Source organism: Cololabis saira, chromosome 3 (genome assembly GCF_033807715.1).
Source record: "Cololabis saira isolate AMF1-May2022 chromosome 3, fColSai1.1, whole genome shotgun sequence".
Lineage (NCBI taxonomy): Eukaryota > Metazoa > Chordata > Actinopteri > Beloniformes > Belonidae > Cololabis > Cololabis saira.
In genome coordinates this window covers 36,215,292-36,280,465 of record NC_084589.1, presented here as the reverse complement: position 1 = coordinate 36,280,465, position 65,174 = coordinate 36,215,292, and the positions used below count along the sequence as shown (strand labels likewise).

General features: G+C 43.3%; 1 protein-coding gene and 3 non-coding genes across 4 annotated transcripts; all 4 read left to right on the top strand.

The window, feature by feature from the left end:
• The first annotated feature begins 21,066 nt into the window (after window positions 1-21,066).
• trnam-cau (transfer RNA methionine (anticodon CAU)) lies at window positions 21,067-21,138 on the top strand. Its single transcript has one exon. It is a non-coding gene; the product is annotated as a tRNA-Met (tRNA).
• Window positions 21,139-23,210: 2,072 nt separating this feature from the next.
• On the top strand, window positions 23,211-23,282 carry trnam-cau (transfer RNA methionine (anticodon CAU)). The gene has a single exon. It is a non-coding gene; the product is annotated as a tRNA-Met (tRNA).
• Window positions 23,283-29,880: 6,598 nt separating this feature from the next.
• Window positions 29,881-29,952, top strand: trnam-cau (transfer RNA methionine (anticodon CAU)). Its single transcript has one exon. It is a non-coding gene; the product is annotated as a tRNA-Met (tRNA).
• Window positions 29,953-32,458: 2,506 nt separating this feature from the next.
• On the top strand, window positions 32,459-64,800 carry LOC133440644 (uncharacterized). The gene is made up of 8 exons (XM_061717967.1): window positions 32,459-32,535; window positions 34,528-34,660; window positions 34,743-34,859; window positions 34,989-35,105; window positions 35,235-35,351; window positions 35,482-35,593; window positions 37,178-37,321; window positions 64,699-64,800. Exons 2-8 carry the CDS (start codon window positions 34,572-34,574, stop codon window positions 64,798-64,800), a joined length of 798 nt encoding a protein of 265 aa, XP_061573951.1. The 5' UTR covers window positions 32,459-32,535; window positions 34,528-34,571.
• Window positions 64,801-65,174: the final 374 nt, after the last annotated feature.

The following is a 65,174-nucleotide window of genomic DNA, read 5'->3' as shown; positions in this document are numbered from 1 at the left end:
CTCTCCATCCATCCATCCATCCATCTCGTCTTCAATTCTCAGCTGTTCTCTTTTCTGCTAAAGCTGAAGAGGACATCCCAGTCACGAGGACAGAATACGATGACCTGAACCTGAGGTACACCGAGCTGAAGAGTGACTACGTCAACCTGCAGGAAAAGTATCAACAGCTGCGAGATGAAAATGAGAGACTTAAAGAGGAGCTGAAGAAGTCTACATTTTCATACTCAAATATTAAGTGCAACATGGTACAACTGTTGTTTATCACTAGAATAACATCTGTGCTCTTTGACTGGTTGTGCACCAAAATTGCAGGAAGTGTAAAAATATTCAGCAAGAAGCTCTCTCTACAGGATCATCTTTTGATAGTGTTAATGAAATTAAGGTTGCAGCTCATGGTGCCACCCTTCGCATTCCAGCTTTCACCAAAGGCAAACAGCAACTTTATGCACACATCAAGACAACTGTCACGTGTCAGGATACATGTCGAACGTGTTATAGGGAGATGGAAGAACTTCAGAATTTTGCAGACAAGAATTCCACTGTCACAGGCTGACCTTCTAGATGATATTGTTATTGTGTGTGCTAGTCTCACAAACCTTAGCAAAAGTGTTGTTCCGAAAAAATCTAAGAAATAAGGGTTCTGAATAATAACATCAAGTCTTGACATTTTTTTATTTTCTCATCAGTGATTTGGAGCTGTGACTATGAATTGAATATCAGCCATTAATGATTTACTTGACTATTAAAGTTTTGCTAATAAACTACCGGAGTTATTTGTTTTTTCCTCACTGATTGTGTAAATGTATTGATTTTCTCTTTTTAAAGCTACAAACATCCAACTTCCACAGCTGTAAATATGCTGCACAAATATACATATATTCACTATATGTGTTGTATATCAAACTCAGGTATATTATAGATATATTAATCCCCACAAACCCTCAAATAAAAATAATGAATTTACCTAAAAATAATGAACTAAGTTTTAAAAAACTATTTTGCATTATATGCCTTTTAATGTTTTTCTTTTTATCATATTAGTGGGAATAGGTTTCTGTAAATTAATGGTGATAATGTGAGATGCAGGATGGACAATAAAGCTCATATAATTTTTATTTTTTTAAATAACTATCAACTTCATTCAGCCAGCACAGACAAAGGTACACATGACATGGCTTTCATTCAAAGGCAATGCTTAATGAAACTCATTAAGAAACAAAGGGGACACAGTAAATTAACAAAAATAATAAGATAAATAAATATGAAATAATATAATAACTTAAAATGTCTAGTGTATAAAATACATTCAGTTGACTGTCATAATTCTTTACAAACTTCAGCTGTGACAGCTGCTGACAGTGTCGCAGCTTCTCCTGAGTGTAAACACTAGGTTTCTCAACCAAATACGGATGAATATCCGGCCATTGGACATCGGGCCACTTTGTGATATCTTCCTCCGGGAAGGAAGTTGCTTTCCATCCGCCAAAGTTAGTTTAGTAACGTAATTTCCACGATCTTTTTCCGTCAATCGGCTGGTGTAAACTGTGATGAACTCCGTCTTTCTGCCGCAACAATGCGCGCGCAGCTTGCTTGTTTACAAACACGGAAAGGGGTCTATAGAGGGCGCAAAGCGGCGACCTGCCGCCGGCTTTCCCATTCATCGTGTATGTGCTGCCGCAGCGCAAGAGTGGACCGCTCTGCTGGCGAGCTTGGCGGCGCGGGAGAGGCCACCTGCCACGGGCGTTTCACCTGCCTGCGTCTGAATTGAACATTTTTTAATTTCATCGCGCTGTGAGGGCATCTCGGTGCGACCAATAGGAGAGAAGGTGGTTGTCATCCTGCTGAGGACCCACTCCAAAACAGGCTGTCAAACTGCTCCCTGTTCAATCTGAAGTAGACCTGGTCATCATGGAGCTGTAGCTCCAACGAGCCTGGATTCCCCCAAATCCTGTCTTCTCATGAGGATTTCATGGACCCTCCTTGCTGCTGCTGCTCTTCTCCTCCTCAGAAGAACTAAAGCCAGCATCCCCCCTGAAATAAAAACGGTCCAAATCATCCCCCCCTGAAATAAAAACGGTCCAAATCATCCCCCCCTGAAATAAAAACGGTCAGAATCATCCCCCCCCTGAAATAAAAACGGTCCAAATCACCCCCCCCCCGAAATAAAAACGGTCCAAATCATCCCCCCCTGAAATAAAAACGGTCAGAATCATCCCCCCTGAAATAAAAACGGTCCAAATCATCCCCCCTGAAATAAAAACGGTCCAAATCATCCCCCCTGAAATAAAAACGGTCCAAATCATCCCCCCCTGAAATAAAAACGGTCCAAATCATCCCCCCCCGAAATAAAAACGGTCAGAATCATCCCCCCTGAAATAAAAAAAGTCCAAATCATCCCCCCTGTAAAACTGCCATCCCTCCTTTCCATCCCTTATGTCATTTCATCAATGAATGTGGTTTTACTGCTATTTCAACATTTGGAGTCATCACCAGAAAAATAACACCAGAAAAATAACTCATTTGACAATTTTCCCCTGTTTCAAGTCAATTTTCACTTGAAATAAGTAGGAAAATCTGCCAGTGGAACAAGATTTATCTTCTCATTACAAGCAAAAAAATCTCAGATTTTTCTACTTATTTCAAGTGAAAATCTTTGAAAAAAAATTGTTGTTTTTTATTTACTTTTTGTATGAACAGCAGCAAAGTTGAATAAAATATCTATTTTTCATTGAAGTACCATCTTTCTCGTGTTTATTATCATTTGCCACATAATTAAAGCAACCTCATACTAAATTTAAGAAAACAATTTTTGCATTTTTTTGTCATATAATTTCATCCAAAACTTTCTATTATATTATCGAAATGTGTTTCTTTTCTTTGTGTTTCTTTGAGTGGCAGCCCTGTCATGGCTTGGCGGACAATAAGTTCTGGTACCCGACCGGACTGAACAGCGCCATGCACAGGTGCTGTATGCAGGTTAGGTACAGTCTGCTGCAGAGATGAGCGGACCTCAGCAAACCTCCATGAGCCGTTTCTTTACTGGTTGTTCCAGTAAAAGAAATAGTGATGAACAAGTAGAAAATCCTACCAAAAAGAAAAGCAAAAGCTTTAATCGCAAGTACGACATTATGTATATAAAATACGGATTTGTTGCAACGGGCGATTTGGAGGCGCCAAACCAAGTATGTATTTTATGTGGAGAAACGCTGCAATGAAGCAATGAAGCCATCCAAGCTCCAAAGACACTTAAATACAAAACATCCTTCTCTCAAAGACAAACCAGTGGATTTTTTCGAAAGGAAAAAACGTGAGTTACATTTGCAGAAGCAAGTTTTAAAGGCCACAACATCAGCTAACGTCGCTGATGATAGCCTGCATTTTAAAATGCATAGTTTTTTTCTAAAATGTTTATTAAAATTGACATAAATTGTCAACCGTTCCCTGAGCTTTTTGTTTATACTTCTGCTGGTCCTTGGCTCAAAAAAGGTTGGGAACCCCTGGACTAGCGTACCCCTTGTAATCTGGATCAACAAAGGCAAGAACACAATGTAGATACATGCAGGATCACAAGCTTGCAAAGATCAATGAGGCTTGAAAGTAAAGACAATCTTGCAAGGGAAGTACAGTAATTTCACAGGTTTCCTCATGGAGGGTAACTACTTCCTTTTGTGAAGTTTCTAAAAAAGTAAAATTCCCCAAATTTCACGTTGTTGGCATAATGGAAAGGTTGATTGTGGTACACCAGTAGCTTTAAGACAATAATACAAAGTCCAACTTTGTCACATTGGTGGGAGAATTGAGATAATAAGAATGTAGAAATTAAAATAAACAGAGAGGATGAATCGTTACTGTGACGTGTTACGGGTTTCCCCTTGCAGTGTTGAGACATTACACTGGAACTGTATCCGTAATCAATCAAATGAAAGACAAATCTTACAAAAAAAAAGCCCAACTAAAACAAATATAAACCAACCTTTAGTAATACTGATATTACTACAGCTGATTAGTTGTTTACAGCAGGGAAATCAAAGACATTGTGTGTAAGTTTCAAATAATAACTGTCTGGAACTGTGAGAAAACGAAACATGTCACATTAAAAGCTTTGCATTATTAACGCTCCATTGAGCCACTTTAACTTTTGCAACTTTGGCATCTAATAGCAATGCAATCTTGATAATTAGCCACGCAGTATGCAGGTGGAAAATGCTTCAGGATGTTTGGGGGAAACAGAAATTCCCCAACTTACCAGCCACATCTGTCAACTACTAGTTGAATCAACCAATGACGTGACAGCAACTCATTACTTTCAAGCATGTAGACATGATAACATGCTGAAGATCAAATAAGGCATCAGAATGGGAAAGAAGGGTGATTTAGGTGACCCTGAACTTGGTATGGTTGCAGGTGCCAGGTGAGACGGTCGGAGTATTTCAGGAAGTGCTGATCGACTGGGATTGTCCTCCATTTCCAGAGTTTACAGCGAATGGTTCAAAATGAGAACAAAAATCAGCGAGGAGACATTCTCTAGCAACAGGAAATCAACAAAGCAGTTGTTACAACTGAGGTATGCAGAAGACTGCATCACACAACCTGAAGCACGTGGGCTACAGCTGCAGAAGACCGCACTGGTGCCATAGCTGTCAGTTGATAACAGGAAACCAATGCTGTCGTCATCAAACTTGCATAAAAGAATATTCAAAAAACACTTGCTGGTCTGATTTCTTTTGCAACATTCAGATTGGTGGGGTCAAATTAAGCCACAAGTAACACGAAGGGTGCACATCAGGGACCATCGACTGAAAAAACTAAAAAAGTTGTACCCCAAATTCTGCTGTCGTTGTTTAAGTTGTTAAAAATTGCATTTTAATTTAAATTTTGTCCAGAAAAGAGCTTGGCGACATTTAAATGTAAATGCATTAGCCTGGGGGCGCTGTTTCTCTTATTGCATTTGAATATTGTCCTCTGTAAATCAGGTTAAATCTTTCAAAATGAAATGTGAAACAGCTTTTCCATTTTCATTTTAATATTGTCATAGAATGCCCATACAAGTATGTGAAAATGAAAATTCAAATTTAATTATTGCATTTTAATTTCATTTTTGTCCCAAATAACTCATGCATATGTGGAAAATTATAATGCTATTGTGGAATTACATTTGCATTTGAATAAAGTCCCCTATGGGCTTCCATACTGCATAAAGTGATGCTCGTTGGAGATCAATTCTACTCAGATGTGGGTCTGTGATGTCACAGATCCACGCCGACTAGAACAGCTCACCTAATGACAGGTAGCTGTGACAAATAGTAGCTGGCTGCACAAACAGTGAAGACTGTGTGATGCTGGAGTTTTTGAGTCATCTATTAGACCTGAATGTGTTCCCCAGAGCTCAGAAAATGTATTTTATTTGCAATAAATGCTTACTAATGTGTGTAAAACCATTGGAAACAATGGCAATAGTAGCACTGCACCATTTGCAATGCAAGCATTTCTATAGTGTTTGCCCATTTAAGCTCATTTGACCACAAAAAAAAGAAAAAGAAAAAGACAATAAAATATTTTATTAATGGACTGTGGTCGAATTTTCTGAGAATAGATTAAATCATTAAGTGAAAATAATGCACAATAAAATTTCTTGCAGGCAAAAAAGCACTGCACACATCAGAAAGGCAACATCCTGCCTATGAAGGCACGGTGGAGGGACTATCATGGTCTGGGTCTGCTGTACCGCAGGATCTGGAACAGTCCATTATCACCTTCACAGCATCCTCTTCTGCTGTGTCCAGACACGTTGGTGTCCCAAATCAAAGGAGACGGCACTTTTCAATGTCAGTTTTTAATATTTCTCTGTGATTCATGGAGTAAATCATGGTATTTCCATGTTATTGTGTTACATGCTTGGCCAGGATTCTCACACTTTAAAGCTGAGAATGATCTCTTCATCACCCTAACGTAATCCAAGAATGGGCCATCTAGATGGTTTTGAATTGAAATAATGAAATCAGAACAGTCAGGGAGAATGTCAGAGGAAGATCAGGGCACTAGGTGAGGAGCAAAAGATTGGGAAGGTTTAAATAATCCAACAAAACAGCCAGATAAATATGTCAGCAGCAGAAAAGAAGAACATTTCTACTTCTACGTGACTGGGAGGACCTATCATCTGGCTTGTAGCAGCACAGGGGGTGTTGTGGCATAAAAGACCTGACTCCGAGTTTACTAAGTCAAAGTATCAAAGCTGAAGTTAAAACAGACAGCTGCAACTACGGCTGACGATATGCCTGCTGCAGCCAGCCTGCTGCAGCCTGCAGCCTGCAGACTGCAGCAGCAGCACACCGTCCGCTTCAACTGGTGTCTGTTGGGCACTCAAGGACGGGACTGAATGTACTTTTTGCATATGGGCGGCAGTCACCACCGTAAATACGCGTTCTGGTTGAGGCATCAAAGGAGGCGCGCAAAAAAAGCGCCCCGATCTGCGCTCCTCTTGTTTTTAACATTGCCGGTGACAGTGGCGTCAGCTGAGAGATCATTCTCAAAGTTAAAAATGATTAAGACATACCTGAGGAGCTCCACGGGGCAGTAGCGGCTGAGTGGCTTAGCTATCCTCTCCATTGAAAATTTAAGAGCCAGGGATTTGGACATTTGGGGATGTAATCCAGGATTTTGCCCAGCGCAAGGCTCGCAAAAGGCTGTTTCATTGAACTTATAAATTAATCTTTTGTTTAGTAGGCTACACCCTGTGTTAAACCTCGGGTTCATATTCTAAGAACCTTTTCTTAGATTTTTTTTTCTTTTCAAGGAATTAGTCTAATATAACCTACAGCAGAGGTCTGTTTTTCACGTTACACACTGTTGCGGTTTGGTCGGAAGATCTTAAAATAAAGTGTAAAAAAACAAAAACAATAATCTCTCTTCTGTCTTGTCATGCTATTGTTGACTTAATGTTTATTATCTCCTCTTGCCTTAAGCTTTATCATGTAGCGATACACTCTTGACTTTGTAAGAAAAATGATTTTGTGGTCATTTCAGCACCGCCATGAATCAGACAGCTCCTCCCGTGCTGTCTGATGCGATGGTGAGGTTTGTTGACGTGCAGACTGTTGTGCACAGGTGAGTTAAAGCTGGGCTGTTACATTTAGAATCTTGACCTCTTAAAAAGTTTCTAATAGGCTACAATAACCCAAGTCATTTATTTGATTGTAAAATTTAACAAACTGTTGGTAAAATCTATATAGACCTCATAGTGGGGGTGAGCGCATGCATGTGCGTGATTGCGCGGGTACGCCTTAACATGCACTTAGGGCCCGTCAATATATCTTGCACTGGGGCCCGTGCTGAGGTTGCTACACTGCTGCGAGGGACAGTAAAAATTAGGTTTTGCATCGACATTTACCCTCATAAAAGGATCAGTACCAACAGTACGGACCCGGCAACTGCACAAGAGTCAGCGGTAAGTGATGTGAATTTTTTATGTTATTTATATTTGTCTACAAGTATGATCTTTGCATGGGCTTAGTATTTAGCTTAGCTCTATTAGTAATACATGTTTTTCTGTTTATGGTTTCAGATCTTCCAAGCAATGCACCTGAAGTTGTTTATGTACAACACCTTCAGAAGAAATGCACGGTCCTTCCTTGAGCCAGCAATAGTGCATAATTTTTTTTTTTTTTTTTTAACAATAAAGTTGCCATTTGTGAACATTCAGTGTTGTGATTTCTTTACAGTTAACATGATTCATTTGTCTTGTAACATAAGAAATGAAATGATGAGGAATCGGAGTAAAGAACTGTTAGTGTGAAGACGAGGTGACCCGGTCCCCTTCAGGTGACTAAAGGCTGATTTATGGTTCCGCGTTACACCAACGCAAAGCCTACGGCGTAGGGTACGTGTCGATTTAACGCAGAACCGTAATTCAGGCTTTAAGATCCCTCAGAGTCGTTTACACCGTGTCATAACTGCATGCGAGCGTCTGACTATCGTGTCGAGCTGCGTGTCATTGGACGCTCTCTGTCCACACTGAAACCGTTAAACTCGCGGCCAGTTAGGACAGTCCAATAGAAAATAAAGCAATGGAATTGATTTTGTCGCTGAAGCTCGCTCGCATCGCACGGGACACGCTTTAATAGTGTACGGAGCCGGCTCTTCAGCCAGAGCGAGGCTTTGTTCCCTCCCCTGCTACACGTCATTCAAGCAGCCAATCAGCGCAGAGCCTCATTATCATAGCCTCCCCTCCCCTCAGAATCCCTCACAGAGAAGGAGGTTAGAAGCGGTAAAAATGAAGACATGGCCCAGAGGCTGAATTTCTAATTTATGTAGAAAAAACAAGGTTTTGATTGTTTTTAAGACATTCAGGGCCTGTTTAAAATATACATTAATGTAAACCAGAAATAAGCTTGATTTGGACACTGATTTCAACATGTTTATGATACTTTTATATACACAATATTACATCTGCCCACATGACTTTATCTACCCACGTATTGACCGTAACTCTTGAGGTTTTATTGCCAACATTGCTGATTTTCTTTTTAGCTTCCATGCATTTTGTTGGTACGATACTTTGTCTATCTTTTAACAACTTGTATACTTACCATTTGTATACTTTTGCTTCTCTTTGCACCTTGGTTAAATCTATAAACGGGTTTATCAGAAATGGAAGGACACACATGTACTTAGAAACCAGACTGTCTTTGTACAGTCTATTAAAGAAGCAGGCAACACTGGGAATCAGGACCACGATGGAAAACAGGAAAATCTTACAAGGACTGGGTAAAAACAAAAGTTTCCACACTGCTAAGAGACAGCTGGAATTGGATACAGGTGGGTTAACTTTGAACAAGGAGCTGGAGAGGTGAAGGCCAAGCTGGAGACAGCAGACATACACGCCGGGGACCTCTAGTGGAGGGAAAAAGGAAGACAACTGAATTGAAACTAAAATAACATGCTTTAGAAATAAAGACACTTTGTATATTTATTTTTTCTATAAAAAAATGTGGTGCATGCATGTGTCTAAAGCAGGGGTTCCCAACCTTTTTTGTGCCAAGGACCAGCAGAAGTATAAACAAAAAGCTCAGGGACCGGTTGACAATTTATGTCAATTTTAATAAACATTTTAGAAAAAAACAATGCATTTTAAAATGCAGGCTATCATCAGCGACGTTAGCTGATGTTGTGGCCTTTAAAACTTGCTTCTGCAAATCTAACTCACGTTTTTTCCTTCCACTGGTTTGTCTTTGAGAGAAGGATGTTTTGTATTTAAGTGTCTTTGAAGCTTGGATGGCTTCATTGCTGCGTTGGTGAGCGTTTCTCCACATAAAATACAAAGTGTGTTTGGCATCTCCAAATCGCCCGTTGCAACAAATCCGTATTTTATATACATAATGTCGTACTTGCGATTAAAGCTTTTGCTTTTCTTTTTGGTAGGATTTTCCACTTGTTCATCACTATTTCTTTTACTCGAACAACTACTAAAGAAACGGCTCATGGAGGTTTGCTGAGGTCCGCTCATCTCTGCAGCTGACTGTACCTAACCTGCATACAGCACCTGTGCATGGCGCTGTTCAGTCCGGTCTGGTACCAGAACTTATTGTCCGCCAAGCCATGACAGGGCTGCCACTCAAAGAAACACATTTCGACAAGTTTTGGATGAAATTATATGACAAAAAAATGCAAAAATTGTTTTCTTAAATTTAGTATGAGGTTGCTTTAATTATGTGGCAAATGATAATAAACACGAGAAAGATGGGTACTTCAATGAAAAATAGATATTTTATTCAACTTTGCTGCTGTCATTCATGCAGGGAGACACCTAAAACATGCTGGATAGGTCTTTCCAGGACCGGAGTTGGAGACCCCTGTATTATGCTCTTATTTATTCATGTAATAATATACAGGTGGAGGTCGGAAAATTTGAATATATTGCAAAACTTCATTCGTAGTAAATTCAACTTAAGGTGAAACAAATATTATTTCCCACTACATGCAAAGTGAGATATTTCAAGCCTTTGTTATAATTTTGGTGATTATGGCTCACAGTTTATGAAACCCCAAATAAAAAATCTAAAAAAATTTGAATATATTATGAAATCATTAAACAATTCAATCATCAAAATTATAACAAATAAAGGATTAACATATATTGCTTTGCCTGTAATGAGACTATGTAATATACATGTATTACGTGGTCTGATAACCATATCCCGACGAATATTTAATTCTCTGCGCATTAATTCTGCACCTTCATCAATTGTGTCTTCATCAAAAGGACATGCCATGTTCGTGACAATGGACTTCTAAAGTACTGACTCTGTTTTTAATGACAGACGGCAGAACTTCGCCAAAACTCGCCTGCTGACTGAATGAATGAGGAAATCAAATGTGCGTGTGGCTCTGAAAGAGGCGGAGACGCAGAGAAACTCGAGGTTCATTGATATAAACCTGGTCCAGGTTAGGTTCAGAGAGTCTGTTACTGCAGTAACTGACCGAGAGCTTAAGTTACCTCTCTTTGTGAAACAGACTAGAGTTACCTCTCTTTCTCTGGTTTGAGTTACCTCCCTTTGTGAAACGGAAAACTCAGTTTCCCTCATTTCAGGGTTAACAGACTCAGAGTTTTCACTAAACCTGCTTTGTGAAACGGACCCCTGCTCATCATTGATCAGCATCTGCAGTATTGATCAGTGAGCGCAGTCGTCTGGTGCGGGGAGACGCAAAAAAGAAAAAAAAAAAAAAAGCTGCGCTGACACGCGGCTCTGGGCAGAGATTGTATGAGGTGAAGTGAAGTGAGATGCCTCACTCCATTGGGAAAAAACCGTCTGGTGACAATTGCCGACAATTTTGATTATCGCTTTTTGTCGAAAACGTCGTTGCAGCCCTAATTATGATCGGAACACAAGCCATTCCACGGCCCGGTAGTAACGGCTCTACGGACCGGTACCGGTCCGGGGACCGGGGGTTGGGAATCACGGGTCTAAAGTATAGAGAAGTTGCTTTGTTCACCTCCTAAATACACAACGGTTTAGGCCGAGGTTGAGCTGTGTACGACAGTGAGCTTGATCCTCTGATCTTTTATTTATTTTTTGCATCGGTCAGTAATATTATCCTGTAAAAGCAACACAACCACCACCACCCTCTGCTGGATCTGTTTGTTCATTAACAACATGACAGGATATTGAAACAATTTTTCTAATAAGCATTAGTAATTTGCTGAAAATGACTCTGCTATGACGGACAAGCCTGCGCTGGACTTTCACGTGGTTGATGAGCAAACATAAAGTTTGTTTTAGATTTCCTCCTCATTTACATTCATATAGTAAGGCATATAGTTTTTGTTTCCTCGTGGCACAAACATGTAAATAAATAAAGTATGCATTATTATGGTACTCATTCAAAACCACATTTATCCAAACTTGGACTCTGAATGAGACTGAGGTGGCGCTTACATTAAAAGAGGGAGAGGTTATGTAACTGAAACTATAGAAGACAGGCAGGTTTTTCCAGTACATGAATGTTTCCGGTAAAATACTGTTTCCTCTAAGAAAATTTAAAAAAGACAGGGTGCTGAAAGCCTGGCAATAAATATATATATATAGAGTAGTGTGACCTCCAAATAATCTGTTTCTTGACAGTTTCAATGTTTTCTCCTAAAACGTTGACCTTGGAGGCGTGAGAAGAAAGCAGCTTCTCAGAAGCTGGAATGAACAGAAAACTAGGAAAGAGCCAGAACAGCCATTCAAAATAAATAAATACATAAATGAAGGCGACGCCTTATGAGTCATATAATCTACTTCATTAATGGGGTTTATAGGAGATTGTTTTGGGATGTAACTGCGCTGCTAATGATGGTAAATAAAGCCCAAAACTTGTTTTTGATTACATGTCACAAAAAATGAATTGGCTTCATCTTAGCAGTCGAAACACTATATCACTACAAGACTGTAAATACTTTATCATATCTCACTTGATTTATATGTTTTGCCATAATATTTGTCCTTTCTGTAACCTAGCTAAAACATTGTTTGAATAAAATTATATTCATTTTTTCATACAAATAGTTTTTAAAGAAAAAAAGTCCTACTTCTCTGATCTTATCATTATTTGTCATTATTTTGTGTGATACATCTTTTACACCTGATAAGAATAAAAATATAAAATTATTAAATTTAAAATGTATTATAAAAAACTGTCTTTCTGCCTGCATCTTCAAACTTCTCCATAAAGGTATTCAGAGACTTAGTAATGCATTGACGTGGGATCTTGAGCTGCTAGAATAACAGGTCACCTGCAATGATGTCATCTGGGCAGGTTTACAAGAAAAGAAAAATTATATGAGGCACATCCCATAAGGAGCTGAACCGTGAGCAAAATTACATTTTTTAGAGTTCAAAATCATATATTCAAGTATCAAAAAAAGATTGTAGTAAATAGGAGAATGAAAGTGAAAAAAGAGATACTGATACAAATATTAGTAGTAAAAGTAGTAATACAAGTATACACACTATATATATATATATATATATATGTATATTGTGACGACCCCTCCATCCACTAGTTGTCCCTGCTTTGTCTGCTGCTGTGTTTTCCTTTGCAGGAAGTAGGGTGGAGAGGTCGCCTGATTAGGTGATGACCCACACCTGGGCCCGGTGTGGGTCTCTATTTAAAAGGCTTCACTCCTGCTTGGCTCTCTCTCTCTCTGGTCTGGTCGGGCACAGCTGCTGCTGTTTGGATTTTGGTTGTTTTTTCCACACATTCATACATGCTCACACTACTGATTACTGACCTATCTTAGTTCCTTATCTTTTGTTAATAAATTTACTTTTATTATACTGTCATCCTCGTCTCGTCTCCCTCCTTGTCGCTGCCTATGAGCCGGGCTGTGACATGTGGGGGCTCGTCCATTTGATTCGGTGACGTCAGATCAGCGTTAGCTGTAGTTAGCGGTGGACCTCGTTTTTATGAATGAGTTGTGCATCCGGTTTTGTTGGGAGACGTTTGACTAGCGTGGTAAGTCTGTTTGTTTGGTTTGGGTAAGCAGCCGTAATAAGTCTGTTCTGAGGAGATTGTTTTGTGCCAGGCTGTGTTGTGCTGATGGTGTTTTTTAGGCACTGAGTTTGTGGGGTCCTGTGTGTGCCCAGCCGTATTAAGTCGCTGTTGCTTCTGTCCCTGTTAGGCTTAAGAGCGAATTCCCTTTGGAGTTCGTTTGGGGGGGTGTTAGTGTGGTGTGAAAGTGGCTGGAGCAGTTGTCTCGGGGGCACATCCGCAGCTGCAGGTGAGTCGCCATTTAGTGGTTGCTTTGCCGGGCTGACGGGCTTTAGTGCGTAAATACCCACCACCAAATACCTGAAGACTAGGGAGGAGCTTAGCTAGATTCTGGTTAGGCAGTTAGAGGGACGGGGCTACGGTGACGTTTTGGCTGTGGGGGGACTGTGTGCGCTCAGTGTGCTACAGGTTAAGCACTGCAGTTTGTTTGTTTTTTGCATTGGTTTGTATGGTCTGTGTTTGGACAGGTAATTGGGCTGCTTGATAACCATGGCTAGTGTGGAGGATTTTTTGAAAGCTCCATCAGGGGAGTCTTTGGAGTACTACACACGTGATCAGTTGTTGAGGATTGCTGACCATTTCGAATTGGAAGTGAGTGATAAACGGAGTAAGGATAGCATTAAAGCTATTATTAAGGCTAATCTGCCTGATGTGGGTATTATCAATCCTGGTAAATTGCAGGCTGCCGGTCCTGTGGTGGAATCTGTTGTGTCTGGTGATGCTGGATTAACTTTTGAACAGAGGCGGGAATTGCTTCTGTTGCAGACTGAACTCAAAAGGCTGGAGGTGGAGGCGTGTAGACTGAACTCAGGTGGCGCTGGTGCAGGCCATGCTCTTTCAGCTGCTCCTGTTAGATCAGCATCTAGTTCTTTTGATGTTGCCAGTAATTTGCGTTTAGTTCCCCAGTTTTGTGAGCGCGATCCAGATATATTTTTTTCGCTGTTTGAGCGTGTTGCTGAGGGTAGAGAGTGGTCAGATGTAGATCGCACACTGCTTTTACAATGTGTCTTAACTGGTAAAGCGCAGGAAGCCTACTCTGCTCTCTCAGTAGGTGAAAGTAAGGTGTATGCAACTGTCAAGGCTGCTGTGTTGAGGGCATACGAGTTGGTGCCGGAGGCATATCGGCAGAGATTTCGGTCCTGGGAAAAGTCTGGTAAGCAGACTCATGTTGAGTTCGCCAGGGAGCTGGTGACTCATTTCAGCCGGTGGTGTGTTTCCTTGCAGGTCAACACTTTTGATGACCTGTGCGATTTGGTGGTTTTAGAGCAGTTCAAGAACTCTGTTCCCAGTCATATCGCTGTTTATATCAGTGAGCATAAAGTGAAGACTGCTGCTGAGGCTGCTAAACTGGCCGACGAGTATACTCTTACGCACAGGGGTAGCCGGGAGCATTACTCTCGGGATGACCGGGGAAATGGTAAATTTCGTGTGTCAGGTCATGTTAAGGGGGAGGACGGAGTCAGTCCTCGCCTGGATAACATTAAGCCAGAACGTGTTGCACGTCAGGTAGAGTTTGACTCAACCAAAATATGCAATTATTGCAAAGGCAGGGGACATTGGAAAGCTGACTGTCCTAAGCGTGGTGCCAAGGTTAAATCTGCTGCGTTTGCTGCCTCTGTTAAACATGTTGGTCCTGTCATTTCTTCCTCCCAGCAGGTAGCTGCTGGAGTCAAGTGCAGTTTGGATAAGGCGGATTTCTCAGTTTTTGTGTCTGACGGTTGTGTGTCACTGGTGGGGAGTGATGCCACTGTGCCGGTAAAAATTCTGAGAGATACTGGGGCTGTTGATTCATACATTGTGAGCTCTGTGTTGCCTTTTTCTGAGGAAACTAGTACTGGAGATTATGTTCTGATGCGAGGGATGGGGTTAACGGTGTTGCCGGTTCCATTGCATCATCTAGTGTTGAACTGTGGGTTGGTTCGAGGTGACGTCACCATGGGTGTGCGCCCTGCACTGCCGATTGAGGGTGTGGACATTATTTTAGGTAACGACCTTGCTGGTAGCCGTGTGTGGGCTGATGGTGTGCCACCTCCACCCATAGTAACATCTTCACCTGTTGTTACAGGAAAACCAGATGAGAGTGCTCAATGCTTTCCTGAGGTTTTTACAGCCTGTGCAGTGACTCGAGCTAAGCGCCGTGCAGAGTCAGAGTCTGAGCCTGAACTTGAGGGTGGGGGACCAGGGGAGAGTGAGATTTTCTCTGTGGACATCCCTGACTCTTTGTTGTCTGTTTCTCGCAGTGACCTGCTGGTGGAGCAGAGGGCAGATCCCTCTCTGAGCCAGTTGTTTGACCGAGTTCTCACTGTTGAGGAGGCTAGGAGCGCAGTACATGGTTACTTGCTGCAGGATGGATTGTTGGTGAGGAAATGGTTGCTGCATGGGGAAAACTTTGTTGGTGACCCGGTCTGGCAGATTGTTGTTCCTTCAAAGTTCCGCAGTGAGGTGCTGAGGGCTTCTCATGATCAGTCTGGGCACCTGGGAGTCCGCAAAACGTATGATTACATTCTGCGATACTTTTTCTGGCCTCAGTTAAAGAGGGATGTGTCCAGGTACATTAAAACATGTCATATATGTCAGATGACAGGGAAGCCAAATCAGAGTATTAAACCAGCTCCTCTGTGCCCTATTCCAGCAATAGCGCAGCCATTTGAACATCTGATTATTGACTGTGTTGGTCCTTTACCTCGTTCCAAGTCTGGTAGCAACTATTTGCTTACAGTAATGTGTCAGAGCACAAGGTATCCAGCTGCTTATCCATTGCGTACCATTACTGGTAGGTCTGTGGTGAAGGCTCTGACGCAGTTCATTTCCACCTTTGGCATCCCAAAAGTGATTCAGAGTGATCAGGGCTCTAATTTTTCATCTCATTTGTTTGCTCAGGTTCTGAAACAGTTACATGTTAAACATAACCAGGCTTCTGCGTACCATGCTCAGAGCCAAGGGGCTCTGGAAAGATTTCACCAGACTCTGAAGTCTCTGTTGCGTGGCTACTGTGTTGAATTGAATCAGGACTGGGAGCAAGGGCTGCCGTGGCTTCTGTTAGCTGCTCGAGAGGTTGTGCAGGAAAGCACCGGTTTTACCCCAAATGAGCTTGTGTTTGGACACACAGTGCGTGGGCCACTCACTCTGTTGCATGATGCTGTGGGGCAATCAGAACCACCCAGTAATTTGATTGACTATGTCAATGGTTTTCGGCACCGATTGTACGTGGCTGGGGAGATGGCTAGGGAGAAGTTAACCTCTTCCCAGGGGAAAATGAAGCGTCTTTATGACCGCCAAGCTGAGCACCGTCAGTTTAGTCCTGGTGATCAGGTACTTGCATTGTTGCCAATTGCCAGTTCCCCTTTTCAAGCCAAGTTTACTGGCCCGTTTACAGTTTTACGCCAGCTGTCAGACCTAAATTACCTGTTGTCGACACCACGGCGTAGGAAATCAACTCAACTTTGCCATGTAAATTTGCTGAAACCTTATTACACTCGGGAGTCACAGGTCTCTGCATCTAGTGGTGAGGGGCAGAAAGAGTCTGTTAAATCGGTGGCTGCTGCTGTGGGAAGTTCTGTGTTTCTATCTGTGCCAGAGGATGATGGGGTTACTCCACCGGATGAGAGTGTGTTGCGTGGCAGGTTAAAGAACTCTGAAACCTTGGAAAATCTGGAGTCTCTGTTTGGTCATCTGTCTGAGGAGAGGGGCGCTGAGTTGTCGGCTCTGATTAATGGTTATCTTTGTCTGTTTGGTGATGTACCAAGTCGGACGAATTTAATCGAGCATGACATTGATGTGGGGGAGGCGCAGCCAATCCGTCAGCGTTTCTACCGGGTGTCGGAAGAGAAGCGAAAGGTGATGGACGGAGAGATACAGTACATGCTTAATAATGGCATTGCAGAACCATCATCATCTAGCTGGGCGTCTCCTTGTTTATTGGTAGACAAGTCTGATAAGAGTCCCAGGTTCTGCACAGACTATCGGAAGGTAAACGGGGTCACTAAACCAGATGCTTTTCCACTGCCGCGTATGGAAGATTGCGTCGATCAGGTCGGCTCTGCTCAGTTTGTGAGCAAGTTCGATTTATTGAAGGGTTATTGGCAAGTGCCATTGTCCAAGAGGGCAAGAGAGATTTCGGCGTTCATAACACCTTCTGGTTTGTTCTCATACTCGGTTATGAGTTTCGGGTTGCGTAACGCGCCGGCAACGTTCCAGCGCCTTATGAACCTGGTGGTGACTGGGCTGGAGGGTTGTGCTGTTTACTTAGACGATGTTGTTATCCACAGTGATACGTGGGAGGAACATCTGGTCCGTATTGAAAAGCTGTTTAATCGTCTAGCTGATGCACACCTGACCGTGAACCTAGCAAAGTGTGAGTTTGCCAAGGCCACCATCACCTACCTGGGTAAGGTAGTGGGGCAGGGAAACGTGCGGGCAGTACAGGCTAAGGTGGCTGCAATCGGGCAGTATCCAGTGCCAGCAACCAAAAAGGAACTTCAGCGCTTTCTGGGTCTTGTGGGGTACTATCGCAGTTTTTGTAAAAACTTTTCGACTGTGGTAGCTCCCCTGACAGATTTGCTGAAAGGGAAAACGACATACATCTGGTCACCATCTTGTCAGCAAGCTTTTGATAATGTTAAAGCTATTCTCTGTTCCCCTCCTGTTCTCGCAGCTCCACGCATGGACCGTCCCTTCCAATTGCAGGTAGACGCGAGTGACGTGGGTGCAGGTGCGGTCTTATTTCAGACTGATGATAGTGGTGTTGACCGTCCCGTGAGTTTCTACTCTAAAAAGTTTAACGCATTCCAGTTGAATTATTCGGTTATCGAAAAAGAGACACTTGCACTTATCTGGGCTCTTCAGCATTTTGAAGTGTACCTTGATTCTGGCAGTGTTCCTTTGGTGGTCTATACAGACCATAATCCGATAACTTTCTTGCAGTCCGTACAGTGTCCAAACCGCAGATTAATGCGTTGGATTTTGTTTTTTCAAACTTATTGTTTAGATATCCGCCACATTAAAGGAGTTGATAACATTGTGGCTGATGCTCTATCCAGAGCACCTTATTCTTAGTCATGTAACTGTGCCATTTATTGTTTGATCTCTCCGGTCTGCTGTCTTCCTTTTCGCAGTCGCTCTTAAATGCTTTTCCAGGCGCCGGAATTGCTGGGTTGCAGTGTGGGGGTTGGTTTGCTGACCGGGGAAGGTAACGAAATTGGTCAGTATGAATTGTACTGCAATTTATTAATTTCATGTAACTAATGACGGTGGTTAAGTGTTTAATTTTTGTGCAATGTAGTTGTTACCTTTCCGGTGTTCCAGTGGGAACCCCGTTTTTATGGGGGGGGGTGTGACGACCCCTCCATCCACTAGTTGTCCCTGCTTTGTCTGCTGCTGTGTTTTCCTTTGCAGGAAGTAGGGTGGAGAGGTCGCCTGATTAGGTGATGACCCACACCTGGGCCCGGTGTGGGTCTCTATTTAAAAGGCTTCACTCCTGCTTGGCTCTCTCTCTCTCTGGTCTGGTCGGGCACAGCTGCTGCTGTTTGGATTTTGGTTGTTTTTTCCACACATTCATACATGCTCACACTACTGATTACTGACCTATCTTAGTTCCTTATCTTTTGTTAATAAATTTACTTTTATTATACTGTCATCCTCGTCTCGTCTCCCTCCTTGTCGCTGCCTATGAGCCGGGCTGTGACAATATGTATATGTATATGTATATATATATATATATATATATATATATATATATATATATATATATATATATATATATATATATATATATATATATATAGTTCGGCTTTTATTTTCTTGACATTTTATTTTGACATGACACGAGTGTGACTTCTGCTCATAGGATGAAAAGATTTCACAACAGCACATTTCTGTGGAGCTACTTGCAGTAACACGCAACTCATAAAAGTTTGGGATAAAAAATGATTAGAGCTTTAAGCAAGAAAATGTTTTTGGCCCTCAAACGTATTCCAACAGATACAGAGAACGGAGACAGATATGGACTTACCATGTCTGTGCGTATTGGCTGCGCTTGCGTCGACTGGTGGTTCATGCAGCGATAACGATAATCACAAAACTGCCCGTATCAATCTCATCGTCATCTACTCAATGGAACAAAAACAAGATGTGGTCTTGTCTGGACTCGGACCAGGGATGTTTTACGTGTGAGACAAACGTGAAAACCACTGTGCTACAGAAACTGCTGAAGGTCCTTGATTATAAACCTACTGAGAACTCAGCAGAGGTCTGTTGAGGAGTGTTTGTTCTGACAGGGATGCTGCAGAACCTTCTCTTTGTAGTGATCCATGGATACAGATCCAAACACAGTGATGATCAGCTGATGATAGGTTTTCTTCACCAATCAAACTGTGAGGTGTTTATTTATTACTTGTTTGCACTGGATACGGCATGTTTATATCTCCTTATATTTGCAAATTGAACCTTTGTCTCTGCAGATCAAGCGCTGAGCTTCCTCACGTTTACAGTAACACGATTTTCTGTAGTAAAAACTCTGTTCACAGAATCACCTCATTGTTGTATATATATATATATATATATATATATATATATACACACACACACATACATCTGAAGGGGGTAAAATTCAATAAGAAGGTGTGAATTCCTGAAACTTTGCATGACAAAACTAAAATACATTTTCCTTTTTGAATTCACACGTTTTCATGAAAAGAAAAAGAAAAAGTTGACTTTCCAAATTCATAAAATCAATTTTGTGACAAGTGTAAAACCATTAGGACTTTATAAACTTGCAGACTGTCAGACAAACACTTTTAAAACAGATGAAGTATAAATTAAGAGCCAGACAGTAAAGTACTTAACTATTCTTATACTTAGGCCCAGTCCCAATACAGCCACTACTCCTACTTTTCAGCACAACCCCTAAATTTTGTGCATTCCCGTGAAGGTAGTGGTGTCCAAATTCCCCTTTTTACCTAGGGCTAGTGGGGAAAACGAGGGCTAGTGGATATGAATCTAGCCCTACAGAGCGAGGGTTTTCAGATGCACGCTAGCTTACCTAGGGCCTGAGAAAACTTCCCAGAATGCTTTACGTCATCATTTGCAGACTGAATAAAAAAAAACATGGCGGACATTTCTTATTTTTTAGTGAATAAAATCTATATTTTGAGTTAGTTTCTGCATAAAAATGTGTTTTGATTACATTTCTAGCGAGAAATATATATTTTACTTTCATAATATTCACTCAGTGGATGTACATAATCAATCGTTTGCCCGTTGTTCACAAAGATCTCGCCAGAATAAAGGCTGATTTATGGTTCCGCGTTACACCAACGCAGAGCCTACGACGTAGGTTACGCGGCGACGCGTGCCATACGCCGTACCCTACGCCTTAGGCTCTGGGTCGATTTAACGCAGAACCATAAATCAGCATCCTAGCCGGCAGGCTGGTTTCATCCCGAAAACGTCGGAGCAAATTTCTTAACAGGCGTTATTAAAACTTAATAAAGTGGCATATTAACAGCGCTACAGCGGAAATTAAAACAGCTTCTAGCCTGCTTCCTCTCGGCTTCCTGATATGGTGTGACGTTTGTGCAAACGTAACTACGCAGTCGCTTATGTACCCGAACGTAAAGCATGCAGTGATGTAGCAAGTGGTGTCCCAATCCCTAGGGAAGATTACAAGGGCCCTAAAGTTTGTGGCTTCATTTTTAGGGCTAGTGGTAGTGAGTGAGGCTGATTGTGCAGCTCTGCCGCCCCCTAGTGACCGCGGGGGTCCTGTGCATCTGTTCAGTCTCCCACCAGATGTCGCTGTGGAGCACCGTGCACGTTTACTCCGGCTCTGACAGGACAGCCACAGTCAGTCTCTGATGCCTGCAGCTTCCCCACCACCGAGTGAGGAGCAGCGTCCAGACTAAAGGACAGTTTTTAATCCGTGAGCCGTCAGATTCATTAATAAATGCAGCCTACAACAGTTAAAGCCCCCCCTGAGCCCCCCAGCCATACCCACCCACCTCACTCAGAGACAAACCTACACATATGCAACAGCCCAGCTGTAGCAGAGTGGCGCAGCGGAAGCGTGCTGGGCCCATAACCCAGAGGTCGATGGATCGAAACCATCCTCTGCTAAAATGCAGCATTTTGTGGCCGTCGATGAGGAATCGGACAAGCTTTGTCTCTTCAGATCAATATGAGAAGTAATGCACGTCTTTGCACATTTAAATCCTGTGCAGTTCAGTGTGTATCTGGTGTAAGAGAGGCACCGATTCAACTTCAGGCACTCACTCCTCGCTACTAAACACAACTCTGGAGCACAGAGCAGCAGCGCTCGCTCATCATCAGCTCGCCGTCTTCCTGCAGCGTGAAGGTGACCCGAGTAGGGATGTTAACAATTAATCGATTTTAGATCAATTGTCGATAACAAATTACTCGATTAAATTAATCAATTAACAGTTAATCGCCGTTTTATCATTGGGCTCTGTTCCGTGAATGTAATGCTGATTTAATGTCTCGGCGCGCTCTGACAACAGATTGTTGGACTTCCTTAACAACAGAAAGCTACATCACAATAACATGCCACTACATACAAGTTCAAAACAGTGACATTTCCTTTTGAAAAAATACATTTTCTTTGAACTTTTTCACAGTTATATATAGGCTAGGCCTACTAATTTTCTTTTACTGTGTGTGTCACTGCCATTGTTGTCATGTTTGTGTCAATAAATATTTGACTAAGGAATATAATATGCCTTGTGTCCTCTGTATGTTACCAAAATAATTTTTGTTAAACCTTATTGAGGGATTCTCAGATTTAAAAGAAAAACGCTTCTTATCAGTTAATAAGGCCATTGATTAATCAATTAATGAATTAATCGATAATTAGCATCCCTAGACCCAATGATCTGAAAAAAAAAGCTGCAGATCTATGTTCACTACCCCTAAATTTTGCGCGTTCCAGTGAGGGTAGTGGTGTCCCAATTCCTCTTTGCATCTAGGGCTAGTGGGGGAAATGAGGGCTAGTGGATATGAATCTAGCCCTACAGAGCGAGGGTTTTCAGATGCTGACTTTGCGACCTAGGGCCTGAGAAAATTTCCCAGAATGCTTTATGTCATCATTTGCAGACTGAATAGAAAAAAAAACATGGCGGACATTTCTTATTTTTTAGTGAATAAAATCAATAGTTAGTTTCTGCATAAAAATGCGTTTTGATTACATTTCTAGCGAGAAATGTATATTTTACTTTCATAATATTCACTCAGTGGATGTACATTATCACTCGTTCGCCCGTTGTTCACAAAGATCTCGCCAGAATAAAGGCTGATTTATGGTTCCACGTTACACCAACGCAGAGCCTACGACGTATGTTACGCGGCGACGCGCGCCGTACGCCGTCCCCTACGCCTTCCCCTACGCCGTCCCCTACGCCGTCCCCTACGCCGTCCCCTACGCCATCCCCTACGCCATAGGCTCTGCGTCGATTTAACGCAGAACCATAAACCAGCTCCCGTGCCGGCAGGCTGGTTTCATCCCGAAAACGTCGGAGCAAATTTCTTAATAGGCGTTATTTGGATAAAATGAGCCCAGGTTGGGGATCTTAACGGTTACTTTTACGCCTGAAAAAATATTAAAACTTAATAAAGTGGCATATTAACAGCGCTACAGCGGAAATTAAAACAGCTTTTAGCCTGCTTCCTCTCGGCTTCCTGATATGGTGTGACGTTTGTGCTAACGTAACTACGCAGTCGCTTACGTACCCGAACGTAAACCACGTAGTGACGTAGCAAGCGGTGTCCCAATCCCTAGGGAAGATTACAAGGGCCCTAAAGTTTGTGGCTTCATTTTTAGGTCTAGTGGTAGTGAGTGAGGGCTAGTGTGGTTTCGTGAGGCTGATTGTGCAGCTCTGCCGCCCCCTAGTGACCGCGGGGGTCCTGTGCATCTGTTTATTCTCCCACCAGATGTCGCTGTGGAGCACCGTGCACGTTTATTCCGGCTCTGACAGGACAGTCAGCCTCTGATGCCTGCAGCTTCCCCACCACCGAGTGAGGACCAGCGTCCAGATTAAAGGACAGTTTTAATCCGTGAGCCGTCAGATTCATTAATAAATGCAGCCCACAACAGTTAAAGCCCCCCTGACCCCCCCCAGCCAGACCCACCCACCTCACTCAGAGACAAACCTACACATATGCAGCAGCACAGCTGTAGCAGAGTGGCGCAGCGGAAGCGTGCTGGGCCCATAACCCAGAGGTCGATGGATCGAAACCATCCTCTGCTAAAATGCAGCATTTTGTGGCCGTTGATGAGGAATCGGACAAGCTTTGTCTCTTCAGATCAATATGGGAAGTAATGCACGTATTTGCATGTTTAAATCCTGTGCAGTTCAGTGTGTATCTGGTGTAAGAGTGGCACTGATTCAACTTCAGGGACTCACTCCTGGCTACTAAACACAACTCTGAAGCACAGAGCAGCAGCGATTGCTCATCATCAGCTCGCCGTCTTCCTGCAGCGTGAAGGTGACCCGAGTAGGGACGTTAACAATGTATCGATTTTAGATCAATTATCGATAACAAATTACTCAATTAAATTAATCAATTAACAGTTAATCGCCGTTTTATCATTGGGCTCTGTTCCGTGAATGTAATGCTGATTTAATGTCTCGGCGCGCTCTGACAACAGATTGTTGGACTTCCTTAACAACAGAAAGCTACATCACAATAACATGCCACTACATACAAGTTCAAAACAGTGACATTTCCTTTTGAAAAAATACATTTTCTTTGAACTTTTTCACAGTTATATATAGGCTAGGCCTACTAATGTTCTTTTACTGTGTGTGTCACTGCCATTGTTGTCATGTTTGTGTGAATAAATATTTGACTAAGGAATATAATATGCCTTGTGTCCTCTGTATGTCAGCAAAAATCATTTTTGTTAGGCCTTATTGAAGGATTCTCAGTTTTAAAAGAAAAACGCTTCTCATCAGTTAATAAGACCATCATTTAATCAATTAATGAATTAATCGATAATTAGCATCCCTAGACCCAATGATCTAAAAAAAGCTGCAGATCTATGTTCAAAGGCAGTTACAAAGAAATAAATCGAGGTTTGGACTGGGTCACAGTCCAGATCTCCGAGCCACACTTTGAGCTGGACCGGTACCGACCACATGGACGTATCACAGTCATCAGCTGGTGTAAAGGTCAACAAAGGACACCTCTAGTGGGAGAAATGAGAGGTTTTTAACTATTCTCCTTCTTTCCTCGTTGATCATTGCAGGTCACTGTAAAATATCACACATATCTCCTGGAGACAACAGTAAGAGACCTGACTGCATTTTTAAGAGGTCTCTGTGCTCTCTCCAGACCACTTCAAGCTCTCTTCCTGCTCGGTACTGCAAGAAGTTTCCTTCTCACTTGCAACTCTTGTAAAGCATGTTTACAACATTTCACAAATGAGGTTCATGCAGCGATGACGATAATCACAAAACTGCCCATATCAATCTCATCCTCATCCACTCAATGGAACAAAAACAAGATGTGGTTTTGTCTGGACTCCGACCAGGGATGTTTTACGTGTGAGACAAACGTGATAACCACTGCGCTACAGAAACTGCAGAATGTCCTTGATTATAAACCACTTAGAAACCACTGAGAACTCAGCAGAGTTCTGTTGAGGAATGTTTGTTCTGACAGGGATGCTGCAGAACCTTCTCTTTGTAGTGATCCATAGATACAGATCCGAACACAGTGATGATCAGCTGATGATCAGTTTTCTTCATCAATCAAACTGTGAGGTGTTTTTATTTCCTGGAATTAAGCTGTCGTCTCCAGCATTAAAGTCAGTTTGGTTCCTGGAAGAAGTTGTTCTTTGGTGCTTGTGTAACTACTGAAGATGGCGTATCTTCATCCAGAAGTCTTCCTGACTGAACTTCCAATAGTATCAATGTTGACACAGAAGCTCCCCAGAGGTTCATGCAGACGGGGGTCAGAAACAACAGGCTGATTAACTGAAACAATCATCACACCTCATATCACATTTATTACTTGTTTGCACTTTGCACTGAATATGGCATGTTTATATCTCCTTATATTTGCACATTGAACCTTTGTCTCTGCAGATAAACCTCTGAGCTTCATCACGTTTACAGTAACAAGATTTTCGATTTTCTGTAGTAAAAACTCTGTTCACAGAATCACCTCATTGTTGTTTCACACTTGTTCCAGCTAGTTATAGCATGTAAGTCCTGGTGGACTGGCTTGGTCGAGGACAGGCTGATTACTTTGGGAACCTTTCCGACATTTAGAGGATAAGAAAGAAACAAAAAGAATTAAAGCTGCAAGCAGCGATGAACGGGCCCTCGCACTCACGTCCACCGCCCCCCATAAGCATATCAGAAACGACACCACCCACGACTCTCTATGTCAAACCATTCAAAAGTTATGGCAGAAAATCGGGACAACCAATCAGAAGAAGGCGCGGGGCTAATTCAGGCCAATTATGGTCAAGGACTCAATACCGAGTCCCATGACACCACCCACGACTCTTTATGTCAAACCATTCAAAAGTTATGGCAGAGAAAATAATTCTAGGGGGCGCTGTTGAGCCGTTAGGCCATTAATGCAAACCAGGAAATATCAAATTTATCACCAGGCCTGGCTTGCATGCAAAATTTGGTGACTTTTGGAGAACTATCAAATATGGACCAATCAGATGAAGGGGACGCGCGCTTTTTCGCGTCTAGCGTCGCCACGGTAACACTTTTGAAAGAGAAAAGTAATGTGCGTCGTCGCAGGACAGAGACGCACATTTTGATGTAAAAAAAACACAAAAATTGCTGACAAAAAATGTTGTCATACAGCCAGGCTCGAACTCTCAACTTCTGGCACCAAAGACCGCAATGCTGTGGCTGAGCTATGTCTCAGCTATACCTTTTGCTTCGACTTACTGCGTTACGAGAGACCAACATAGCGATAAAATGTCTGGAACTTTTTTTTCCTAATTTTTTAAATATTTGTAAGGTATAAATATTAGTAAAACACTACTATTTTTATTACTTTTTCTGTAACCATTCTACCGAGGTTCTAACCGGGCTGAGCACGGGTCTATTTCTGATGTCACCATATTACAGGCAGCTGATTGGTCGGGGGGCGGGGCCGTCATCACCCTACTCGCCACTGATTGGTCGGGGGGCGGGGCCGTCATCACCCTACTCGCCACTGATTGGTCGGGGGGCGGGGCCGTCATCACCCTACTCGCCACTGATTGGTCGGGGGGCGGGGCCGTCATCACCCTACTCGCCACTGATTGGTGGGGGGGCGGGGCCAGCAGACGTTTGAATCAGGAAGAGGGACTCTCTATGTCAAACCATTCCAAAGTTATAGCAGAAAATCGGGACAACCAATCAGAAGAAGGGGCGGGGCTAATTAAGGCCAACGAAGCTTAAGAACTCATTACAGAGTCTCATGACACCACCCACGACTTCCTATGTCAAACCATTAAAAAGTTATAACAGAATAAAGGGACAACCAATCAGAAGAAGGGGCGGGGCTAATTCAGGCCAATGAAGGTCAAGGACTCCATAAAGAATCTGATGACACCACCCACGACTCTCTATGTCAAACCATTCCAATGTTATAGCAGAAAATCGGGACAACCAATCAGAAGAAGGGGCGGGGCTAATTAAGGCCAACGAAGCTTAAGGACTCATTACAGAGTCCCATGACACCACCCACGACTTCCTATGTCAAACCATTCAAAAGTTATGGCAGAGAATAGTATTCTAGGGGGCGCTGTTGAGCCTTTAGGCCACGCCCATTAATGCAAACCATGAAATATCAAATTTATCGCCAAGTCTGGCTTGCATGCATAATTTGGTGACTTTTGGAGAACTATCAAATATGGACCAATCACATGGAGGGGGGGCGCGCCTTTTGGCGTCTAGCGTCGCCACGGTAACACTTTTGAAAGAGAAAAGTAATGCGTGGTGTCGCAGGATGTAGACGCACATTTTGATGTATAACACACCTGGGTGCACGTTACTGTTCGGGCTGAATTAACTGCCGAAGGAATGGCATAAATTTCGCCAAAATGACACAATTTATTCAAAATGGCCGACATCCTGTTCGGTTTCGGCCATGGCTCCAAGAGACTTTTCTTTAAGTTGTGCCATGATACAGGTGTGTAGCGATTTTCGTGCATGTAGGTCAAACCGTATTGTGGGGCTTGAGGCACAAAGTTTTCCGGGGGGCGCTGTTGAGCCATTTTGCCACGCCCATTAATGCAAACCATGAAATATCAAATTTATCGCCAGGCCTGGCTTGCATGCCAAATTTGGTGCCTTTTGGGGAACTATCAAATATGGACCAATCAGATGAAGGGGGGGTGCGCTTGTTGGCGTCTAGCGTCGCCATGGTAACACTTTTGAAAGAGAAAAGTAATGCGTGTAGTCGCAGGATGGAGACGCACATTTTGATGTATAACACATCTGGGTTCACGATACGGTTCGGGCTGAATTAACTCTCGAAGGAATGGAATATATTGCTCCAAAATTACGCGATTAATTCAGAATGTTCAAAATGGCCGACTTCCTGTTCGGTTTCGGCCATGGCGCCAAGAGACTTTTCTTTTAGTTGCGACATGATACAGGTGTGTACCGATTTTCGTTCATGTACGTCAAACCGTATTATGGGGCTTGAGGCTCAAAGTTTTTTCTGTCTGAACCAATCAGATGAAGGGTGGCCGCGCTTTTTGGCGTCTAGCGTCTCCACGGTAACGCTTTTGAAAGAGAAAAGTAATGTGTGGTGTCGCACGACGGAGACGCACATTTTTATGTATAACACACCTGGGTGCACGTTACGGTTCGAGCTGAATTAACTGCCAAAGGAATGGCATACATTTCGCCAAAATGACACGTTTAATTCAAAATGGCCGACATCCTGTTCGGTTTCGGGCATGACCCCAAGAGACTTTTCTTTAAGTTGTGTACTGATACAGGTGTGTACCGAGTTTCGTGCATGTACGACAAACCATATTGTGGGGCTTGAGGCACAAAGTTTTCAAGGGGGCGCTGTTGAGCCATTTTGCCACGCCCATTAATGCAAACCATTAAATATCAAATTTTTCGCCAGGCCTGACTTGCGTGCAAAATTTGGTGACTTTTTGGGGACGTTTAGGGGGGCAAAAAGGCCCTCCTTTCGTCAGAAGAAAAAAGAAAAAAAAAAATTCCTACAGATACAATAGGGCCTTCGCACTGCAAGTGCTCGGGCCCTAAAAATAGAGCCAAGCGGCATGAGCCAAACAAAAAAAAAAAAAGTATTACATATATATATATATACATATATATATATACATATATATGTACACACACACACACACACACACACACACACACACACACACACACACACACACACACACACACACACACACACACACACACACACACACACACACACACACACACAGATAAGCACATATGCAGACATACACACATACATCCGAAGGGGGTAAAAATCAATAAGAAGGTGTGAATTCCTGAAACAAATTTCCATGACAAAACTAAAATACATTTTCCTTTTTGAATTCACACGTTTTCATGAAAAGAAAAAGAAATAGTTGACTTTCCAAATTCATAAAATCAATTTTGTGACAAGTGTAAAACCATTAGGACTTTATAAACTTGCAGACTGTCAGACAAACACTTTTAAAACAGATGAAGTATAAATTAAGAGCCAGACAGTAAAGTACTTAACTGTTCTTATACTTAGGCCCAGTTCCAATACACCCACTACCCCTACTTTTCAGCCCTACCCCTAAATTTTGCGCATTCCCGTGAAGGTAGTGGTGTCCAAATCCTCTTTTCACCTAGGGCTAGTGGGGAAAACGAGGGCTAGTGGATATGAATCTAGCCCTACAGAGCGAGGGTTTTCAGATGCTGACTTCGCGACATAGGGCCTGAGAAAATTTCCCAGAATGCTTTACGTCATCATTTGCAGACTGAATAAAAAAAAAACATGGCGGACATTTCTTATTTTTTAGTGAATAAAATCAATATTTTGAGTTAGTTTCTGCATAAAAATGCTTTTTGATTACATTTCTAGCGAGAAATGTATATTTTACTTTCATAATATTCACTCAGTGGATGTACATAATCACTCGTTTGCCCGTTGTTCACAAAGATCTCGCCAGAATAAAGGCTGATTTATGGTTCCGCGTGACACCAACGCAGAGCCTACGACGTAGGTTACACGGTGACGCGCGCCGTACGCCGTCCCCTACGCCGTCCCCTACGCCGTCCCCTACGCTGTCCCCTACGCCGTCCCCTACGCCGTCCCCTACGCCGTCCCCTACGCCGTCCCCTACGCCGTCCCCTACGCCGTAGGCTCTGCGTCGATTTAACGCAGAACCATGAATCAGCTCCCGAGCCGGCAGGCTGGTTTCATCCCGAAAACATCGGAGCAAATTTCTTAACAGGCGTTATTAAAACTTAATAAAGTGGCATATTAACAGCGCTACAGCGGAAATTAAAATAGCTTCTAGCCTGCTTCCTCTCGGCTTCCTGATATGGTGTGACGTTTGTGCAAACGTAACTACGCAGTCGCTTACGTACCCGAACGTAAACCACGTAGTGACGTAGCAAGTGGTGTCCCAATCCCTAGGGAAGATTACAAGGGCCCTAAAGTTTGTGGCTTCATTTTTAGGGCTAGTGGTAGAGGGTGAGGGCTAGTGGTAGTGAGAGGACAGTTTTAATCCGTGAGCCGTCAGATTCATTAATAAATGCAGCCCACAACAGTTAAAGCCCCCCTGACCCCCCCCAGCCAGACCCACCCACCTCACTCAGAGACAAACCTACACATATGCAGCAGCACAGCTGTAGCAGAGTGGCGCAGCGGAAGCGTGCTGGGCCCATAACCCAGAGGTCGATGGATCGAAACCATCCTCTGCTAAAATGCAGCATTTTGTGGCCGTCGATGAGGAATCGGACAAGCTTTGTCTCTTCAGATCAATATGAGAAGTAATGCACGTCTTTGCACATTTAAATCCTGTGCAGTTCAGTGTGTATCTGGTGTAAGAGAGGCACCGATTCAACTTCAGGGACTCACTCCTGGCTACTAAACACAACTCTGAAGCACAGAGCAGCAGCGATTGCTCATCATCAGCTCGCCGTCTTCCTGCAGCGTGAAGGTGACCCGAGTAGGGACGTTAACAATGTATCGATTTTAGATCAATTATCGATAACAAATTACTCAATTAAATTAATCAATTAACAGTTAATCGCCGTTTTATCATTGGGCTCTGTTCCGTGAATGTAATGCTGATTTAATGTCTCGGCGCGCTCTGACAACAGATTGTTGGACTTCCTTAACAACAGAAACCTACATCACAATAACATGCCACTACATACAAGTTCAAAACAGTGACATTTCCTTTTGAAAAAATACATTTTCTTTGAACTTTTTCACAGTTATATAGGCTAGGCCTACTAATGTTCTTTTACTGTGTGTGTCACTGCCATTGTTGTCATGTTGTGTCAATAAATATTTGACTAAGGAATATAATATGCCTCGTGTACTCTGTATGTCAGCAAAAATAATTTTTGTTAGACCTTATTGAGGGATTCTCAGATTTAAAAGAAAAACGCTGCTTATCAGTTAATAAGGCCATCGATTAATCAATTAATGAATTAATCGATAATTAGCATCCCTAGACCCAATGATCTGAAAAAAAGCTGCAGATCTATGTTCAAAGGCAGTTACAAAGAAATAAATCGAGGTTTAGACTCGGTCACAGTCCAGTTCTCCGAGCCACACTTTGAGCTGGACCGGTACCGACCACATGGACGTATCACAGTCATCAGCTGGTGTAAAGGTCAACAAAGGACGCCTCTAGTGGGAGAAATGAGAGGTTTTTAACTATTCTGCTTCGTCTGTCGTTGATCATTGCAGGTCACTGTAACATATCACACATATCTCTCGGAGACACCAGTAAGAGACCTAACTGCATTTTTAAGAGGTCTCTGTGCTCTCTCCAGACCACTTCAAGCTCTCTTCCTGCTCGGTACTGCAAGAAGTTTCCTTCTCACTTGCAACTGTTCTAAAGCATGTTTAGAATATATCACAGATGAGGTTCATGCAGCGATGACGATAATCACAAAACTACCCGTATCAATCTCATCCTCATCTACTCAATGGAACAAAAACAAGATGTGGTTTTGTCTGGACTCAGACCAGGGATGTTTTATGTGTGAGACAAACGTGATAACCACTGTGCTACAGAAACTGCAGAAGGTCCTTGATTATAAACCAGATTGGTAGAAACCACTGAGAACTCATCAGAGGTCTGTTGATGAGTGTTTGTTCTGACAGGGATGCTGCAGAACCTTCTCTTTGTAGTGATCCATGGATACAGATCCGAACACATGATGATCAGCTGATGATAAGTTTTCTTCATCAATCAAACTGTGAGGTGTTTTTATTTCCTGGACTAAAGCTGTTGTCTCCAGCATTAAAGTCAGTTTGGTTCCTGGAAGAAGTAGTTCTTTGGTACTTGTGTAACTACTGAAAATGGCGTATCTTCGTCCAGAAGTCTTCCTGACTGAACTTCCAATAGTATCAATGTTGACACAGAAACTCCCCAGAGGTTCATGCAGACGGGGGTCAGAAACAACAGGCTGATTAACTGAAACATTTTTACTGAGAGACGTAAAAGAAGTTTCTTCTCCCAGGTCATAAGACTTCTTAATCAAGACACACCTAGCACTCTGCACTCTGAACTCAATCATCACACCTCATATCACATTTATTACTTGTTTGCACTGGATACAGCATGTTTAAATCTCCTTATATTTGCACATTGAACCTTTGTCTCTGCAGAACAACCGCAACACGTTTACAGTAACAAGATTTTCAAGTTTCTGAAGTTTTGAACGTCATTACTGGTGGCCATCCTACCACAGGTAAGCTTTCTGGTGGGATCTGTGGGATCTAACCCTAACCCCTGATTCTTTACTGGAGTCAACGACTCAGAGATATTCAAGAACGACAAGTAAGGGATGTCTTCATGATGGAAGCAGGTGTCACGTCCTCGATGAATAACTCCACTGGTGGCATTTCTGATGACATCACACACACTTTGTCTCAACAGCTGACCGCTGGATGGACATTGTCGGTAGAAACACACAGGAGCCCTGTAAATTTTGGGACTTATTCTGTGGTGAACCAAACAATGGTGACCCAAAATAAATTAATACACCTAAAACATCTCAGTTAATTTACTCAATAATTTAGTTGGAATTTATTAACAACCTTCAATATAAATTGTCACCTTCATTTTTTAAGTTCAGACAGATTATTTATTAGACTCTTCCTCCCCCTCCCCCCATTCCTCCTCCTCCTTTCCTCCTCCTCCTCCTCCTCCTCCTCACAGGTGCAGCTCTGACTCATTCCAGTATCAGTTCAGCTGCGTCTCGGTGGGTTTTGTTCAGACTGCAGAATCTTCATCTTCAACTCTTTGGACTGTTTGAAGAAACTGTAAGTTCGAAATTGGCTTAAGGAACTTTCTTGTTTGTTTCTGCTGCATCATGGTTGGAGAAGGTATTCACTGCAAACTTTGATCATTCTTGTGTCTGAAGACAAATCTACATGATTGTTAGTTGACAATATTTTTATTGGATTTATTTTTGATCGGTTTTAGCTGTTTTGCAAAATGTGATATACCTTTTGTAAGATTCCTTTGGTTTCATATTTTGTTCTAACCAGTGACTAGTCACAAAGCCGAATACTGCATTTCTATTGGCTGCTGTATGGAGAATAAATATACAGTAACTCAGTGAAAGTTTACAAGTCACTGGACCTTTGAACAACACAGTCTTTTGATTATCATACTTTATTTACAAAAGTTAAGGATTTAGTTCTATATTTTGTATGATTTTTCAGTTTTTGGAGTAAACATCCAAAAAAAAAAACTTTGCGTTAAGACCTTTCCTTTCTGTCATCGGTGTGCTGCGTGCAAAAAACTTTATGGTCCAAAGCTCGTGAGGCAGCCAGCTGCTGCACTCACAGATCAGAAACACAGTGATGAACCACTGATAATTAGTTTTCTTTATCGATCAAACTGTGAGGTGTTTTTTATGTCCTGGACTGAAGCTGTCGTCTCCAGCATTAAAGTCAGTTTGGTTCCTGGAAGAAGTAGTTCTTTGGTACTTGTGTAACTACTGAAGATGGGATATCTTCGTCCAGAAGTCTTCCTGACTGAACTTCCAATTGTATCATTGTTTACACAGAAGCTCCCCAGAGGTTCATGCAGACGGGGGTCAGAAACAACAGGCTGATTAACTGAAACATTTTTACTGAGAGACGTAAAATAAGATAAAATTTCTTTTCCCAGGTCATAAGACTTCTTAATCAAGACACGCCCAGCACTCTGGGCTCTGAACTCTGTGTCAGGGAGTGGTTGTTTGCACTGGATACAGCATGTTTATATCTCCTTATATTGGCACATTGCCAAGGCAACGCAAGGCAAGTTTATTTATATAGCACAATTCAACACAAGGTAATTCAAAGTGCTTTACATCAACATTAAAAGCGGCAAGACATAATTAGACATTTTATAACAAATAAAATGAAATAAAATTGTGAGAAAAGAAGGTAAATAATAAAAAGCACAAGTTTCTGAAAACCAAGGGCAGTGGAGTTAGTACCGCAGGTACACATCTCATTCGCCCTTTTTGCGAAAGTATTTAATTTTAGAGTACGCTTAAATACCAAATAAATTAAATAAAGTGATAAGAAAAGAGGTAAAATAATAAAAAGCACAAGTTGTTAAAAATAAGGGCAGTAGAGTACAGTAGGTAAGTACGCTTGAGCAAACAGTAATGTTTTTAAGCCTGATTTAAAGGAGCTGACAGTTGGAGCAGACCTCAGGTCTACAGGAAGTTTGTTCCACCGGTGAGGAGCAGAATAACTGAACGCTGCCTCACCTTGCTTGGTTCTGGTTCTTGGGACACACAACAAACCAGATCCAGATGAACCTCAGGGGTCTGGGAGCTTCATAGGGAACTAACAGATCAAGCATGTACTTTGGTCCAAGACCATTCAGTGCTTTGTAGACCAGCAGTAAGATTTTAAACTCTATCCTTTGACTAACTGGAAGCCAGTGTAGCGATTTCATGACCGGTGTAATATGTTCCATTTTCCTTGTGTTTGTAAGGACCCTGTCGACAGCGTTCTGGATCAGCTGCAGCTGCCTGGTAGATTTCTTGTTAAGGCCTGTAAAGATGCCATTGCAATAATCCAATCTACTGAAAATGAATGCATGAATACGTTTTCCATGTCTTGTTTAGACAGAATCCCCTTAATTGTAGCAATGTTTTTCAGGTGATAATAGGCAGATTTAGTGATAAACTTTAGATGGCTGTTGAAGTGCCAAGTGACCTCTACTGTGCAGTAGAAGCGGAGAGGAATAAACCAGAGCAGGATCAGCTGATCTGTGTGCAGCACCAGTGATGTGTGTTTCCTTTGCAGATGAACGTGTGTGTGTGAGCTGATGTGGACGTGAATTCAGCAGAATGGATCAGTGTGAGGACGGAGAGGAGGGAGTCCCTCCCTCTAAAACCTCTCTGTGTGGGGAACATGAGAGTCGGAGCAAAGCTCAGAGGTGAGATGAGCATCTCTAACTGTCCGTGACTCTTCTGCATGTCAGAGCTCAAGACTCACATCACCAAACATCATTATTACAGGAATCAACCTGGACTTGGACCCGGACCTGGACCCAGCTGTGTGTCTTTTAAGAGCGACCGGTCAAAAGGCAGGAGGTTAATTAACTTTAAAAGAGACCGACGTTCCGCTGTAAAGAGGTGAGTGTATCCAAACGCTGCCAATGATTTATGTTTAATTCTTTTTAAATAGACTAAATATTTGTACCTGTATAACTTCTTTTTTATGTAAATAGAATATTTACATTTTGAATTTTTGTCTTCTATCAGGGTCCATAAGAAAAGAGACTCTCTTGAACATGAACCCAGCTGTGTGTCTTTTAAGAGCGACCGGTCAAAGGGCAAGTTCATTAACTTTAAAAGAGAGAGACGTTCTGCTGTAAATAGGTGAGTGTATCAAAACGCTGCCAATGATTTATGTTTAATTCTTTTTAAATAGACTAAATATTTGTACCTGTATAACTTCTTTTTTATGTAAATAGAATATTTACATTTTGAATTTTTGTCTTCTATCAGGGTCCATAAGAAAAGAGACTCTCTTGAACATGAACCCAGCTGTGTGTCTTTTAAGAGCGGCCGGTCAAAGGGCAAGTTCATTAACTTTAAAAGAGTCCGACATTCCGCTGTAAAGAGGTGAGTGTATCCAAACGCTGCCAATGATTTATGTTTAATACTTTTTAAATAGACTAAATATTTATAGACAATATAATTTATTTTTCATATAAATAGAATATGTAAATGTTTAACTTTTGTCTTCTATCAGGGTCCATCAGGAAAGAGACTCTCTTGAACATGAACCCAGCTGTGTGTCCTTGAAGAGCGACCGGTCAAAGCGAATGTTTATTGACTTTAAAGGAGACCAACAGTCTTCTTCAGAGAGGTGAGATGTATTTAAATGCAGTAAATGTATTTAAATCAGTCCGCATGTTAGGAAATGTCCACATGTTTCTTCCTGAGTAGATCCATGTAGTCCTGGACCCCTGTGGTCCTCCATCACCTGATGGTGATCTGAGCTTCCTCCTCATAGATGTTCACCTCTCTCCTGTCATGAGCTTTTTCCTCTGGTTGACACATCTGGAGGTCTTACCTTCCAGAGGACTGATCCTGATGATGATCCAGAGTTCATCTGCTGCTTCATGTTTCCATCATTTGTCCGTCTTCTTGATCTTGTAACTTTTCTTGGATCATAACTGGATCTTGTGAATATGTGAATGAGCAGAGCTCTAACTGAGGTCACATGTTCTCGATAGGATCAGCAGGACTAGTAAACATTCACCACCACCAGTCCTCTGATGGACTGTCCTCATCCATACAGGACTTCATGGACCTTCAGATTGTGTTTTTCTCTGTGAGGACAGACATGATGTGAGCTAATTATTCCTGCTTCCTCCACAGAGTGGACCAGCAGAGCTTAGAGCCTCCCAGCGGTCCGTCTGTCCAGCAGCATCAAACACAGCTGGACTCCATATTTCAGGTCTGTACATGAACAACAACTGCTTCTCGACCTGTTCTGTTGATGTTTGTCTCCATGCTGGTCTCTGGAGACCGGTGGACTGTCAGTCTGTCCAACATGGGTCTGATGTTTGTCTCCATGGTTTCAGTCTGATTGTGTCCTTCATGTGGTCTTCTGTTCCAGCTGCTGGAGGACAACATTGTCATGTTTGTGAAGAATGAGCTGAAGAAGATCCAAAGGGGTCTGAGTACAGATTACCCAGAATCCCTAGAGCATCTGTTGGAGCGTGATGATGAAGAGCAGAGAAGGAGCAGCAGAGAGGCGTTTGTGAAGATCACAGTGAACTTCCTGAGGAGAATGAAGCAGGAGGAGCTGGCTGAGTGTCTGCAGAGCAGTAAGAGGATTTCTATGAACATTAAAGCTGCTGGATAAATGACCCAGAATGTCTCAGGAAATGAACAACATTCACAGATCAGCCACAACATTTGCCCCCACGTGGTACCACCTCCACTAGAGTAGCACCCTCCCTGTACAGGACAGCATTAATATGTTTAACCGACCAACACCACAAGATAACTGGAAGATTTTAGTCCTGGTTCTCCTCTCCCAGGAATCCTGCTGAACTCCAGATTGTCTTGATGGTTCCACAGATTATTGGATCAGATCTTCTTCTGGGGTTTTCAAGTCCTAAACCTGGAAATCCCCTTTCACAGACACCACAACAATAAAAATTACAAAACAACCCACAAAGCCACGACCCATAAGGACTGTACTACTAACATCCTGGTACTAGAAACTCCAGGAACCCAAATGTTCTTGTTACGTCCTGAATGTTCAGAGGTGTTTTGGTGGTAAAAGTGATTCTACTCAATATTGGACAGCTCATCGTAACATTAGAGTTGATCAGTGTCGGTCCACATCCTGATTCTTTAGGAGAAATAAGTTTAATTTTATAAAACATTAATTCCTTTCTTTTTGACACCTTTATTAAGGTCTTTGTAAAAAGCGGCTGAAGTCTAAGCTGAAGAAGAAGTACCGGTGTATGTTTGAGGGGATTGTTAAACCACGAAACCCAACCCTTCTGAAGCAGATCTACACAGAGCTCTACATCACAGAGGGAGGGACTGGAGACATCAACAATGAACATGAAGTCAGACAGATTGAAGCAGCATCCAGGACACCACACAGAGCAGAAACAACCATCAGACAGGAAGACATCTTTAAACTCCCAACTGGAAGAGATGAACCAATCAGAACATTGATGACGAAGGGAGTGGCCTGCATCGGGAAAACAGTCCTAACACAGAAGTTCACTTTGGACTGGGCTGAAGGCAGAACCAACCAGGACATCCAGTTACTGCTTCCATTCACCTTCAGAGAGCTGAATGTGCTGAAAGAGAGAAAGTTAAGCTTGCTGGAACTTGTTCATCACTTCTTCACTGAAACCAGAGAAATCTGCAGCTTTGAAGAGTTCCAGGTCGTGTTCATCTTTGATGGTCTGGATGAGAGTCGACTTCCTCTGGACTTCCACAACAATGAGGTTGTGACTGATGTTAAAGAGTCCACCTCAGTTGATGTGCTGCTGACAAACCTCATCAGGGGGAACCTGCTTCCTTCTGCTCGTCTCTGGATCACCACACGACCTGCAGCAGCCAATCAGATCCCTCCTGAGTGTGTCTCCATGGTGACAGAGATCAGAGGGTTCACTAACCCACAGAAGGAAGAATACTTCAGAAAGAGGTTCAGAGAAGAGGAGCAGACCAGCAGGATCATCTCCCACATCAAGACATCACGAAGCCTCCACATCATGTGCCACATCCCAGTCTTCTGCTGGATCACTGCTACGGTCCTGGAGAAAGTCCTGGAAACCAGAGAGGGAGGGGAGCTGCCCAAGACCCTGACTGAGATGTACATCCACTTCCTGGTGGTCCAGGCCAAAGTGAAGAGGGTCAAGTATGATGGAGGATCTGAGACGGATTCACACTGGAGTCCAGAGAACAGGAAGATGGTGGAGTATCTGGGAAAACTGGCTTTTGAGCAGCTGCAGAAAGGAAACCTCATATTCTATGAACCAGACTTGAGAGAGTGTGGCATTGATGTCAGAGAGGCTTCAGTGTACTCAGGAGTGTTCACACAGATCTTTAGAGAGGAGAGCAGCCTGTACCAGGACAAGGTCTTCTGCTTCATCCATCTGAGTGTTCAGGAGTTTCTGGCTGCTCTTCATGTCCATTGCACCTTCATCACGTCTGGAGTCAACCTGCTGGAGGAACAGAGAAACACCCCCTGGTGGTTTAAAACAAGAGAAGAGACTGACCTCCATCAGATTGCTGTGGACAAGGCCTTACGGAGTCCAAACGGACACCTGGACTTGTTCCTCCGCTTCCTCCTGGGTCTTTCATTGGAGACCAATCAGACTCTCCTACGAGGTCTGTTGGAACCCAAACAAAGACGTTCACAGAAAAATCAGGAAACAGTTGAATACATCAAGAAGAAGATCAGTGAGGATCTGTCTGCAGAGAAATGCATCAACCTGTTCCACTGTCTGAATGAACTGAACGATAGTTCTCTGGTGGATCAAGTCCAACGGTACCTGAGGTCAGGAGTTCTCTCCACAGATAAACTATCTCCTGCTCAGTGGTCGGCTCTGGTCTTCATCTTACTGTCATCAGAAGAAGATCTGGAGGTGTTTGACCTGAAGAAATACTCAGCTTCAGAGGAGGTTCTACGGAGGCTGCTGCCGGTGGTCAAAGCCTCCAAGAAAGTTGTGTAAGGACGAACACGGACACATCTGTTTTAACTACAATCACATGTTGTGTTCATGGAGGAAACCAGTTAAATTCACTGTTCAACTAAGTTGAGGTTCATGTTGGACCAGTTCTCATCAATTATTCATCTCAGGAAACTTTACATGCAGAGAAGAGAAATGCAGCGATCATCAATACTTATTGATTTTTAGTTGAAATAATCAGCATTCATTGATATTATATTGTTTATTTCTTTGTTAAATTGCATAATCCACTTTTAAATAACCTCATCATTCGTCTTTAATCTCTTCTGCAGGTTGAGTGGTTGTAACCTCTCAGAGGACATCTGTGCAGATCTGTCCTCAGTTCTCAGCTCTCAGTCTTCCAGTCTGACAGAACTAGACCTGAGTAACAACCACCTGCATGATTCAGGACTGAAGGAGCTGTGTCCTGGACTGGAGAGTCCACACTGTCACCTGGAGTCTCTCAGGTCAGAATGCACCAAGTGTTCAACCGTTGACCTTTAGAACAGTTTGTTTGGTTGTTTTATTAGATCTCCGTTAGCAGATTCTCTGGGGTCTCATCAGAATCATCAGCTGAATTACAACATTATCATTAATTAAAATACCTAAACATAATGCTCACAACTCAGAGACAACAGACACTAGGACACCTGCTCAAAGTACAAAAATAACAACATTATAATCAGCACAATGGCATTATGAGTCTACATTCCCTCTTTTTAAACCGAGGAATTACATTTTCTCATCACACTCTCAAACAAGATATTAAGAAAAAACTAATCAATAGCTCACTTCTCAACGGTGCATTTTATTCTCCCTGGATAAACAGAAATTACTTGAGCTTCTTCTTAAAGCTTACCATATTATTATCTCCAATCCAAACGTCTGGTAATGAATTCCTCGCCACCATCGCTCTGGGACTCATTGTCTTCTGTTTTAAGTTACTTCTACATGGAGGCAACAGAAAACCACCTGCCAAGTTTGAGTTGTCTTGTTCATTAAGTGTTAAACAAATAAGCTTTCCTAAATAGCATCAAGATCTCTCTTTAATCTCCTCTCCAGGTTGAGTGGTTGTAACCTCTCAGAGAACATCTGTGCAGATCTGTCCTCAGTTCTCAGCTCTCAGTCCTCCAGTCTGACAGAACTGGACCTGAGTAACAACCACCTGCAGGATTTAGGACTGAAGGAGCTGTGTCCTGGACTGGAGAGTCCACACTGTCACCTGGAGTCTCTCAGGTCAGAATCCACCAAGTGTTCAACTGCTGACCGTTAGAACTGTTTGTTTGGTTGTTTTATTAGATCCCCGTTACCCGCTGACCTTTCACAGTAGTTTCTCTGGGGTCTCATCAGAATCATCAGCTGAATTACAACATTATCATTACTTAAAATACATAAAACAAAATGCTCACAACTCGGTCAACAGACACTAAAAACAACATTATAATCAGCACAATGGCATTTTGACTCTACATTTCCTCTTTTGAAAGTCAGGATTTATATTTTCTCATCACACTCTCAAACAAGATATTAAGAAAAATCAAATCCATAGCTCAATTTAAAAAGAATAAAAAAATATTTTCCATCTTTCAACAATGCAACAACTTTCTGGACAATGCGAGGTAGAACAAATAATCATGTGCTGTTCACATTTTAACATCCCCTACCACACTTCAGCAAACCTACACAAAGAAATAGAGGAAAAAGGAAACAAAGTCAACACAATAAACAGATTAATAACTCAATTCTTAACAGTCCATTTTAATATCTTGAGTAAACAAAAATAACTTGAGCTTCTTCTTAAAGCTTATCATATTATCTCAAGTCCAAAGGTCTGTTAATTCACTCCACATCACCATCGCTCTGTTAATCATTGTCTTCTGTTTTAAGTGACTTCTACATTGAGCCAACAGAAAATGACTTGCTGATGTCCGCCTTGACAAATGATTGTTGTGTGAAAAAAATGATAATCTTCTGTAAAATGTTTCTGAGCAGCTTCAGAGCAGATTTGTTGTTGTTTTGGCACATAATGTGACGTTCGAAAACGCAAAACTCCGGTTGTGTGTGTCTACACGCATCTACATAAACGGAGTTTTCAAAAATCTTCACTTTGCCCGGAGTTTTTTTAAACCTTCGTTTATTTGCGTTTTCGCGTGGATGACAGGTCAAAACGTAGGAAAATATCTCCGGTTTAGCAGATATCCGCAGATATCCGGCTACGTGTGGACGGGGTCTTAGTCATAACTACTTTATTGAATAAACTCATCAATGAATATTGCATCTTACATTCTCCACTTAACCAGGATGGATGGGGATTCATTATATTTATCCACTCGTCTGATAAAGGCGCTGAATGACTCAGCCAGCTGCTTTGTTCTGAGCTACCTGCAGTCCGGCCAGGTTACGTTTGGTTGTACTGGACCAAATCACAGAGCAGTAATCTACATTTGATAAGACCGATGCGTGTATCACCTGTTTAATCAAACAATTAGGCAAAAACTTCCTGCAGTGTTCACAGCTATAGCTCTACCCATTCTCTGCACTATTTGGTCAACTTGTCTATTCCAGGACATTTGACTCCCTACAACATCCCCTAATACCTTCACTTCTGTTACTTGCTCTATCACTAGATCACCCATAATTAAGGATAGCAAAGGGGTAATTTCTTAATACATCTCTTGAACCTAAAACAGTACACTTTCTCTTCACCTTATTCAGACCTCATTTGTTTCTTATCCATTCTTATGTTAATTTTAATTCAACCCTTTAAATCTCAATTAATTCAGCAGGCGCATTTGTCGATGTATATAAACTGTCTAGTCATTGCAATGGTGGCATGATTTAGAATAAACAGTAAATCATTGATGAATATTGAAAATAAAAGCAGACCCAAAGAACTGCCTTGGGGAACCCCACAGCTCACGGCTCTCAGCTTGGAATCGCTACCACTAAAGTAAACAGTGCTTTTCCTATCAGACAAATAACTACATGCAATAGAAGCTGATTGAAAACCATAGCAGCTTAACTTATTCTATAACACATTATGGTCAAGAACATCAAATACTGACCTCATATCCAACAGTACAGTAGCCTACCAACTATTTTTCTGTCATCGATTTCAAGTAACCAATCATCCGTCATTTGAGCAAGTGTCGTAGCTGTGGAGTGGCCTTTCTTGTATGCATGTCAATAGCCTGAATTTAACCTTTTTTTTTTAAAAAAAAACATACAATGTTCTGACACTAAATGAAGGTTTTGATGTGTTCCAGTCAGGTTTCCGGCCACATCACAGCACTAAGACAGCTCTAGTAAGGGTCCAATGATATCCACTCCAATAGTGGCAACATTTCAGTCTTAGTCTTAGTGGATCTCAGTGCTGCATTTGACACGATCAACAAGAACATCTTGATAGACAGCTTGAAGAACTGGGTGACTTTCTAGCATAGCACTAACCTGTTTCAGTCCTATCTAAAAGACAAAGACTATTTTGTGTCTTTAGGTAACTACAAATCAGAGCTTACACAAATAACGTGGAGTTCCTCAAGGTTCAATTCTGGGGTCCCTGTTGTTTAATATTTACATGCTCATTTACATGCTCTCACTTGCTCAAATTATGAAAAAGAACAAAATGTGCTACCATGACTATGCAGATGACACCCAATCTATACAAGCATCTCACGTAGAGACTATAATCCAATTCAAAAATTAATAAAATGTCGGGATGCCCCTACTGATACTGGTATCGGGGCTGATACTGCTCTCATATAGTCGTACTCGCAAAAATTCTCCGATACCACGCACCTATACCACTTCATTGTTGTTATAGTTACTGGTTAGTGACACCAGGGGGAGATGTTGAGCCGCCCCGCGGGTCCCCGGTGAGTGTGCAGCCTGACGGCGGAGCAGCCGCCGAGCCGCCACTGCTCAGCCAGCTGTTCCATGTTTCAGTTTGTTCTATCTTCCTTAATTATACAAACTGGACGGTTGAGTATTACCCTTACTCACAGGGAACTTTATTAAACACTCCACGTAACTCACAGTACAACGTGGTGTCATCGCAGGTACATCAACTGCGCATGTGCGGTGCTTCACCTGAAGCCGTCCATGTGAAACAATATAAACAATCCCATTGTTACATTCCGGTTAGCCGCTAGTCGGCTAAGCTTAGCGTGGTGATGAGAAGAGAGTGATACCCGTGAGTGAGACTGGCAGCGCCGTTTCAGGCAAGATGGTGACAATTAATGCAATCGGGACATCAGCAGTGTGGACATATTTCAAAATAACGGCAGAAGCAAGGCAGACTGCAGGCTGTTGGCGTGATGCAGCGAGTGGCCGGGGGGGGGGGAGTGTGGGATAACATTGGATGGTATCAGGGCATCTCTAATAAAATGCATTGATCACATTAAAAAGTGGATGTGCTACGATTTCATTCAGTTAATTGAAGAGAAAAACAGAAATAATTGCGTTTGGAACCAAGAAAATAAGATTAAACGTCAGCACTCAGCTTCAAGTAGTGAAGCTAAAAACAAATAGCCAACCCAGAAATCAAGGAGTGGTTTTGGACTCATACCTGAACAGCCACATTAAGAAAGTAGAAAAGTCAGCCTGTTTCCTTTAAAGAACATGTGGAGGAGAGTGGACCATACAAGTCCAGTTCTTAGAGCTTTACACTGGTTTGCTGTCTGTCCCAAAAAAGATGTTAAAATCCTGCTGCTGGTTTATGAATCTTTGAATGATTTCGGATCAAAATACATCTCTGATCTCCTGGTCCATGATGAACCAACCAGAACCCTCAGGTCGTCACGGAGTCGCCTACTTTCTATACCCAGAGTTAAAAAAAAACACGATGTCAGCGTTCAGCTTTTGCTCCTCACCTGTGGAACAAACTCCCAGAATGCATCAGGGATGCTGAAACTCTCTATTGCCTTAAGGCTTAATTCAAGTTGAAAACCTTTTTATTTACTAATTACTGTCTGTCTTCAATTACTGCTCTTAAATTCTTACAGTTTTAATTCAATTCTTAAAATCTTTTTATTTTAAGCCCTTTGAGTTGTCTTGTACATGACATGTTATACAAAAACTTTCCTAAATAACCTCATCATTTCCCTTTAATCTCCTCTGCAGATTGAGTGGTTCTAACCTCTCAGAGGACATCTGTGCAGATCTGTCCTCAGTTCTCAGCTCCCAGTCCTCCAGTCTGACAGAACTGGACCTGAGTAACAACCACCTGCAGGATTCAGGACTGAAGGAGCTGTGTCCTGGACTGGAGAGTCCACACTGTCACCTGGAGTCTCTCAGGTCAGAATCCACCAAATGTTCAACTGTTGACCATTAGAACTGTTTGTTTGGTTGTTTTATTAGATCCCCGTTAGCTGCTGATCCTTCACAGCAGATTCTCTGGGGTCTCATCAGAATCATCAGCTGAATTACAACATTATCATTAATTAAAATATATAAACATACATGCCCACAACTCAGAGACAACAGACACTAGGACACCTGCTCAAGGTAAAAAACAACATTATAATCAGCACAATGGCATTTTGACTCAACATTTACTCTTTTGAAAGTCAGGATTTACATTTTCTCATCACACTCTCAAACACAATAATCAACAACACAACAACTTTCTGGACAGTGTGAGATGGAACAAATAATCATGTGCTGTTCACATTTTAACACCCCCCACACTCCACCCCTCTTTAGTAAAACTACACACACAAACACAAAAGAAATAGAGGAAAAGGAAACAGTGTCAACACAATAAACAGATTAAAGCCCCAGATATACTTGCTGTTGATGCTTGCGTTCGCGTCCGTTTGCGTCCGTTGGCGTGCACCACCAACTGCAACGTCGCTCCAGGGTACATGAGGAGAGCGCGTCGTACCGGCAGTAACCGATAGGGGACAGTAAGCAGAACAGCAATTGGAAAAGTGATTAAATATTTAGTAGTAGCGGTAGTAGCAGCCCTCCTTGAACCGCCACCTTACTGTGGTGGAGGGGTTTGTGTGCCCGAGTGATCCTAGGAGCTATGTTGTCGGGGGCACTTTCGCCCCTGGTAAGGACTCCCATGGCAAACAGGTCCTGGGTGACGGGCCAGACTAAGAGCGGTTCACAAACGGCAATCATGAGGAGGAATACACCAAGGACCGTTACGTCACCCGGATCGGCGTCACCGGGGCCCCGCCCTGGAGCCAGGCCTGGGGTCCGGGCTCGCTGGCGAGCGCCTGGTGGCCGGGTGGCGACGTGGGCCCGCCTTCCTGTAGGTCCACCACCCGCAGGAAGGTCCATGAAAGGCCGGTGCAATGTGGGCTGGGTAGCAGTCGTGGCGGGGTGCCTCAACGACCCAATCCCTGGACCAAAACCCTCACAGTGGGGACATGGAATGTCACCTCGCTGGGGGGGAAGGAGCCGGAGCTTGTGCGTGAGGTTGAGAGATACCGGCTAGAGATAGTCGGGCTCACCTCCACACATAGCTTGGGCTCTGGAACCCAGCTCCTTGAAAGGGGCTGGACCCTCTACTACTCTGGAGTTGCCCAGGATGAGAGGCGGCGGGCTGGTGTGGGCTTGGTTATAGCCCCTCAGCTCAGTCGCCATGTGTTGGAGTTCACCCCGGTGAACGAGAGGGTCGCTTCCCTGCGCCTTCGGGTCGGGAAAAAAGGTCTCTCACTGTTGTTTGTGCCTACAGGCCGAACAGCAGTGGGGAGTACCCGGCCTTCTTGGAGTCCCTGGGAGGAGTACTTGATGGTGCTCCAACTGGGGACTCCATTGTTCTACTGGGGGACTTTAACGCTCACGTGGGTAATGACAGTGATACCTGGAGAGGCGTGATTGGGAGGAATGGCCTCCCCGATCTGAACCCAAGCGGTGTTTTGTTGTTGGACTTCTGTACTAGTCACAGTTTGTCCATCACGAACACCATGTTCAAGCATAAGGGTGTCCATCAGTGCACGTGGCACCAGGACACCCTAGGCCGGAGGTCAATGATCAACTTTGTTGTCGTTTCATCTGACCTTCGGCCGCATGTCTTGGACACTCGGGTGAAGAGAGGGGCTGAGCTGTCAACTGATCACCACCTGGTGGTGAGTTGGATGCGCTGGCGGAAGAGGAGGTTGGACAGACCGGGCAGACCCAAACGGATTGTGAGGGTCTGTTGGGAACGTCTGGCCGAGCCCTCTGTCAGGGAGATCTTCAACTCCCACCTCCGAGAGAGCTTCTCTCGGATCCCGGGGGAGGCAGGGGACATCGAGTCCGAGTGGACCTTGTTCTCTGCCTCCATTGTCGACGCGGCGGCTCGAAGCTGTGGACGCAAGGTCTCCGGTGCCTGTCGTGGCGGCAATCCTAGAACCCGGTGGTGGACACCGGAAGTACAGGATGCCGTCAGACTGAAGAAGGAGTCCTACCGGGCTATGTTGGCCGGTGGGACTCCTGACGCAGTAGATGGGTACCGGCAGGCCAAGCGAGCCACGGCTCGGGCAGTCTTGGAGGCAAAAACTCGGTCTGGGAGGAGTTTGGGGAGGCCATGGAGGAAGACTTTCGATCGGCCTCGAGGAAATTCTGGAGGACCGTTCGGCGCCTCAGAAGGGGGAAGCAGTACTCTGCCGGCACCGTTTATGGTGCGGGTGGGGAGCTGTTGACCTCGACTGGGGACATTGTCGGACGGTGGAAGGAATACTTGGAGGATCTCCTCAACCCGACTGACATGCCTTCCACTGAGGAAGCAGAGGGTTGGGGCTCGGAGGCGTGCTCATCCATCACCCAAGCCGAGGTCACCGAGGTGGTTCGTAAGCTCCTCGGTGGCAGGGCACCGGGGGTGGATGAGATTCGCCCTGAGTACCTCAAGTCTCTCGATGTCGTAGGGCTGTCTTGGTTGACACGCCTCTGCGACATTGCATGGAGGAAGGGACAGTATCTGTTTAAAAAGGGGGACCGGAGAGTGTGTTCTAACTACAGGGGGATCACACTTCTCAGCCTCCCCGGGAAAGTCTACACCAGGGTACTGGAGAGGAGATTACGGCCGATAGTCGAACCTCGGATTCAGGAGGAACAATGCGGTTTTCGTCCCGGTCGTGGAACACTGGACCAGCTTTATACCCTCCGCAGGGTGCTCGAGGGTTCATGGGAATTTGCCCAACCAGTCTACATGTGTTTTGTGGATCTGGAGAAGGCATTTGACCGTGTCCCTCGTGCCATTCTGTGGGGGGTGCTGAGTGAGTATGGAGTCCGGGGCCCTCTACTAAGGGCTGTGCAGTCTCTGTATGATCGGAGCAGGAGTCTGGTTCGCATTGCCGGCAGTAAGTCAGACTTGTTCCCAGTGCATGTTGGACTGCGGCAGGGCTGCCCTTTGTCACCGGTCCTGTTCATAACTTTTATGGACAGGATTTCTAGGCGCAGCCAGGGGCCGGAGGGGATCCGGTTTGGGGACCTCAGGATTTCGTCTCTGCTTTTTGCAGATGATGTTGTCCTGTTGGCTTCATCAGACCGGGACCTCCAGCATGTGCTGGGGCGGTTTGCGGCCGAGTGCGACGCGGCAGGGATGAGAATCAGCACCTCCAAGACCGAGGCCATGGTTCTCCATCGGAAAAGGGTGGCATGCCTTCTCCGGGTGGGTGGAGAAGTCCTGCCTCAGGTGGAGGAGTTCAAGTATCTCGGGATCTTGTTCACGAGTGAGGGAACAATGAAGCGTGAGATTGACAGACGGATCGGTGCATCGTCCGCAGTTATGCGGTCGATGTACTGGACCGTCGTGGTGAAGAGGGAGCTGAGTCGAAAGGCGAAGCTCTCGATTTACCAGTCAATCTACGCCCCTACCCTCACCTATGGTCATGAACTTTGGGTAGTGACCGAAAGGACAAGATCGCGAATACAAGCGGCCGAGATGAGTTTCCTCCGCAGGGTGGCTGGACGCTCCCTTAGAGATAGGGTGAGGAGTTCGGTCACCCGGGAGGAGCTCGGAGTCGAGCCGCTGCTCCTTCACATTGAGAGGAGTCAGCTGAGGTGGCTTGGGCATCTGTACCGGATGCCTCCTGGACGCCTCCCTAGGGAGGTGTTCCAGGCATGTCCCACCGGGAGGAGACCCAGGGGAAGACCCAGGACACGCTGGAGAGACTATGGGCCCGATTTACTAAGATCCTAAATAAAGAGTACTAAATTGCGTGTGCACTGAAAAAGTTTGCACGTGCTGTTTGCGTGTGGTTTGAGGGTGATCAACTAAGATTGCGTGCGCAATTGATAACCGGTGCAAACAGCAGTATTTAAATGAGGTGTTGCGTGTCTTAAGGTTTGCGAGCGCAGATCTGCGCCATGGAATGCACAGTCACAAGTCACAAGCGCAAAATGAAATTTGACGAGTTGGAGTTAGAGATATTAGTGGAAGAGGCAAATAAACACATTCATGAACTACAGCAAAGAAATTTAAACATTACCAAAAGAAACGCAATATCGGAGAAAACCTGCGATAGAATAAATGCAGTTGGTAACACAAAAAACGGAAAAACGTCTGGTTTTTCATATTTCAATTTTAGGCACAGATCAAAAATACGAAATAGAAAAACAGGCCACAGGACTGAATTTGTTTTTAATATTTAATTGGTCGGGTTTGCGTGACCTGGCGGTGCTCGGCATGATCTGAGGAGAAAAAGACATCAGACACAGAGCTGGATAGCGCTTTGATTCAATCTATTTATGAGTTAAGTTTTTATTCAGATGTCCACAGTATATTGCAAATATTATATATTATATAGCAAACACTGACAGTAAATGTGTGACAGACGGGACCATATGGCCGTCGATTTAACGCAGAAGCATAATTCAGGCGAAGCTGCAGTCTCTGCGCTGATCCTGACACAGCGGGTCGGAGCGGATTTGGTCATGATGTTTTAACCTGTGTTTTGTGATTAATAAGCACGGGTTTTAATTAAATGTAATTTACGAAGGATGATTTCACGTTCAATAAGATAAGTAATCGATAAAATACAAAGTTTTGGCACAAAGGCTTGGCCTGCTTGTGGGCGAGTGGAGGGGGGCACAATAAGAGAAGGTGGCAAGATATAAGGCGAAGAACTAAAGAAAAAGTGTCCATTAATAAAACTTGTGCAAACATTTTTAAAATAGCATGCAGCAGAATAAAGACTCTCTCTTTGCGTATTCTTTGATTTTGGATGTCACCTCCTTGCCACAATAACAGCAGCAGCAGATTAGCACCTTCCTTTCGAACGTATTAAATACAGACGCAATCACAATACGCGCAACTACTTTCAGGCTTGGTAAATCTCATTGCGTGTGGTAAATGGAGCAATTTGCATCTTCCCCTCCCAGTATTTAGCGCTCTCTGGCGGTTACGCCCCATATTGATTATTCATCAGGGCAAAAGTACTAACTGAATTGCGTGTGCAATTTAGCGCATTTGAGAGACGCAATCCTCTTTCCACGCTGTTAGTAGATCAGCTGGCACTTTGGTTTGCGGGTGCTGTCAAGTTTGCACAGGTTTTAACACACGCAAACCTTTAGTAAATCGGGCCCTATGTCTCTCGGCTGGCCTGGGAACGCCTCGGACTCCCCCCGGAAGAGCTGGAGGAAGTGTCTGGGGTGAGGGAAGTCTGGGCATCCATGCTGAGGCTGCTGCCCCCGCGACCCGGGAACGGATAAAGCGGGAGAAGATGAGTGAGTGAGATGAGTGAGGGTAGTAGCAGCAGTAGTAGAAGTAGCAGATTTGAACAACAAACAAGTTAACATGTCAACATTGGATGAAGAGGAGATTATAAGATTGCTTTGGTTGCGATCTGGGCAAAGGAAACAGCGCCAGCGACCTCCGCGTTGTTACTTGTGGCCAGCTGTTATCTGACCGGGACCAGCGCCACACGCGGCCACAGGGAGAAGAGCAGGTCGCTTTCAGTGTCTTTTTGAGAACGTGCACGTCGACATGTCAAATGAACGCAGGATACGCGCGGCGGCCATGATGCGTACGCGTTATGACCTGCAAGTATATCTGGGGCTTAATAGCTCAAGTCTTAACAGTCCATTTTATTCTCCTGAGTAAACAAAAATAACTTGAGCTTCTTCTTAAAGCTTATCATATTATCTAAAGTCCAAACATCTGGTAATTTACTCCACACCGCCATCGCTCTGTGATTCATTGTCTTCTGTTTTAAGTTACTTCGACATGGAGGCAACAGAAAACCACTTGCTGATGTCCGCCTCGACCAATTATTGTGTGTGTGAAAAAAATGATAATCTTCTGTAGAGTGTTTCTGGTGTTTAAGTCATAACTACTTTATTGATTAACGTCATCCATGAATATTGCATCCTACATTCTCCACTTAACCAGGATGGATGGGGTTTCATTATACTTCCACTGGTCTGATAAAAGCGCTGAATGACTCAGCTATCTGCTTTGTTCTGATTTGCCTGCAGTCTGGCCAGGTTACGTTTGGTTGTACTGGACCAAATCACGGAGCAATAATCTACATTTGACAAGACCGATGCGTGTATCACCTGTTTAATCTAATCATTAGGCAAAAACAATATTTGGTCAACCTGTCTATTCCAGGACATTTGACTCTCTACAATACCTTCACTTCTGTTACTTGCTCTATCACTAGATCACCCATAGTTAAGGATAGCAAAGGGTAATTTCTTAATACATGTTTTGAACCTAAAACAGTCCACTTTCGCGTCACCTTATTCAGAACTCATTTGTTTCTTATCATCCATTTTTATGTTAATTTTAATTCCACCCATTAAATCTCAGTTAATCCAGCAGGCGCATTTGCCGATGTAAAACTGTCTAGTCATCAGCATACATTGCAATGGTGGCATAATTTAGAATAAACAGTAAATTATTGATGAATATTGAAAATGAAAGCGATCCCAAAGAACTCCCTTGGGGCACCCCACAGCTCACGGCTCTCAGCTTGGAATCGCTACCATTAAAGTAAACAGTGCTTTTCCTATCAGAGAAAAAACTCTTACCACATGCAATAGCAGTTGATTCAAAACTATAGCAGCTTAACTTATTCAATAACACATTATGGTCAAGAACATCAAATACTGGCCTCATATCCAACAGTTTAGTACCGACATTTTTTGTCATCCATTTCAAGCAATCAATCATCAGTCATTTGAGCAAGTGTGGTAGCTGTGGAGTGGCCTTTCTGGTTGATATCCTGAATTTAACTCACTCTCACTCACTTATCTTCTCGCGCTTTATCCGTTACCGGGTCGCGGGGGCAGCAGCCTCAGCAGGGATGCCCAGACTTCCCTCACCCCAGACACTTCCTCCAACTCTTCCGGGGGGAGTCCGAGGCGTTCCCAGGCCAGCCGAGAGACATAGTCTCGCCAGCGTGTCCTGGGTCTTCCCTGGGGTCTCCTCCGGGAGGGACATGCCTGGAACACGCCTGGAACACCTCCCTAGGGAGGCGTCCAGGAGGCATCCGGTACAGATGCCCAAGCCACCTCAGCTGACTCCTCTCAATGTGAAGGAGCAGCGGCTCGACTCCGAGCTCCTCCCGGGTGACCGAACTCCTCACCCTATCTCTAAGGGAGCGTCCAGCCACCCTGCGGAGGAAACTCATCTCGGCCGCTTGTATCCGCGATCTTGTCCTTTCGGTCACTACCCAAAGTTCATGACCATAGGTGAGGGTAGGGGCGTAGATTGACCGGTAAATCGAGAGCTTCGCCTTTCGACTCAGCTCCCTCTTCACCACGACGGTCCAGTACATCGACCGCATTACTGCGGACGCTGCACCGATCCGTCTGTCAATCTCACGCTCCATTGAATTTAACTCATTTTTCAAAAACCTGTACAACGTTCTGACACGAAACGACGGTTTTGATGTGTTCCAGTCAGGTTTACGGCCACATCACAGCACTGAGACAGCTCTAGTAAAGGTCTTAATGATATCCACTTCAATAATGGCAACATTTCAATCTTAGTCTTTCTGGATCTCAGTGCTGCATTCAACACAATCAACAAGAACATCTTGATAGACCGGTTGATGGTCATTACACTGGTTTCCTGTCTGTCCCATAATAGATGTTAAAATCCTGCTGCTGGTTTATAAATCTCTGGATGATTTCATTCAGCTTTTGCTCCTCACCTGTGGAACAAACTCCCAGAATGCATCAGGGATGCTGAAACTCTCTATAGCCTTTAGTCAAGTTGAAAACCTTTTTATTGAGTTATGTCTATCTGTCTTAAATTACTGCTCTTAATTTCTTATGTTTTTAATTCATTTTTTAAATGTTTTTATTTTAAGCACTTTGAGTTGTCTTGTACATGAAATGTTATATACATCCATCCATCCATCCATCGTCCGCCGCTTATCTGTTCCTGGGTCACGGGGGCAGCAGTCTCAACAAAGATGCCCAGACTTCCTTCACCCCAGACACTTCCTCCAGCTCTTCCGGGGGGAGTCCGAGGCGTTCTCAGGCCAGCCGAGAGACATAGTCTCGCCAGCGTGTCCTGGGTCTTCCCTGGGGTCTCCTCCCGGAGGGACATGCCTGGAACACCTCCCTAGGGAGGCATCCAGGAGGATCCGGTACAGATGCCCAAGCCACCTCAGCTGACTCCTCTCAATGTGAAGGAGCAGCGGCTCGACTCCGAGCTCCTCCCGGGTGACCGAACTCCTCACCCTATCTCTAAGGGAGCGTCCAGCCACCCTCCGGAGGAAACTCATCTTGGCCGCTTGTATCCGCGATCTCGTCCTTTCGGTCACTACCCAAAGTTCATGACCATAGGTGAGGGTAGGTGCGTAGATTGACCGGTAAATCGAGAGCTTCGCCTTTCGACTCAGCTCCTTCTTCACCACGACGGTCCGGTACATCGTCCGCATAACTGCGGACGCTGCACCGATCCGTATGTCAATCTCCCGCTCCATTGTTCCCTCACTCGTGAACAAGACCCCAAGATACTTGAACTCCTCCACCTGAGGCAGGACTTCTCCACCCACCCGGAGAAGGCCCTTTCCCGGTGGAGAACCATGGCCTCGGTCTTGGAGGTGCTGATTCTCATCCCTGCCGCGTCACACTCGGCCTCAAACCGCCCCAGCAAATGCTGAAGGTCCTGGGCCGATGAAGCCAACAGGACAACGTCATCCGCAAAAAGCAGAGATGAAATCTTGTGGTTCCCAAACCGGATCCCCTCCGGCCCCTGGGTGCGCCTAGAAATCCTGTCCATAAAAATTATGAACAGGACCGGTGACAAAGGGCAGCCCTCCCGGAGTCCAACATGCACCAGGAACAAGTCTGATCTACTGCCAGCAATGATAACTAGACTCCTGCTCCGATCATAGAGAGACCAGACAGCTCTTAATAGAGGGCTCCGGACTCCATACTCACTGAGCGCCCCCCACAGAATGGCACGAGGGACACGGTCAAATGCCTTCTCCAGATCCACAAAACACATGTAGACTGGTTGGGCAAATTCCCATGAACCCTCGAGCACCCTGCGGAGGGTGTAGAGCTGGTCCAGTGTTCCGCGACCGGGACGAAAACCGCATTGTTCCTCCTGAATCCGAGGTTCAACTATCGGCCGTATTCTCCTCTCCAGTACCCTGGCATAGACTTTACCGGGGAGGCTGAGAAGGAGGCCCCTATAGTTGGAGCACACTCTCCGGTCCCCCTTTTTAAAAAGAGGGACCACCACCCCGGTTTGCCACTCCAGCGGTACTGTCCCCTTCCTCCATGCAATGTCGCAGAGGCGTGTCAACCAAGACAGCCCTACGACATCGAGAGACTTGAGGCACTCCGGGCGAATCTCATCCACCCCCGGTGCCCTGCCACTGAGGAGCTTAAGAACCACCCGGCTTGGGTGATGGATGAGCACGCCCCAGAGTCCCCACTCTCTGCTTCCTCAGTGGAAAGCATGTCAGTCGGGTTGAGGAGATCCTCGAAGTATTCCTTCCACCGTCCGACGATGTCCCCAGTCGAGGTCAACAGCTCCCCATCCACACCATAAATGGTCCCGGCAGAGTACTGCTTCCCCCTTGTGAGGCGCCAAACGGTCCGCCAGAATTTCCTCGAGGCCGACCGAAAGTCTTCCTCCATAGCCTCACCGAACTCCTCCCAGACCCATGTCGCCATTTCGGGCTGAGCCCGGCTGGGTCTCACGGGCAAAGACCCGGCCACCAGGTGCTCGCCTTCGAGCCCCAACCCCAGGCCTGGCTCCAGGGAGGGGCCCGGGTGACGCCGATCGGGGCGACGTTACGGTCCTCGCTGTCTTCCTCTTCATGATAGGCTTGTGAACCGCTCTTACTCTGACCCGTCACCTAGGACCTGTTTGCCATGGGAGACCCTACCAGGGGCGTAATGCCCCCGACAACATAGCTCCTAGGATCACTCGGGCACACAAACCCCTCCACCACAGTAAGGTGGCGGTTCAAGGAGGGGATGTTATATGCAAGTTTTCCTAAATAACCTCATAATTTCTCTTTAATCTCCTCTGCAGGTTGAGTGGTTGTAACCTCTCAGAGGACATCTGTGCAGATCTGTCCTCAGTTCTCAGCTCTCAGTCCTCTAGTCTGACAGAACTGGACCTGAGTAACAACCACCTGCAGGATTCAGGACTGAAGAAGCTGTGTCCTGGACTGGAGAGTCTACAATGTCACCTGGAGTCTCTCAGGTCAGAATCCACTAAGTGCCCGATCTACTAAGATCCTAAATAAAGAGTACTAAATTGTGTGTGCACTGAAAAAGTTTGCACGTGCTGTGTGTGTTTTCCGGGTGATCAACTAAGATTGCATGCGCAATTGATAACAGGCGCAAACCGCAGTATTTAAATGAGGTGTTGCGTGTCTTATTTGTCTTACTTGTTTGCGCCATGGAGAGTCTGGATGGAAAGCAGGATAGTTGCAAGCGCAAAATGAAATTTGACGAGTTGGAGTTAGAGATATTAGTGGAAGAGGCAAATTGTTGTGCCGTATTCAGCACCCCTGCCGTGAAAAGCACCCCCTCGTATATTCAATGATAAGTAGACCAAGAAAAAAAACAACACACTGACACTTCAATATATTTATATATACACACTCACACAAACACATACTTAGGAGTTTATATTATATATATTTACAAATATTATGGAAGACAACACAGTAAGCAGGCTATTAATTAATGAAATCAATAACCATTTACCCGATTTTTGTTATCTGTGACTGTGATTGTGGGAAAGTATGACTATTGTGGAATCCATGAGCGCATTTAAACATGAATCATTAACACAAAACTGGACGCTAAACAGAACGTGACACGGAATGAGAATATCATTTTTGTGCTTTTCACGGCAGGGGTGCTGAATACGGCACAACACCGGGGTATGACAACTGCAGAACAAGTATAGGCGCACAATAAGAAACATTTTTTTCTCCATGAAAACACGTGATTTATTTATTATCACAAATAAAAAAATGAATGTGCCTCCTGTGGCAACCTTTTGCTGAATAATACTCGATTTAACATTCAAATAAAATATTTCTGCTTTTTGCATGTGGAGAATCCTCACCACAAGTTGAGCCATCCCCACCCCAGTCCTCAAATCAGGCACCAACAAGCATCCCTGCGTAATGCTGGGCAGATTAGCACCTTCCTTTCAAACGTATTAAATACAGACACAATCACAATCCCCGCAAAAACTTTCAGGCTTGGTAAATCTCATTGCGTGTGGTAAATGGACTTATTTGCATTTTCCCCTCCCAGTATTTAGCGCTTTCTGGCGGGTACGCCCCATATTGATAATTCATCAGGGCAAAAGTACTAAATGAACAGCGTGTGCTATTTTGCTCATTTGAGAGGCGCAGTCCTCTTTGCATGCTGTTAGTAGATCAGCTTGCACATTGGTTTGCGCGTGATGTCAAGTTTGCACACGTTTTTACACACGCAAACCTTTAGTAAATCAGGCCCTAAGTGTTCAACTGTTGACGGTTAGAACTGTGGTTGATATTGAAGATTGCTGATGTGTTTCTGCTGATCCTCTGACTTTTCCTTCAGTGCCATCATCAGGTGAACATGAGGACAGAGTCAGCTTTAGTCTCAGAGCAGTTCTCTCAGAGTCTCTGCATGGGTGTTGTGTTGTGTGTCTGCAGGCTCTCAGGCTGTCTGATCTCAGAGGAAGGCTGTGCTTCTCTGGTCTCAGCTCTGAGCTCCAATCCCTCCCATCTGAGAGAGCTGGACCTGAGCTACAACCATCCAGGAGAGTCAGCAGTGAAGCTTTTTATCTGCTGGACTGAACGATCCCCGCTGGAGACTGGTTACTCTCAGGTATGAAGACAGAAGGACATCAGTGTGCTGGACTCTTCATTGTGATGTTGTGGACATCATCTTTGTGGCTCTCTGGATTTTGTTGTGGCAATTTTTATTAATTGCATAGAGTAAAATACAGATACCTGCACCCGACATTTGGACTGGAGGACTGAGAGCTGAGAACTGAGGACAAATCTGCACAGATATCCTCTGAGGGGAAATGTTGTCTAAGCTTTTAAGAAGCTAGAATGGGAACATTTGTTTTTTGAGGGTGATATAAATTCAAGTGCTGACTCCGTCTCTAATAAAATCAAGGAGGTTATAATGTCCTTCTCCAGTAAAGGGAGCTCCAGGACAAAGAAATCCAACTGCCTTCCTTGGTTCACTCAAGTATGTCACGCATTGCAAAAAGTTAGAGACTGGATGTTAAAAAAATCGTTAAAAAACGGTCTAACTGTTGATCGTCAAAACTTCACTTCTGCACGGAATAAAGTAACATCAGCCCTACGGAATGCTAAAGCAAATTTTTTTTTTTTAACATAATCGAGAATGCTAAAGGAAATTCAAAAAAGGTGTGGAAGGAAATCAATAACCTATCAGGTCGGCAGACAAAACATAATACTAAAGGAATGGAGCTAAATATAAACAACCAGTTAGTGAGAGATCCTGTCACCCTGGCTGAAGAATTTAACTTGTTTTTTATTAAGAAATATCAGGTCTGTTCGCTGCTCCTGATTGTGTTTTTTACCCTGTCAATCATGAACAGCAAGTTTTTAACAAAACTGAGGTCTTTGAAATAGAAGTTTTGAAAATTATTAGCACTCCAGTGGCAAGGATGAGTATGGCCTTGACAGAAATTTCTTAATAGGCCACAAGGAGTCTCTTGTCTGTCCCATCACTCAGCTAATAAATATGTCTATCAAATATTCTGTTGTCCCATGTAACTGGAAGGTGAGTGTAATAAACCCAATTTTCAAATCCGGAAGTACATCTGAGCTTAATAACTATAGACCAATCAGTGTTCTTCCAGTAATTTCCAAAGTTATTGAAAAATGGGTAGCGAAACAGTTAATAAATCACCTTATTAGTGGACCTACAGCAATGCATCCTATGCAGTTCGGTTTCCGGGTTCATCATTCAAAAGAATCTGCCATAACTATGTTTGTGGAAATGTCTCCTTGATAGATGCGGCTGTGTGGGAGCCGTCTTCCTAGACCTCAAGAGGGTCTTTGACACCGTTGACCACCACATACTGCTGACAAAATTGTCCAAGTTTAATGTCTCTGCTCAGGCGATCAGCTGGTTCAGATCCTATCTCACAGATCGAAAACAGTGTGTTGTGATTAACGGCGCCAAATCCACTTACCTAAACTGTCCAGTAGGGGTCCCCCAAGGATCAGTCCTTGTTCCCCTTTTATTTTCTGTCTATATTGATGACTTTTTGATTGCTGTAAAAATGTCCATGCCCAGCTTTACGCGGCTTACGCGGATGGGCCCAACATCACAGAGGCTGCCCGGATTCTTACCTCGGCAATGACGAATGTTTTGTATTGGAATAGTCTTCCTACCACTATCAGAGACAGCTCTACTTTACCCTCTTTTAAAACAAAACTTAAAATCTGGCTGAAGGAAAACCAGAGGTGTGAACATTAATTGGGCTATTATAATAAACTTGACATTGAAACTGTAATTGATAACTGTATTTCTAATGTAAGGGGTTTTTTTTGGGTGGGGGGGGTGTTGCTGGTGATAAACTGTATCATTACATACATTTAGCATGTATGCAAATGTACAATGGTCCATACATAATAACAAATATGTACGCTATAATGCCAACTTGTGCAATAACATTAGCACACACATGTCAGTGTGTGCCAGAAAAGTGCAATAGGACAATGTGCAATATGCATCAGCACTTTACAAACTAGCACTTAAGCACCTAGCACTTTAACTTTATGGTCACTTAATTATTGGTTTATCAATGGTAACATGTTTTATTGCTTAATGATTTTTATCTAGCTCAGTCGTGTTTGTTAAGGTTGTGTTTTGTTGATATGGATGTCATATCTCGTCGCGTATGTCTGCTGGTGTCCGATTCTGTGTCTGGCATTAATTTGCCGCAAGGACGAATGGTGGAAATTAGCCTCTGGCTAAAACCATGCATATTTACACATGTGTTTTATTAATATGTACGGTCCCTGTTCAACAAATACAGTAAATTGAAATGAATTGAATTGGATGCTAGTCCTTTTAGAGGAAGGTGTACATTACAAAAGAGATGTGACCCTTTCATCTGCATTTACATGTTTTTTACACCCCTACTTTCCATCCTGTTCCTTACACCTGTTGGCCTTTTGTTACAAACCATAGGCTATAATGTCAGAATTTTTTCTATGACACTTTGAGCAGAGATCTTTGAGCAGATAGAGCTGCTGCAGCTCATCTGGTGCTGCAGCAGAGCTGATAGATGCAGTTCACAACTCTGAGCCGTTCTTGACCCAGTAAACAGCAATGTGGTTTTGAGGCCCATCACAGCACAATAACAGCTGCACGTTCACTCATCCATGACACGGGCTCTTCCTGCTCCTGATTCAGCAAAGATGAAATCAGATGAAAAGAATGTATTCAAACTGTGCTGGAACGTGACGACCACAGGACAGGACTTCAGGGATTTTGCATTCAAGTGCATCTGTCCAAGTGTTGGACTGTTCCTTCATCAGTGTGTGAGAGCCATGTAATGTCCATGTTTGTTGAAAGAGACTGTGCTGGTCTGACCACCCTCCTCCTTTCAGGGTGGAGCCTGCTGGACAACAATGGATGAAACCAGGTCTGAGGAAGTGTAAGTGTGTTTTTATTTCATTCACATTTAACCATCTTCACACTGTCACATCACACATTCGTGACTCCATCAATGATCAATGACAGACAGGGGCGGAGCAGGGGTCCCAGCCCAGGGGGGGCGAAGCATTCTAGATGGGCCCTTGTGGCCTAAACATCCCCGTTAAAACATAATTGCTAAAAAAAAAAAAAAAGCCTAATGCAGGTAGGTATTAACCTGGAGATAAAATCAAATGACATCCAGTGATGTCGGATTCAATACAGCTGATTCAATACAGCATTTAACACAATCGGACACGGCGGTCAAACAGCAACAAACAATATAGGAAAAGCCATATATTCAGCATTATGACAATTTTATCAGAAATAATTAATATTATGACAGATTACTATTGATGGTTTCATCCAGCGATGGGCAGAAAACCACAAGAAAAAATATTTCCATCCGGGGGGTGGGGTAGCACATTGAATGATCCAAAATGCAAAAACTTTAATTTTAAAACTTTTTCAAATCCGAACTATTTCCGAACCATCAGCCGGTTCTTCATCGCCGCAAACCTTTCAATCACTTTGCTCTTATCAACGGCAAAGTCCCTCTCGATTGAGAGCAAGGTGAGGTTTTATAGTCTGACCTCATCCATGCTGCCTCATCCTGAAAAAGTCTCAAATTCAATTTTTGCTAAAATAAGGCATTTAAATGTCTTAATTTGTCTTAAATCTCAATCCAAGGGTCTTCATTTTATTCATTACATTGTTTATTTCATCATTTTGAGGATAATCTCCTGCGGATGTTCTAAATCTGTGTTGCTAGGTTGGGCAGGTTTCAGCCCAATTGGGCTGAAAAATATATATTTGGGCTGCTTTTCCTGGTTTTTACTAAATATTTAGGAGAATTTATTAACAAAAAAGTTTCCATTATGGCAGAGAAAAGTATAAACTTACACAATAAACTCACTGATAATATATTTGCTTTAATCTACTCAATTTTATTGTAGTTTTTGTTTGGAGCCTGAACTTTTTTTGGGCTATTTAGAAGTGTGAAGATGAAATGTATTACGCATTTAATAATTTATGGTTTTAACAGAGAATGTAAGATTCGGGCTGGTTTTTCATTATTTCGGTGGGTTTTATGTTGTATTTGGGCTGGAACCAGATCTGGCAACCTCGACCTCAGCACAGGATTTCTTAATGACTCGTCTTTTTGGTCACAATCACTTTGCTCTCTTCAATGGCGAAGTCCCTCTCGATTGAGAGCAAGGTGAGGTTTGATAGTCTAGCCTCATCCATGCTGCCCGGAGATAGTTTTTAATCAACTTCAGCTGCTGAAACTCAGCATGACTTTCCTGCTTTAAGGCTCTGATGCGACAACTGGCTAAAAGTAAACAGACAACATGCGCGCGCGCGAACCCGTGCATGACAGGCAGACACACACGGGGAGAAGGGACTATTTCTTTTATTTTTATTTTTTAAACAACTTTATCCATATGAACGCAAGTGTTATACAGTCCAACTTTACTTATTTTATCCAGCACACTTTTTTCTTCCTCTTCGGCGTGGGCCCCCACACAGCAGTGAGCCCGGTGCGGCCACCCCCTCTGCCCCCCCGCCTGCTCCGCTAGTGATGACATATCAATAATAACTGCAGTTGGGTTGTTTGTTCTCTCCTTCAGATTCGTGTCAACTCACCATCGACACAAACACAGTCAACAACAACATCAAAATGTCTGACAACAACAGGAAGATGATGTGTGTGGGGGAGGATCAGTCATATCCTGATCATCCAGACAGGTTTGATTTCTGGTGTCAGGTGCTGTGTAGAGAAGTTCTGACGGGTCGCTGTTACTGGGAGGTCCAGTGGAGAGGACATGTTTCTGTTTCAGTGAGTTACAGAAGAATCAGCAGGAAAGGAGACTCTAAAGACCGTAGTTTTGGATGGAACGATCAGTCCTGGAGTCTGTCCTGTTCTGATGGTGGTCGGTACTCTGTCTGGCACAATAACACAGTAACATATTCCTCCTCCTCTTCCTCAGTCTCTGAGAGAGTAGCAGTGTATGTGGACGTTCCTGCTGGAAATCTGGCTACTACAGCGTCTCCTCTGACAGACTGATCCACCTCCACACCTTCAACACCACATTCACTGAACCTCTCTATCCTGGGTTCAGGTTCTGGCTTGGTTCTTTAGTGTCTCTGTGCTGAGTTCAGTCTCAACAGTCTCCTCCTGTCAGAGAAATTGTCTCTGTTGGACAGATAGATGTATCATTCTTAAAATATCACAAGGACCCATTCGTAACACCCTTAACCACCATCATAAACAGAGGTGTCAAGTAACAAAGTACTTCATTACCTTACTTAAGTAGAAATTTTGGTTATCTATACTTCACTGGAGTAATTATTTTTCAGACCACTTTTTACTTTTACTCCTTACATTTTCACGCAATTATCTGTACTTTTTACTCCTTACATTTTAAAAACAGCCTTGTTACTCTATTTCATTTTGGCCTTAAAAAAAAAAACTATCCAGTTAAATTGCGCCATCCGGATAGAGTGAATTTGGTTGTGGTTGTGGCTCAGATGTTCTTGTCCAGTTTTGTTCTTACATCCGTTGCCCTCAGATTCCTGCAACTGAAGTTGGATGTACATTCCAATAAAGGTTAGGATAAAAGATAACATGCATCTAAAGTTTGACTTTTTGCACCATTACAATACTTATAGGCAACTAGTCATCATATCTTCTGCTCTCTGAAACACATGTTAATGCTCAATAGTACACATATATGGTTCTTTAATATATTTGCATTATACTAAGATGCATTCATTTCCAATGGCTTTTGTCCTTAATGGCTTTTTTTCCCCTTTCATTACTTTTACTTTTATACTTTAATTAGTCTTAAAACCAGTACTTTTATACTTTTACTTGAGTAAAAAACTTGAGTTGATACTTCAACTTCTACAGGAGTATTTTTAAACTCTAGTATCTATACTTCTACCTGAGTAATGAATGTGAATACTTTTGACACCTCTGAACATAAATAAATCCATAATCAAAGGGTCCTTCCCTAACCCGTGGAAGTTCTCTATCATCACACCAGTCTTTAAATCAGGAAATCCTGCAACAATTAGTAATTATAGACCGATAAGTATACTTCCTGCAGTATCCAAGGTCATAGAAAAACTTGTAGTGGAGCAAATTATTGGACATCTTAACAACAGTCCATACACCCTTAACAGGATGCAATTTGGCTTTAGAAAACACCCCTCTACTGAGAAAGCTGTATACAGGTGGTGTTATTGGTACTGTTTTTATTGATCTTAGAAAAGCTTTTGACACCATTAATCACCAGATACTGTTAACTAAATTGTCTTACTTTAACCTCTCCCTAAATACATTGAACTGGATTAAATCCTACATCTCATCAAGAACACGGTGTGTTAGGATAAAGAACATCCAGTCAACGTCACGAAACAACAACCTTGGGGTACCACAGGGGTCGGTCCTAGTTCTGCTGCTTTTTAGTTTATTTATAAATGATCTGCCAAGCTGCTGTCCTTCGAATATCACCTGTCAAATGTATGCTGATGATACTGTTCTGTATGCTGCAAGAGAACTGACAGATGCTATGTCAAATGTGTACAACTGGCTTGAGAAATTGCAAATGCACTTAAACGTATCTAAGACTGTATGCATGTACTTCTCAAAAAGGGTAAACACTGATATTAATTCCAACATATATGTACAAGGTAAACAAATTGAGGTGGTGCAAAAGATTAAATACCTAGGAATCACTCTTGACCTTCAACTCCTTTTCGAACACCAGATAAAAAAGACTGTGAACAGAATCAAGTTTAACTTGTCCAACTTCAGGTTTATTAGGAACAACCTAACTGTTGAGACAGCAAAATTATATTTTGATACCATGATCATACCACACATGTCCTACTGCATAACAAGCTGGCCAACAGCCTGTAAGACAACACTAAAACAAATTGAAATAGTCTACAAACAAGCCCTGAAAGTATTTAAAGGATAAAAAACCCAAAGCCACCCGACTGCCGACGCGGGCAGGTGCACCCACCCGCCGCACGGGGTTTGTCTTAATGTTAATTTTCTGTTTTAATTCGTACGTTCTAGGGCAATGTGCAATGCAACACGCACTTTGTATGTCACACAACTTGGATACTCTCAGTACCATAATATTACCATCGCTGGTATTTCATTATTGTAATATACATTTTTTGCTCAAGTCACTTTAAACTCAAGTCACTTTAGTTTAGTTAGTTACTTTATTTCGGTCATGACATCACAAAAAAATAAAATAAAATAAAAATGACAACAAGGAAACGAATACACTGTTCAAAGAAAACATTACAAAAAAGTTTCCAATATACAAATAACATCTAGACCGAAAAAAGGTGTAGGCTGAAGCAAAGCTTATTCATTGCCTACCCTCAAAAAGATTATTTAAAGTAATGAAATAAAAGCAAGAAGTAAGAGATAAGACTGCCAGTAAAACAAATTGCCTCCATGGGGGTAACAAAGATTCTTCAAGAAAAAAAACAAAAAAAATAAAAAATAAAGGTGCAGTCTACATGTTACCTTCATCCTTAAATAATCAAATCAAATCCCCAATTAAATAAATACCCAAATCAACAAAGCAAGCATCACCACTCATTAATTTGATATAGAGAAATCATCCTTATTTTCAATGTTTTTTTAAATAAGGTTAAGGTTCTACATAATTTCAAATCCCTCTCCAACTTATTCCATAAGTACACCACTGCCACTGTAGCATCTCAGTTTGGTGTTGGTTCTGATTTTTGATTTCCTGTATATGCTCTCCCCTCTGAGGTTGTAATGGCTTTGTCTTAAATTGAACATATTTTGAATACAGTCTGGCAGCATGTTATTGTTGATTTTGAACATAATCTGTGCAGTTTTGAAGTCCACCAGTTCACTTTAGATACAATCCATACTGCTTTTTAATGCTGATAAATCTATTTTGCTACTATGTATGTTTTATGTTTGTTCCCTTGTTTGATTGTATTGTTTGACTGAATTGTTTTTATGTATTCTGTGGGGACTGCGGGTGGAAACTAGAATTTCTGCTAAAATCTGGTGTATTTACACTGCTTAAAGGAGCATGAGGCTCCTTTTAAGAAATGAGACTCATTAGCGCCACGACGGCCGTCGGAGGTACTGCAGCCAACAGCGAAGCCGACAACGGGAGAACGCGCATGCAGTGTCATTTGACGTCATTTGACGTCACATCCGCAGGACAGCGCAGGAAATTCGGCCCCACAATTGCAGCACATTTTGCAGCACACAGCCTGTTCAAGGCAACGGAGAGATACGCTAGAAAGCTCATTCTTTTTGGTTTGGAACGCTTCATCTGACATTATTACTAGAAAACTTAAAACGTATACGAATTGTTTTCATAAATCCTGCCTCAATCCTGCCTCATGCTCCTTTTAATGTAGTTTTCATTAATATGAATTGTCCCGTCTAAATATACTTTGATTTGATTTGATAGTTGAGTCTGTCACATGACATGTCTGTCTCTGTTTCCATCAGAACACCTGAATCACATGTTGGTGAAACTGTTCTGAATGATTCCTTGGAAACTTCTTCCTCTTCCAGCCCTTTAAAGGTGGAAGTTATTCCAGGATCCACATGTTGTTCTTCCGTCTGTTTCCAGTCAGAGCTTCACAGTGAACACCAGCATGTTGTTTCTCTGCAGCTCAGTTCAGCTGAGATCATTCAGTTCATGTCCGCTGCAGTTGGTTTGCTGCACATGTGACCAACTGTAATATCAGAGAGGAATCACTGAGCTGCAATCAGCCAAGATGAAGTTACAACCTGCTGACAGATCTGAGCAAAGGTTGCTGTGCAGCCAGGGTTCATCCTGGTCTTTATTCACACCCACTTCCTGTTCCAACCAGGACGTCACTACTGGACTGTCAGGTTTCTGTCATGGTAAAGGGTTTGTTTGTATGCAAGTTTATTGTATTAATAAAATGATCCATCCATCATCTAGAACTGCTTCTTTATGTTCAGGGTCCCGGAGGTCAGCCTTATTGATTTTACACTGTACTATAATGATTTTTATCTACATTTGTCGGGAGAAGAAGAAATCAACAACAATAACGTGCTTATATGGTTCCTAGACTGTAG

What these genes read in the sequence shown, in the direction of transcription:
- LOC133440644 (XM_061717967.1), top strand. Translation starts at nt 34,572, where the DNA reads ATGGATCAGTGTGAGGACGGAGAGGAGGGAGTCCCTCCCTCTAAAACC. An exon ending in AGACGTTCTGCTGTAAATAG is followed by an intron (nt 35,106 to 35,234) that starts GTGAGTGTATCA and finishes GTCTTCTATCAG; the next exon opens with GGTCCATAAGAAAAGAGACT. An exon ending in CGACATTCCGCTGTAAAGAG is followed by an intron (nt 35,352 to 35,481) that starts GTGAGTGTATCC and finishes GTCTTCTATCAG; the next exon opens with GGTCCATCAGGAAAGAGACT.